Source organism: Camponotus vicinus, unplaced genomic scaffold (assembly GCF_025532165.1).
Source record: "Camponotus vicinus isolate PSW18456_S1 unplaced genomic scaffold, iyCamVici1.0 SCAF_1, whole genome shotgun sequence".
Taxonomy (NCBI): domain Eukaryota; kingdom Metazoa; phylum Arthropoda; class Insecta; order Hymenoptera; family Formicidae; genus Camponotus; species Camponotus vicinus.
The window spans coordinates 20,593,226-20,654,173 of NW_028141945.1; the positions used below are offsets into that span (position 1 = coordinate 20,593,226).

General features: G+C 41.5%; 7 protein-coding genes and 1 long non-coding RNA gene across 11 annotated transcripts; 5 read left to right on the plus strand and 3 right to left on the minus strand.

The window, feature by feature from the left end:
- The first annotated feature begins 20,726 nt into the window (after positions 1 to 20,726).
- On the plus strand, positions 20,727 to 32,380 carry LOC145965707 (uncharacterized). The gene is made up of 2 exons (XM_083089648.1): positions 20,727 to 21,449; positions 32,138 to 32,380. The coding sequence occupies exons 1-2, from the start codon at positions 20,727 to 20,729 to the stop codon at positions 32,378 to 32,380; spliced, it is 966 nt and encodes a 321-aa protein (XP_082945774.1).
- Positions 30,833 to 37,051, plus strand: LOC145959432 (uncharacterized). Of its 3 annotated transcripts, XM_083078283.1 has the most exons (3): positions 30,833 to 33,965; positions 34,065 to 35,883; positions 36,489 to 37,051. In XM_083078283.1, the coding sequence occupies exons 1-2, from the start codon at positions 32,970 to 32,972 to the stop codon at positions 34,155 to 34,157; spliced, it is 1,089 nt and encodes a 362-aa protein (XP_082934409.1). In that variant the 5' UTR covers positions 30,833 to 32,969; the 3' UTR covers positions 34,158 to 35,883; positions 36,489 to 37,051. The 3 variants fall into 3 exon arrangements, with proteins under 3 accessions (XP_082934409.1, XP_082934407.1, XP_082934408.1); XM_083078281.1 differs by having other exon boundaries at positions 30,833 to 35,883; XM_083078282.1 differs by having other exon boundaries at positions 30,833 to 35,539.
- A 2,035-nt stretch (positions 37,052 to 39,086) lies between these two features.
- On the plus strand, positions 39,087 to 45,302 carry LOC145959433 (uncharacterized). Its single transcript, XM_083078284.1, has 6 exons — positions 39,087 to 41,181; positions 41,248 to 41,847; positions 41,934 to 42,607; positions 42,680 to 42,912; positions 43,360 to 44,986; positions 45,073 to 45,302. The coding sequence occupies exons 1-2, from the start codon at positions 41,112 to 41,114 to the stop codon at positions 41,571 to 41,573; spliced, it is 396 nt and encodes a 131-aa protein (XP_082934410.1). The 5' UTR covers positions 39,087 to 41,111; the 3' UTR covers positions 41,574 to 41,847; positions 41,934 to 42,607; positions 42,680 to 42,912; positions 43,360 to 44,986; positions 45,073 to 45,302.
- Positions 39,908 to 40,885, minus strand: LOC145966395 (uncharacterized). Its single transcript, XM_083090804.1, has one exon. The coding sequence runs from the start codon at positions 40,883 to 40,885 to the stop codon at positions 39,908 to 39,910; it is 978 nt and encodes a 325-aa protein (XP_082946930.1).
- On the minus strand, positions 41,806 to 45,055 carry LOC145967009 (uncharacterized). The gene is made up of 2 exons (XM_083091856.1): positions 41,903 to 45,055; positions 41,806 to 41,838 (listed from the first exon to the last, which is right to left on the minus strand). Exons 1-2 carry the CDS (start codon positions 45,053 to 45,055, stop codon positions 41,806 to 41,808), a joined length of 3,186 nt encoding a protein of 1,061 aa, XP_082947982.1.
- Positions 45,303 to 48,740: 3,438 nt separating the features above from the next.
- On the minus strand, positions 48,741 to 59,959 carry LOC145959456 (uncharacterized). The gene is made up of 2 exons (XR_014435039.1): positions 59,866 to 59,959; positions 48,741 to 49,052 (listed from the first exon to the last, which is right to left on the minus strand). It is a non-coding gene; the product is annotated as an uncharacterized LOC145959456 (long non-coding RNA).
- Positions 53,866 to 55,013, plus strand: LOC145959436 (uncharacterized). Its single transcript, XM_083078286.1, has 2 exons — positions 53,866 to 54,166; positions 54,233 to 55,013. The coding sequence occupies exon 2, from the start codon at positions 54,461 to 54,463 to the stop codon at positions 55,010 to 55,012; it is 552 nt and encodes a 183-aa protein (XP_082934412.1). The 5' UTR covers positions 53,866 to 54,166; positions 54,233 to 54,460; the 3' UTR covers position 55,013.
- Positions 55,019 to 59,767, plus strand: LOC145959437 (uncharacterized). Of its 2 annotated transcripts, XM_083078288.1 has the most exons (7): positions 55,019 to 55,200; positions 55,267 to 55,866; positions 55,953 to 56,626; positions 56,699 to 56,931; positions 57,379 to 58,819; positions 58,886 to 59,005; positions 59,092 to 59,767. In XM_083078288.1, exons 1-2 carry the CDS (start codon positions 55,131 to 55,133, stop codon positions 55,590 to 55,592), a joined length of 396 nt encoding a protein of 131 aa, XP_082934414.1. In that variant the 5' UTR covers positions 55,019 to 55,130; the 3' UTR covers positions 55,593 to 55,866; positions 55,953 to 56,626; positions 56,699 to 56,931; positions 57,379 to 58,819; positions 58,886 to 59,005; positions 59,092 to 59,767. The 2 variants fall into 2 exon arrangements, with proteins under 2 accessions (XP_082934414.1, XP_082934413.1); XM_083078287.1 differs by having other exon boundaries at positions 57,379 to 59,005.
- Positions 59,960 to 60,948: the final 989 nt, after the last annotated feature.

Here is a 60,948-nt window from a genome sequence, read left to right on the forward strand (position 1 = left end):
TCATAGATAAGTTTATTATAGATATATTATATATTAGATAAGTTTTCTAATTATAAATAAAAATATATTATTAAACTTGCATATAATTCCTTAGATATAGCCTTGACTTCTTTTAACGAATAAATAATGAATTATATAATATATACATATATGTATATATACATATATATATATATATATTGCGACGTCTTTTTATTTTTAATTTTTCGATCCTCCTCGGGTGTTGGAGAGGAGGATGTTAATGGGGAGCGAAAACGCCGTCAAAAACACAAGGCGGATAGAGATACTCGCGCTCGGAGGAACTAAGATGGAGGGTGTTCTCGCGCGCGCCGCGGCGAAGCGAAGGCCGTCTCGAAATCTCGAAGATGGGCGCCAGATACGGTCTTCCACGTATCAGTTCGCAAAATCGTTAGAATAACGCGAAGAACGTTAGCCTGTTTCCCCACGGGCCGACCAGCTCACCTAACGGTAGAGGGGCAGGGTCCGTTGAAAAGGATCTAGAATTATTTTATGCGAAGCTGTCGGTGATTACGAAAATTGACGAACACAACGGAATTTAACACACACGAGAAACGAACACTCAAATAAATTACGCGAATTTAATATAAAAGAGAAGGTAACAAATTTATTTAAATAAAAGAAATATAGTAGAAAAGAATATAAAGGGAAAGAAATAACAAGTTCTAGAAAGAAATAGTAATAATGACATAAATTAGCGAGACTGAATTAACGAAATATAACTGAGTTTAACATAAATGCGAAAATTTGAAATAACGTACAACAGATCGACAGCGGTGATAACAATAGCAATACGAAATCGAGATCATAAGACAGCGGAGATATTTATCGTCCTCCAGGCCCGTTTTTATGGCCGGACTTTGCGAAACCGAACGGCGTTTCGAGAGCGTAACGGAAATTTCGACAATCTCCTCGAGAACGCATTTAACAGATCTATTCCCTTTGTTACTCGCTCTTTTAATCGACAGCACTATGTTTGAAATGAGGTTAATAATTGAGCGATAGTAATCAAGCGATTTGCGAAGACGAAAAATCTCGCTTGCTACGAGCAAGATCGAGTCACTCGGAATTCGATAGCCGTCGGACGCCGCTTCGCCTCTTTTCGGCGTAACGCTTTCTATCTACGCGAAACCCTCGAATTTCGACACTTTCTTAATCTATTATGCACCGCGACACACTCCAACGTACGACAAATACCACGCAAATACCACGCAATAAACGCAATTCGTACCAGTATCAAGAGCGACAAGGACAGCACGACATTTGCCACGTCGTCACACGCACACGGTCACACGCTCACATACACGCTAATTACAGACGAAAATTGCCCGGAGATCGATTGCGGGGATGTCTTACGCGGTTTCGACAACTCTTTTCGACAGCACGGATAGCGGACGCATTCCCCGCGATTTACCGCGCACGTGGTCGATATACGAGAGCCGGTCACTACGCGTTTTACGACACCCCGAATCCCGGAGAGAGACGAACGGTTCCTTATCAGCTACGGCCTACGTTACGATCGTCCTTGATGCCTCGGTCGCTTGTCTCCGGTTGCCCGAAATACACGAAAATCGCGAGCTCGGTACAATGCCCGAGCGACAACGAGACACGAAAATGGCGACGGCGACAGAACGGCCGGTTCGCGGACGGAATCGCGTACGTGGCGTACAAAATAGCGATGGGCAACCTCACCGATACTCGCTCCCGTTGACAGGGGATGATCCTCGGTCTCGTCCTCTCGACAACCTCGGCTGCGACACACAAAACGATAACGACAAAATACGTTTCGCAGAACGACTACAAGCTGAGAGCGCCCGCACCAGAGTGAGTCCCTGGATCTCGCGATCCAGGGTCGATAGCGGCGTCAATTCTGCGCGCAGGGGTGCGCGGATTAGCGGCCAATAGCGCCGCGACACGCGAGGTATTACTGCGCCCCGCGACAACGCCGTATCGGGGGCCGTAACGGCCCCGATAATTTAAAATTCCGAATCTCGGTGACCCTGTTATCCGCGGTCTTCCGGATGCTGGTCCTTCGTCCTCCGTCCTTGGAGGGTGGCGCCGATCCGGTCCGGTTACTCCGGCTCAAGACAGCTGTTTCTTGGCTGTTTTCCCTCCGTTATTTGAAGGGGGCGAAATCCACCCGCGACTCTGTTCCTCCGGCGTTGTCGTATCGGCTGTCGTAATGATTCCTCTTGGGCCTCTTCTGGTTTCCCTCCGGCGGGTTGCCCGACGTACAAAAATGATACAAAAAAAATAATTAATACTAGCGCGAAAAAGGATAATGGCTCGTCTCTCCGGAGATTTCGCTACGGCTCTCGCAATCTTTTTCTGGCGCGGCCGCTCGGCTCGCGCCCCGTGAAGATTTCCGGGGCGGATGGACGCGCCTCGGGACGGCAACGTCACAATATATATACATATATATATATATATATATATACAGGGTGGCCCATTTTAATCCATCCAGTCGAATATCTCGAAAACCAAGCCCGGGAGAGAAAAATGTTTCAGACAAAAGTTATATGGTTTCGAGGGGCCCATAAGACGGTACCATTGGTTTGACCTTGAAGAGTCATTTGAAGATCACGTGAAAGTCACTTCAATTTTTTTAAATGGAACACCCTATATATTTTTACACATTCTTGTAGCTTATCTCGAGAGCTTTCCAAAACACTATAATTAAGTACCTTTTCGTTATGTACTTTTTGAGTTATGAGGCTTGAAATAATTTCTTAATTTTACATAAACCGTAAAATATCTTGTAAAATATTCATTTTTCGATTATCTTACCTTAATACTTTTACGTACAAAATAATGAGAGGAATCAATTGGTGTAAAGAAAACACATAGTTGTTTTGAAGAAAAAATATGTAATTTGCAATTAACAATTCCATATTTTTTCTTAAAAACAACTATGTGTTTTCTTTACACCAATTGATTCCTCTCATTATTTTGTACATAAAAGTATTAAGGTAAGATAATCGAAAAATGAATATTTTACAAGATATTTTACAGTATATGTAAAATTAAGAAATTATTTCAAGCCTCATAACTCAAAAAGTACTTAACGAAAAGGTACTTAATTATAGTGTTTTGGAAAGCTCTTGAGATAAGCTACAAGAATATGCAATGGCAAATAGTAGGTTCTATTTAAGAAGTTGAAGGTGACCTTCATGTGACCTTCAAATAACTCTTCAAGGTCAAACCAATGGTACCATCTTATGTCCCCCTCGAAACCAAACAACTTTTGTCTGAAACATTTTTCTCTAAAATGCTTAGTTTTTGAAAGAAAAGGGGTGTACGGGTGGTCTAGGACACCCTGTATATATTGTTACGTCCAGGCCCGAAGAAGGATGGGTCGAAGGAAGGGCGTAACACAGATATATTTTCCCAAAGTCGCAATAGGAAGTAAGCGACTTGGGTCGAACGAACTTTAAGGTAAACGCCGAATACAGGTAAACGCCTCTCTTTGAGTCGCTATTACTCTGTTTCGAACGTTCGCTCGGTGGTTCCCTTTTCGATAAGGGAATTTAATCCCTTTTACTGGAGCGGAACCAAGTGCGATTCTTAGCAACTAGGAATGAAAGCGGGGTAATTAATTAATAGAGAAATTTAGTTACAAATTTTTACATTTATTTGTGTAAAAATAATTGAGTAAATTTAGACATAAGAGGAAAGAATGATATAATTAAAAATTTTTATAATCAATAGCGCATTATCTGGTGTGATGAGAGTGTGTGAGTGTGGATGTATGTGTGCTTTCGCGGGTGTTACATAAATGCGGAGGTCATCAGTCGAACAGAATATGGGGTGACTCTATTTTTATTTTTATGCTCGACTGGAAGTTACAATAATTTTTGTTCGCTTTGAATAACAAATCAAAGTTAATTGTGGATGTGTGTAGAAGATGGAGGGGAAGAAGGAGGATTTCATTGAGAGTGTCAACGTCAGATTTTTGAAATATAAAAATTATAAGTAAAGAGAGGGAAAAGAAATAATTTAAAGATCAAATTAACTTACGATTTTGCAATAAAACTTTAGTTGTGATGATAATTGAGTTGCGATTCTCAATGCACTCCTGGTCTTTAGTATCGAGGGTGATGGGATGCTTGTGGCGTTTGTTCGATGACCGAAAGTGTGTGTCTGCATCACGCAAACTGAGGATGGACTGTCGAAGACCGATTAAACTGGCCGATGATGCCAACTGACTGATGACTGATCTTTCTGATTACTGATCTCGGATTACTGATGATTCTTGCTGTGAGCTTCCCCTTTTTATACTCGATTCGGACAGTTTTTCCACACGTACCCATCTTTTCGGTTGATGCAATTACCTCTTCAGATTTCTTAATTTGGATCGATTTCCCGATTATTGACTAACCAATTTTTTAAGAATATTGATTAGACTAATTTCTCAATTCGATATCTTAAGATTTACTCTTTTTAAGTGTTTACTGGTTAATTAATAGTTTCCCAATTTATAATCTACAGGGTGACCCATTTTAACTTAGGCAGCCAAATAACTCGAAAAATAAGCAAGATAGAGAAAAATGTTTTAGACAAAAGTTGTATGGTTTCGAGGGGGCCATAAGATGGTATCATTGGTTTGACCTTGAAGAGTCATTTGAAGGTCACGTGAAGGTCACTTCAATTTTTTTAAATGGAATACCCTATATATTTTTGTACATTCTTGTAGCTTATTTCGAGAGCTTTCCAAAACACTATAATTAAGTACCTTTCCGTTAAGTACTTTTTGAGTTATGATGCTTGAAATAATTTCTTAATTTTACATAAACCGTAAAATATCTTGTAAAATATTCATTTTTCGATTATCTTACCTTAATACTTTTATGTACAAAATAATGAGAGGAATCAATTGGTGTAAAGAAAACACATAGTTGTTTTTAAGAAAAAATATGGAATTGTTAATTGCAAATTACATATTTTTTCTTCGAAATAACTATGTGTTTTCTTTACACCAATTGATTCCTCTCATTATTTTGTACATAAAACTATTAAGGTAAGGTAATCGAAAAATGAATATTTTACAAGATATTTTACGGTTTATGTAAAATTAAGAAATTATTTCAAGCCTCATAACTCAAAAAGTACTTAACGAAAATGTACTTAATTATAGTGTTTTGGAAAGCTCTCGAGATGAGCTACAAGATTGTACAAAAATATATAGGATGTTCCATTTAAAAAAATTGAAGTGACCTTCACGTGACCTTCAAATGACTCTTCAAGGTCAAACCAATGATACCATCTTATGGCCCCCTCGAAACCATACAACTTTTGTCTAAAACATTTTTCTCTATCTTGCTTATTTTTCGAGTTATTTGGCTGCCTAAGTTAAAATGGGTCACCCTGTATAAGATTTATTTCTTAATATTATTTGTATTTTAGGAATCAAGTGGTTGATTATTCTTGATAAATTTCGAAATATCATAGGTACGTGACGAGAATTATTTGTTGAGATGATCGGTACTATTTCCTAAGTGTCTTTACTCATAGACATCTGGCGGTCAATGTTCACTGATTAGTTGCGACAGCCTAACTGTCTAATTTTTCCTATCGTGCGCGCTGTTACAATCTTTCGAAAGAAAGATTCTCACAATCAGTGTCTCGTCAGTCCTGATAGTGTGTACTAGGGAGCGACCGAATTACGCGTCAAACATTCTCTTTACGCTACAACCATGACAGGCGAATTAAGCAGTCATCGCGGAAGGAAGGATTCGCGAAGTCGGTAAGACGTAACACCCCCGGCCTTAGACAAATGTTGAGGACACAAGAAAAAGGGGGACCCGACATTTGCAGAGAGAAATGAGTTTCTTCTTTTCGCGATTCTGCGTTAGAATTGTATGTGCTTATGTGTACTAATTTATTTATTAAGAAGGAGGAAAGAGAAAGCGACTACCAAATTCTTTTCCTTCATTCTTTCGTCCGCCTTTTACATTTTTGTTTAAAAAATTTTTCATAATACTATACCTTTAATCATACTATCATTTAATATAATTATATCACTATTATTTAATATAAAATTATCTCTCATTCTCTTTTCCTTTTTTTAATCATTATTATTAATTATTATTAATTACCCTTTTTTTAAATATATATATTTTTATGTTTATACTTATCTATTACTTTTATGTTTTTTCTTTAATATTTTTTCTTTAGATGTGATCTCGCTGTTTACCAACGTTCCTTTGGAACTAACCATTGGGGGCATTGGGAAGAGATGGCATTTCATTAGCCAAACTACTGACATTCCTTATACGGAATTCATTGCTGGCGTACGTCTTGTGCTCAATTCGAAGTTTTTTAAATTTAATGGGAAGATTTACAGGCAGACTTTTGGCACACCAATGGGTTCCCCACTATCCCCTGTTTTGGCAGACATAGTGCTCCAAAATATTGAGGAGAGAGCCATCTCTAGAATACCGATCTCGATTCCCTTCTATTTTAGATATGTGGATGATATTTTGCTTGCAGCTCCTCCATCTTTCCATACAAATATATTAGACATTTTTAACTCTTTCCACCATAGGTTGCAGTTCACTATTGAAACTAGCAGAAACAATCACATCAATTTTCTTGATGTTTCAATTGAGGTGAATGAGGCAATCTTGGAGTTTGATTGGTACACAAAGCCGATTTTTTCGGGCAAATTTATGAATTTCTTGTCACAGCATACCATGAGCCATAAAAGAGGTATTGTTTTTGGGTTGTTGGACAGGATTTTTAGGCTGTCCCATCCAAAATTTTTACAAAAAAATCTTAGAAGAATCATTGAATTACTTCTTAACAATGATTACCCGTTGGATTTCATCTTCTCGAATATCCCCGTTACAGATTAAAATTTCTCATACATTCCAATGAGTCAAAGAATCCATCACTAACGGGTTCTTGTCCGTCTTCTTCTTTTTTTACAATGCCTTATATAAAAAAATATTACGGATAAGTTTTCTCCTTGAACAAGATGGGCAAATAAATCAATGGCGTACGTGATCCCAAATAAATTAAATAAAATTATTAAAAAACACAAGGATCCTATACCTACTTACAATTGCAGTAACGTAGTTTACAAAATTAATTGCAAGGAATGTGATGCGTCATATGTGGGGCAAACCAGCAGGCAACTCATGACGAGAATCAAGGAGCATCGCCATAACATAAATAGACCTTCTTCGTCGTTGACTGCAATTTCTGAGCATCGATTAGAGGGATATGAATTCGATTGGGAGAACGTACGAGTCTTGGATAGAGAGCCGATGTTTAAGAGGAGGATGGTTTCGGAGATGGTTCATATACAACAGCAAGTGAAAGGGTTAAATAGACAGGAGGATACAGAGCTCCTTAGTAATGCCTACTATCCCATTTTAAGGAAGTGTGAGTCGAAGCACCCCTTTCGATAAGGTTTAACTCCCTTTAAGGTTACGCTCCTGTGGCTCTCCCCGTTTTTGTTATATTTCTGTGTCTCCTTACAGTCTGTTGTTAGCTTGGAGTCTATCATGACGCATTTAAAAATCAATTCTTTATAACGTAATTTCTGATTTATTTTTCAACCTTTCTGCAAGGTAATTCTTTTTCCGTTTTCCTTTGTTAGTTTTCTATAAATTAATTTACTCGAAATTACAATATTTTCATGGCTTAATTCCATTCTCAGTTTCAATTTCTTGATTGTGTTTTTTAATAAAATTATCATTCCCTCCCCCCTTTACAGATATTTAACCTAACCTAACCATTGGTTTGCCATGGGACTTTTGGAAAAAACGTCAGGTTGGATGGATTTCGATGAGGTGTGTTTGAGCGTGAGTTTGGTGGCCAACGATTTCGTGGAAATAATTACATCAATGTTTTTTAAAGGCGGACGGTTGTAAGTTGCATGGGACGGTGAGGATTGTTAGGTAACATCGTTGCGTTTTTGGAAACAATGGATATTGTATTGCGCCGCGGTTTTTGCGTTTTATTCTGCTTTTATTTTAATTTTTATTAAATTCTTAATGGTATTTCTTTTGTTTGACTGTGTTCATTTTTACAATTTTATCCTTCGACCTGTACAGTAATTTTCATTTATTTATTTTTGTATCTCTTTTATATCTGATATAAATATTATTGTGTCACACATAAGAGGGTCCGAAAGGGACCGAAACGTTTGTATGAATTATTGAATTTATAAAGAATTATTGAAAAAATTTTTGTCCCGCATTACCACTTGCGCTTTGCTTGGTCTAAAATAGCCTTCTTTTTGATTATTATTGATTTATCATTTGGACCACTTATAAAATTTGTGTTAATTGTCATTAAAAATTTTTGATCTTTTATTACTTTTATCTTACTTATTTTGTTAATGATATTATTTAATAGTACGTTGTCTGATTTTATGTTGCTTATTATTCTAACTTTTCTAGTAATACAAGAACCTTTCTTACAATAAAGATAACTCTATTTCACATGTTTGCTAAAAAGTTTTAATACAAAACTATCTTTTCTCATGTATGCATTTGCGCTCATATATATAAAAAAATCAAAAGAAGAAATGTAAAGTCTTATAAATATTTACCTGATCAACGTCAACGATCTCAGAGTTTTCACTCTGAAAAGAAAGATTTCTTTCATCTGTCTAGTTATTAGTATCCTCTGGTTAAGTACAGTTGCTGCCTGCTGAAAACATTTTCAGTTCGATTTTTTAATTAGTTGCAGATAATGCTTTCGTTTAGCCTTTTGTTAGAATTCCAATCGTTTTTGTATGCAGAATCCAATCGTAGAATATCATTTGTCTAGAGCTGGTTAGTTATAGCTGAATGTATATCGCAACGATAGCTTCGGCTGCTGAGAAATGATAAATGCTGGTGTAGTTCTATATATATATTTTTTTTTGGTCCGCTTTCTTTTCCTTTCGTTGATCAAGTAATAAATTGCTCTATTTTATAAGTCAAAATATCAGAAAAGATAGTTTTGTTTTAGTTATATAAGCTAATAAGATTTTTATGTAGTGGATTAATATTAAATGCTACAATGTTTGTAATATTTCTATACAGGGTGACCCATTTTAACTTAGGCAGCCAAATAACTCGAAAAATAAGCACACTACGAAAAAATGTTTAGAATCAAAATTTTGTCATTTCGAGGGGGACGTACAATGACGTTAAAATGAGCCCCCCCACCCCTCCTCCTGGGCGGTGAGGGGGGGCAAGTTTGAAATCTTAAATGGGAACCCCTATTTTTTATTGCATATTCGGAATCTTTGGCTAAAAACACATACAATTTGTCTGAAACATTTTTCTCGATTCATGATAGATGGCGCTGTAATCGACGAAATTCAATTTCTTCGATTTCTCTTACTGAGAACCCATGCTTACGATTCTGCAATAAATTAACAATAAAAATACCACGTTTTCATTGTTAATACTCGAAATTAGTCTTAAAACAAACTTCTCATTATTTTTTATTACTCATTAATTACTTCTCAAGAAACTGCTTTTAGCGTAACCTGCCCTTTAGGCAACTTGAATGGTCCAAAGTACCGAGACATTTTGGACTTTCCATCTGATGGAGTTCCTCTAAGTATCCCTCCAAAATTTTGTCCATTTAGTGCCAAAGTCACAAGTGTTTATGTATTTTTTTAACATTTGTACTTTGATAAAATTCTGGTAAAATGGCAAATTATACGCCTACAGAAGTAGTCGATATTCTTATAACCTTTGGCGAATGTGGTAGAAATTACAGACTTACTGCCCGTACTTATGCGGAGCGATTCCCAAATCGCCGCCATCCTACTGATCAACAAATTATAAACATTGAAAGGAGATCTCGTAATAATCCACTTCATCGCGAAAGGCGAAGGAATAGACTTCATAATAATAATGACCCTAGATTGCTCGCAGTTTTGGCTATGGTTCATCAAAATCCCCATATTAGTACCCGTCAAATAGAACGAGAACTGGGAATCCCTCAAACTACGGCACATAGATTGTTACGATCAGTCAATTACCATCCGTATCATATTACTCTGGTACAGGAATTAAGTGAGGCCGACTACGTACTCAGAGTACAATTTTGTAGATGGGCTCTTGAGATGTTAGATCAGAATCCAGATTTTTTTAGTAATGTTTGTTTCAGTGATGAAGCAACATTCATCAGCAATGGTAGTCTCAATAGGCATAATTGCCACTATTGGTCACCAGAAAATCCACATTGGTATCGTGAGGTGCTTAATCAACATCGTTGGAGTTTATATGTATGGGTAGGCATTTGCAATGGCCAAGTCATTGGACCTCATTTTTTTGAACGTCCAATTAATAGTCCAATGTATTTAGAATTCCTCGAAAATGATTTGCCAGCATACCTAGAGAATGTTCCCCTTGCAGTTAGACTAAATTTATGGTATCAACAAGATGGTGCTCCTGCTCATTATGCTCGTATTGTACGGATGTTTTTGAATCAAAGGTTCCCAAATCGGTGGATAGGGCGGGGTGGACCAGTTCTGTGGCCTCCGAGATCACCGGATTTGAACCCCCTTGATTTCTTTTTATGGGGATACGTTAAAGATGCAGTGTATAGTAAAGCTCCAACGACAAGATTGAATATGATGGAAAGAATAAGAAGAGTTTGTGAAGCTATAACTCCTTTAATGCTAGAAAATGTACAACGTAACTTTCGCTGTCGATTACTGTTATCCTTAGAAAATAATGGTGCACACTTTGAGCATCTCCTCCATGCGGAGAGAGCTGATAACAATGCAATCTTGCCTTAACTGGTTGGGTCACCACACGACCTTGCCTTCACTGGCTGGGTCACTACTTGACCTTGCCTTAACTGGTTGGGTCACCACACGACCTTGCCTTCACTGGCTGGGTCACTACTTGACCTTGCCTTAACTGGTTGGGTCACCACACGACCTTGCCTTCACTGGCTGGGTCACTACTTGACCTTGCCTTAACTGGTTGGGTCACCACACGACCTTGCCTTCACTGGCTGGATCACCACACGACCTTGCCTTCACTGGCTGGGTTACCACACGTTCAAGCACCCCGAATTGTGAGAGGCGAGGGGACTCACGTTAATCAAGCACCCCGAAGGGAACAGAAAACTGCTACGTCCACGACGTTGTTCCTGGGTTACGCTAAAAGCAGTTTCTTGAGAAGTAATTAATGAGTAATAAAAAATAATGAGAAGTTTGTTTTAAGACTAATTTCGAGTATTAACAATGAAAACGTGGTATTTTTATTGTTAATTTATTGCAGAATCGTAAGCATGGGTTCTCAGTAAGAGAAATCGAAGAAATTGAATTTCGTCGATTACAGCGCCATCTATCATGAATCGAGAAAAATGTTTCAGACAAATTGTATGTGTTTTTAGCCAAAGATTCCGAATATGCAATAAAAAATAGGGGTTCCCATTTAAGATTTCAAACTTGCCCCCCCTCACCGCCCAGGGGGAGGGGTGGGGGGGCTCATTTTAACGTCATTGTACGTCCCCCTCGAAATGACAAAATTTTGATTCTAAACATTTTTTCGTAGTGTGCTTATTTTTCGAGTTATTTGGCTGCCTAAGTTAAAATGGGTCACCCTGTATATCTAGTATATGTATACATGTGTAAGTATGTCTAAATATATAATGTACATACGTGTATATACATATACGTATTTTTAGTATATATTACTTAATTTGATAATGATATTGCATAATATATTTTTGTTCATTTTCTCTGTTATCTTACACAATGATGATGATTATCGAGTTTATCCTATAATTCTATATGTTTAATAAAATTTAATTGTTAAGATTGTTATTATTAGGATTAGTCGTCTATTTCTTAAATTTACCTGAAATTTACTTCAAATAATTATTATTTGTTTAATTGTTTGAACTAATATGTGGAATTCATTTAAGTAATCATTATTTAATTTTTACATTATTATTTTAAGATCTAGAGTTTTATAAGATCAGCATACTAGTTTTTTGAATTTATCTAATACAAAGGATTTTAGATTTGAGAATTTGTTTAGTACAAATAGTTTTTCAGAATTAGAATCTACAGATTTTTCATGAGTAACAATAAAATACGTTATATTATTTTTTACATGAAAATAATAGTTCACTGAAGTCTATAATATTATTTATCTTCTAGTATAATATTAATAAGTTCTCCCCTTTTCTAAATATTGTGCTCTCCTGTCCTCTCCTCTTTCATTTCCATTGCTTCTTCTTTATCTTTTTTTTTCTTGTGTGATAATTCTTGTCCGGTGGATCGTTTCTTTCTTCAAGTTCCATGTCATCCTTCAATTTCATTGTTTGATTCTTTATCTGTAATCTATCTTGTTTAGAAAAATTGTGTATTAAAAAACCTGTTCTGTGATTTGTAATCCAAGAGATTTACTTAGTTTTCTGTTTTTCTCTTCCTTGCTATTAGATCTCTCCAATATTTCAAAATTTGTCTCTATATCTTCTGGATTGTCTAAATTTAAAAATTTCTTGTTTCGTTGTATTCCACTTTTTGGAGATTTTTGGATAATACATTTCTGATATTATCTTGTTGTTTTTCATTATGCTTAGATTTACGTTGTTGCATAAAGTTATTTATGATTTCTTGAGATTTGTTTAATAAGAATGTAAATATTTTTGAGGATGGTTTATTTTTGCGTTGAAGAATTTTAATATTTGAATTATATCTTTCACTTTCTTTAAGAAAATTTTTTATTGTAATATGAGAAGTGTCTGATTCATTATCATTGTTTTTTGTGAATAATCTAATCTTCAGAAGTTTGATATCTAGGGAGGATGAAAGGTTGCTACCTTTTGTAGAATAAGGTTGTGTCGAATTGCGTAGTGGGATTTGGTAATTTCCCCCTTCGCAATCGACGGAGCTAGGATTTTCTAATGAGGTTTGGAAATTTCCCTCCGAAATCCTAGAATTTTTCCATTCTGAAGAGATATGGTAACTTCCCCCTCTGAGGGGGAGGATTTTATTTTTATCTTCATCTTTAGGTTTCGCTCCATCTTCATAAGCCGATTTCCTTATCTTCCTTTTTATTAATTTTGATTTTATTTTTATTTTTATTCTTAATTTTAATTTTTATTTGATTTTCCTTTAGTATTTCTCCCTTATTCTTATTTCGAGTTTCTTCGATACTAACATTACCTTGATAGTCTTCGTTTTTGTATTCGTCTTCGATTTTCACCTCACTTTTGTAGTTATTGAGCTCATTAAGCATTTTGTTAATTGCTTCATGTTTAATTTCTTCCTCTGTATGGGTTGGTTTTTCTAAGTCGTTTAAGTCTTCCAATTTTGATTTATAATCGTCGAACACTTCGTTCAATGGTTTTAAACGCAGGGTCGGAACTTGTACTTCAGTTTCTTCATCTAAAGTGCTTATGACATTTAAATATGCCTTTCCATATGTGTTCTCGATGATGGTGTCTCCTAAGTAAATTCCATGTGCTATCTTTATTTTTGGTATATATCCTACCTTTAATTCGGGATTTTCTATTTTCACATAGAACGATGATTCTGATCGTGGAGGTACTACTATGGTTTCTGCCGAGGAAAAAGGTATATTATTTCCGGAGACAATATTAATTAAATTCCTTTGAGCATAATCTATTTTCGACAGAGTTTGTTTGAAGAAATCATTCCCTAATATTCCAGATTGTGAAATAGGAAAGTCACAAGGTACTATATGGAAAGATGCAGGAATTTCAAAAAGATTTAACGTAATTTCTCCGAGTGTGTACGTTGTATAATTATTTATACCGATTAATTTTAATATATTTGTGCAATTAATATTTATTTTTTCATGTATAAAATTTTCTTTAATTAAATTTGGACCGGATCCTGTGTCTAATATAAAAGTTATGGGCGTAGATATATTATCTATAGTGACTCGAACAATAGGCACGCGACCTTGTTTGTCAAGATTCACTGTCACAGGCCGTGCATTTATTATTCGGCAGTCTACCTGATTTTTCGAAACACGGTATAAAGTTTACTTGGGTCTCCGTTATGTTTGATGTTGAAAGGCTGTTGAAGTTTCCTTGATTACTTTCTTTCTTTCGATTATTATTAGCAAGACGTATTTGACAATCTTCAAAAAGATGGCCTTGTTCTTTACAGAAACGGCAGAATAACGCCTTTCTCGATTCGGTTTGATTAATTTTCGATCGACAATCTTTAGCGGTATGTCCTAAATTATTACAAATTTGACACGTGGCTTGAGTGTCATTTTCCGTATAACGTTGTTCGTTTCGTTTTTTCTAGCAGTTGTTAGCCGAGTGGCCGGGTTTTTCACACCATTGACAAATTATTTTTTTATTGATTTTGTTGTTAATATCATTTCGGCATGACTTTGCGTCGTGGCCGGATTTTCAACATAGTTGACAGATGATCGTTCTTTCTTGTATCATGGTTACTGACTGACATGATTGTGGATCGCAAAACCAACATTTATCAGCTCCGTGTCCGCATTTCTTGCAAATTTGACAAATCAAAATTTCGGTTCTTTGATTCGTTAAATTATTGATTGGTTGAGATGCTCGTAATAATTTTCTGCAATTACTATCTACGTGTCCTTCTTTGTAACAGATCTGACAAGTTTCTCGTTTACTTGAACTACCGTCGCTTCCTTGTCGTAAATCTGTCATTGCGAAGAGTTTCTCTTTCTATTCTCAAGGCGTCGGCAATCGTCGTGTGTACATCTAACAATAAGTTTCTCGCGATTCCTTGCTCAATTTCTGGTTTTAAACCTCTAATAAAACATTTGCACATGTCTTTCTCTAATGAAGCTTTAATATTATGGTCAGATGATACGCTTCCCGAAGTTCGATATGCCTCGAGTATTTGTTTTCCGAGAATTTTTATTCTATTCGCATATGTGACTACGTCTTCTTCGTTCTTATGATATATACATCCTAGTTCTTCTTGCAATTGGTAAACGTTTTTGGAAGGTTCATAAATTTGTTTCAGGTATTTAGTTAATTGAGATACGCTGTCAAAATCTTGATCTTGTATGGTGCGACGAGCTTCTCCTATTATTTTAGTTCGTATTTGTAATCGGTGAAATGTGGATCCGTTGGATCGATCTCAATCACGAGCTATTATCGCGCGGAATAAATGTTCGTTACTTGTCTAGAGGCGAAATACGAATGCCACGTTCTCTGTTCAGTCTTAGCGGGCTGCCCCTGTCTCAAGACGAGACGGTGCCCTCGATCAAAACAAACGGTCAATACAATGATATTATCGTCAACTCACCCGGGATTTCCACGCAAGAAATCAAACATTTTTCGATTCTTCGAGCCGGATCCAAGACGAGAAGTTGGGAGAATTTGGATCCACTGCATCATTTTTACGGACACGAGCTTCCTTTGGATGTGAGGAAAACAACGAGGACGAGAACAGCTGAATCGCGAGGCACTGGAGAGTCAGTAGCAGTGGTCAATCGGCGGTTCCATATTTTGAAGAGACGGCGGACTGGCAGCCGGGAGAGGTCAAGGAAGCATTCGTGGAGCAATTCATCGGCGGTTACGGTAGGAATATCATTCTTTTACCAATCAAATTGCTTATTCTTTATCTTAACATTTGCGCAAATAATTTGCGAATATTATTATATAGATTGCGCGTGAATGTTGCGTAAATTATGGCTCATTCGGCTCAGATCTCGGCATTAAAAAGAAAACGCACGTCAATAAAAGCGTTATGTACCCGTATAAAAACATGTAGATTCGATAACACACGTGACGCCTGAATCAATCGCGAATTTAGAAAAAAAAAGGAAAAATTAGCTACTTATTGGGCGGAATACAATAGTTTGCAGTTCGAGTTAGAGGCTCTTTGTGAAGACGAAGGAGAAGATCGTCCTTCGTTTGAGGAGATGTTCTTTAAATTGAACGCTGCATTGCGCTGCAAGATTTCGAACTTTATCAAATACCCTCTACTAGTCGTGCGATATCACCAGTTGCATCCCCGGCCAAAATAACCGCCTTCGCATATAATATACGATTGCCAAAATTTACAGGAAATTATGAGGAATGGTTTCCATTTTATGAAATGTTCAATTCCGTCATAAATAGTAATATATAATAGTAGTCGTTGAGTACAAGTGTTGAATGCTTGGCGCTGCCCAACCGAGCATTGGGATAGCATTAATATATTTAATATATTTAATATATTTAATATATTTAATATATTTAATATATTTAATTTCTTCTAAATTTGATCCGATCACTATGAGAGAATGGCAGGCATCGCTTACCGAATCAGATTTACCCACTTTTAAACAATTCGCGGAATTTTTAGATCAGAGATGCTATTTGCTAGAATCGCTTATTCGGAATAATTCAATGATTCAACCCGTCGGGAAGCGTTTGGCGACTCACGTTGCGACTACTTCCCTCTCATGTGGATATTGCAACGGAGAGCATCTTATTTATTACTGTCGAGATTTTATTAAATTGCCTGTTACTTAACGGCTCGTGGAAATTTGGAAACGTAAACTGTGTACTAATTGTTTGCGTGGAAATGATCATTCTTCGGGGAAATGTAAAGCGGGCGCATGCAAAATATGCGAAATTAAACACAATTCCTTACTTCATTTTCCCTCGATATCTAGCGAACTTTCCGAAAATACAAAAACTAGCAATGAGTCAACTCAGGAAACAACAAAGGAAGCCACAGTCATGACTCAATTGTCTGCCGCATATAATGCCCATGTATTGCTTTCGACGGCGATTGTATACATAACAGACGCTAACGGAATAAGACAATCTTGCCGAGTTTTATTAGATAGCGGTTCTCAAGCAAATTTTATAACGCGAGCTTGCGTCGAACGATCAAAATTAAAGACTATGCCGAGTAATGTTAGGGTCTCAGGAATAAATGGCATGACTAGCGAAGCAAACGAGATTGTTAAGATAAAATTACAGTCGCGATTAAACGATTTCTTTGCAAACTTGGAATGTATTTTAACGGATCGCATCACTGAGTGTATCCCTACATCGCCGATCAAGCGGGAAGAAATACACATACCGTCGAGCATTCAATTAGCCGATTCAGATTTTCATCGATGTTCCGATGTCGACATATTGATAGGCGCCGAATTATTTTGGCAATTGCTTTGCATAGGTAGGCTAAAATCCTCGAAATCACATCCCACATTGCAAAAGACGCTTTTTGGCTGGATTGTTGCCGGTCGAATAGATAACGGCGCGCATTGGGCTTGCGAGCGCGAAGGGGGTGCGTTTTACATTACAATAACAGAATTGTAAAATCAATTGTCAAGATTGTGGCGTATCGAGGCAACTTTCCGTGCCGATTCATATTCGAGCGAAGAGCGTTTTTGCGAACGGCATTTCATTGCACGTCCGACCTCCTTCCACATACATCCCTATCTTTCTCTGGAGGCCTGCCCCGGCCCTATCTTAGGGTCCATCCGCCACTGCTATTTGGTACAGTGGGGATTTTAGTATATACTAGAGGGATCTTGGGGGATGTGGTCACTCTACGGCGTTGTGCTCGTCGGTGCCGTTTCATACGGAAGGCCAGTCGGAAGCCAGCATGCACGCGAATACCTCCACCGGCGCTTATTTGGTCAGCGAGCGACCTTTCAGGGATCCTCCGTGGCAATCAGCATTGCATCCATCGAGTGAGATACCAACATCGCTCTGGAGTCGCATATCACTGTGTTAAAAAGCAGCATTAGGTGTGAGATCTGGATAGTTCAGTGGTCTAGAGCAGTTGCCCGGAAAGCGAAAGACTCGGGTTCGATTCCCGATCCAACCACTTGCGCCTCACATATTTTTCTAGTCTGCGAATATTGTTTTCTAGCAATTATTCGTTAGGCTGAAAAATGCGTGAATGCTCTCTCCACAGGATATGCGTCAATGCCGTTGCCACGGATGGATTCTGTCGCTCGTTGATCAAATGGGCGTAAAGATACGTCCGACCTCCTCCCACATACATCCCTATCTTTCTCTGGATTTCAATATCAGAAGAGATCACGAAGATCGAGTAATAGTTACGCTTCCGATTATAGAAGACAAGTTAAAGGAGCTCGATGAAACTCGTGATATAGCAATGCAACGATTTTATAGCCTAGAAAGGCGTTTGAGTAGAGACTCGAATTTGAAATCGCAATATATAACATTTATGCGCGAATATTTGTCACTTGGACATATGAAATTGATTGACGAAACAAATGACAATAAAAATTTACAAACATGTTATCTGCCGCATCATTGTGTAGTAAGGCCTTTAAATGAGATGACCAAATTAAGGGTAGTTTTTGATGCTTCGTGCAAGAGTTCAAGCGGAATTTCATTAAATGACACTCTTATGGTCGGCCCGACGGTGCAGCAGGATTTATTCTCTATCATTTTAAGATTTCGGACTTTTCAATTTGTCTTCTCCGCGGATATCACAAAAATGTATCGCCAGATACTGATTGATCCCAACAAACGCGACTGCAGCGCGTTCTTTGGCGAGACGAGGTCGTCATGGACGTGCAAACTTTTGAACTAGTAACATTGACATACGGCACAGCGGCCACTCCCTATTTAGCCATTAGAACTCTTGGATATCTGGCGAAAATATACGCGACTGAATATCCATTAGGATCGCAACATACAGGGTGTCCCATTTTAAACAATACGCTCAAATATCTCCGAAACGGTGCGTTAAATAAAAAATGTTTCAAACAAAAGTTGTATGGCTTGAAGGGGGCCATCAGATGGTGGCAATGATTTGACCTTGGAAAGTCATTTGAAGGTCACGTGAAGGTCACCGTCAATTTCTTAAATGGAACTCCCTATTTTTTATTGCATATTCTTGTAGCTTATCTCGAGGGCTTTCCAAAACACTATAATAAAGTATTTCTTCATTGAGTACTTTTCGAGTTATAAGGCTTGAAATAATTTCTTAATTTTACATAAACCGTAAAATATCTTGTAAAATATCCATTTTTCGATTATCTTACCTTAACACTTTTACATACAAAATAATGAGAGGAATTAATTGGTGTAAAGAAAAAACGATTCCACAATAACGTTACAGTGGATTTCCTCGTGCTCCAGGAAGTGAAGCTATGCCGAATCGTTGCCTATTGCAGACGATTTTTCATATCACGCCGACAATCAGGTGAGAGGCTGGACACTCGCGTTTCGCATGAGAAATTTCAGCCGCACTGAATAATCTTTGCAAAATGGTACAGGAGAATATTTTTTCGAGTGAAGTCGAGCAGCTGAGGAGAAAAAATCCTCTTACATCCGCTAGCGTTTTAATATTGTAACGGTCGTATTTTCGGACGTTTTTCGCTGCGCGGATAGATCGCCGGTGCAAGGTTCGTTGGAAAGAAAATGCGCGATGTGTTTTAAACGAACGTATTTATTCGAATGTGATAAATGTACAGAGTGTGTGTGTGCGAGTGCGTGTGTGTGTGTGTGCGAGTGTGTGTGCGAATGTGTGGGTGTGCGTGGTTAATAATTTAGCTGGCCGATTAATAACGCGACAAATGCAGTTTCGAATTTAATTCCGGTCTTTGATTGCGAACACCTGTTTGATGTTTACAACGCGCGAGACAGCGCGTGTTTTTGCGGCGTTTTTTCCGCGGGGAATCCCGATGTTCTTAGAATCCTCGGGTTCCCGGAATCGACGGTCGCTTTTGCGAGAATTATTATTTCCCCGACGCTACGATTTAAAGTCCGCGTTCGGTCTATTATAATCGGTGCGCTTTAATCACAGCGGCGGATGCCGTGATAAATGAATGCGCTTATGCGCTCGGTAACAAAATACGCGGCGGCGAAGACCGCGATAAACGGATGCGCTTATGCGCTCGGTAACGAAATACGCGGCGGCGAAGGCCGCGATAAACGAATGCGCTTATGCGGTCGGTAACGAAATACGCCGCGGCGAAGGCCGCGATAATCGAATGCGCTTATGCGCTCGGTGCCAAAAGGATGGTGATCGCGTTGCAGACGGAGCGCGCTCCACCTTTCGTCCTCTGTAATTAGTGCTTGGTAGGATTTCTGGATTGCTGCTGAAGCGTACTGCTTAGAGCGGATCAGGAATATGGTCTTTAGACGCCGAAATGTGCCCTTTTTATACCGGCTAATTGCCCGCGTCGGCGCGCGGCGGTATAACCCCTTCCGAACGGTTTTTCGGAAACGGTACCGTCGGGCCCGTTCGGAGGGGTTCGGGTTGAGCGCCGAACGCGGGTTTTCACCGGTCGGCGGTTCGGGCCACCTCGGCTCTGATCGGCGGTGTTCGGCCGTTTTGAGCCCTTAACGGCTCTGGGCCATAATGAAACGATTAAAAAGGTGGGCGCACCGCGCCCCTGCCTCTGCCCGGCGGGTGTTCTGCCGGGCGGCAGCTTCCGGCGGATGGCATTGCCGGGAATCGGAACGATGCATCGGGATGCATCGTTACAATATCTTTGTCCCCTTTTTTAGATGATCGAGGTTTGATTCGCGTCGGAGGGAGGCTTGAGAATTCGCAGTTATCATACAATGCTCGTCATCCTATTTTGCTCCCAAAAAACCATCGGCTTACTCAGCTCATAATAGAATGGGAACACGCGCGCAGTTTGCATGCGGGAGTGCAAGACACTGTGGCCGCGGTGCGACAAAACTTTTGGCCGCTTTCGTTTCGATCAACCACGCGAAAGATTATTAGACAATGCCTCGTCTGTTTTAAATGTAAACCGGTTATGTCAGAGGCAAAAATGGGGGTATTACCGGCACCTCGAGTAACACCTTCTCGACCTTTTCCTAACTACGGAGTCCATTACGCTGGACCCCTTGTCATAAGAGAAGGAAAGCGACGAAATGCTCCAAATAGCAAGGCTTATGTAGGTGTATTCGTATGTTTCGCTACGAAGGCAATTCACCTTGAAGTAATTAGCGACTTGACGACTGAAGCCTTTTTAGCCGTTTTCAAGCATTTTATTTCGCGTTGGGGATGTCCGGTCAAGAGTCAAGAAAAAATAAAACAATTTTGCTGTGGATCGCGGATAGCGTGGCACTTTATTCCGCCTGGCGTCCCGCATTTCGGCGGGTTGTGGGAATCGGCGGTGAAGTCCGCAAAATATCACTTGCAGCGTATTGTAGGCGGTTCGCACCTGACTTTCGAAGAATTGCAAACAGTATTGTGCGAAATAGAGGCTGTGCTCAATTCGCATCCGTTGACACCGCTGAGTTCTGATCCAAATGATTTAGATTATCTTACGCCAGGGCATTTTTTGATTGGTTGCGCATTGAATGATTTTCCTTGTCCCAATCTCACCGATATTAAGCAAGATAGATTGATACGCTGGCAGAGAGTCGAGCAACACCGTCAACATTTTTGGAGTCGCTGGAGCCGCTGGAGCCGCGAGTATTTAAATCAATTGCAGCAGCGGCAAAAATGGGCAATCAGCAAAGGCGAACAAATCGAGATTGGAGGGATGGTGCGGCTCAAACAATATGGAATTGTTAATTTGCAATTAACAATTCCATATTTTTTCTTAAAAACAACTGTATGTTTTCTTTACACCAATTGATTACTCTCATTATTTTGTACATAAAAGTATTAAGGTAAGATAATCGAAAAATGAATATTTTACTAGATATTTTATGGTTTATATAAAATTAAGAAATTATTTCAAGCCTCATAACTCGAAAAGTACTTAATGAAGAAATACTTTATTATAGTGTTTTGGAAAGCTCTCGAGATAAGCTACAAGAATAAGTAATAAAAAATAGGAGGTCCCATTTAAAAAATTCTAGGTGACCTTGCTCTGACCTTGGCGACGCTACCCAAGGTTAAACTCATAGCACCAGTAAATAGATCTTTTGAAATCCTACAACTTTGGTTCGAAACATTTTTCTCAGAAACGTTTCGTTTTCGAGATATTTGACCGTTTCCAGACTTTTCTAACACCCTGTATATAGATAGATGTATAGATAATATATATATAATATATAGATTAATATAAATGAATGATTTTTATTTATTTATAGTTATTTAAACACAATTTACCTAGGTGGCCAAATACTTTTGAACGGTAGTGTATTTATGTCGTGCTTTTATAAATGCCCCATAATATTTTATTTATTTGCATTAGTCGCAAGGTTCACAATGCTTTTTAATGCGTATTACGAGCGTTACGGATTAATTATTTTATACAATATACTTGTCTGTCAAGAGGAAATGATAAACGGTCGAGCAAAAAGAATTATGGCGGTAAACGGTGACAGATTCTTTCTCAGCGAAGGATAATTTAATCTTATACGGATTAAAAGCTAGAGTGGGATGGTAAAGTCGGCAATAAGGTGATTTTTTGTGACATTTTCAGATTTTCTATCCATTTTTTGATATATTTCCTTAAAATCGATCGATTTTCAGTCAAAAAAGAAAAAAAGAATAGTCAAAGTAATATTTTAACGAATAAAAATCTCACATATTATATATTTAGTTAAGCTTTTAAAAATTAATAATTACAAGATGAATAAGAAATTCATGGTAAAATTTAATTGTTATTGTTAATAACAATTGATTGCATCTAATTTTTTTATTTTTAGGATTATTTTTTGTAAATTAATTTTGCTTATTTACATGATATAAAAATTATTATAAAGTGAAGTTAAGACTTATTTGTTTTCTATTTTACAGAGAACAAATCTATCCCGTAAAATACATTTATCAATATATATTTGATAAATATAGAAATATAAATTAAAAGAATAATAAAGTACCTTTTACATTGTCTTGTGATGTTTTTCACAATTTTTTCCCACTCTACAAGTCTACAAATCATCTCGAATTCCTCAATTTCTTTCGATAACTGTTAAGGGGACTAAGTCCTAAAGTCGACTTTTTTACCGACAAAATGCGAAGAATCAGTTCGATCATATATCTTTTTATTGGCTACACTGATCGATAAATCCTTTTCCACAATTAAAGTACTAAGAATAACGAAGTGAGGACGCTATAACTTCATGCAAAAAACCAAGAAAAGTTACTTATAATTGTGTTAATTACAGTCGTGTTACCGACTTTTTGCATTACGTCGTAACAATATTGCTTTAATATATAAGTTTTGCAGTTTGTCTGTGTAAAAGACACAGCGTCCTCACTTGGGATAACATGAAAGAATAATACAGAAGTAAAAGAAATGATCTTAGAAGCTTGTATAAAAAGATATATGATCGAACTGTTTAGTGTACGTGCGTGCGTGTACAGTATCAATATCAAAAGAGTAAAACCAAACAAATGTTACGTCCAGACCCTTGAAAGGTCGGGCTATCTGGAAGGACGCAACCTACTTACCCGGTGACACACTTTTCGGGCATGTGTACAGATCGGGTCGAGCGCACTGTCAGGGGCCTGGCACAGGTCAGTGACCAGAATGGTCCCTTTAACTCTGTGAGTGTCCTAGGCCGTTGCGCTCGTCGGTCCCTTTTCGGTAAGAGAATCGAATTTCTTTTACTCGGGACGGGACCCTGTGTGATTTCGGACTTCAAGGAATGAGAACGGGTAGAAAAATAAATGAAAATTTTGTCATAAATTAGAATTTATTCATTAATTAATTATTTGAGATATGTAACATATTTACAGGGTTATATAAAACTTTTAAAAATACAAATATAATTGAAAATTTTATGTGTGTTGTATTGTATATGTGAGGGAATTTCCTCGGGTGTTACATAGGTTCGGAGGACGTCAGCCAGGATAAAAAGTGGGAAATCTATCTTAAGTAATTAATCCTGGCTGGAGATGATTACAAATTTGTTTCTTTTTAATTTAAAATTTCCTATCTAAACATGTGTATTATAAAACTAAAGGGGAAAGGACAAGGGGTCAAAGATTGTCAAACTGGATGGTGGACGGAGGGAATTTCCTCCACAGGGCTTGAATAGGAACTCCTAATGGAAGGTGGGAGCCAGGGAGATACCAAGGAATTAAAGCATCGGAAGGGGCAGTAGTTAGGTAGTGAAGGAACTTCTCGTGGTCCACTGGACCGGGACCTACGCGGAAAGATCCTTCGGGAATGGGGAAATCGAGGAGGGGGAACTGGGATAAGAAATAACTTAAGGGGTGAGGATGGGGAGGTTCAGGAGTTTCAGGGGTGTCAGGATGTTCCGACGGGGAATCGGGAGGGAAGTCGAAGTCGGGGGAATCTTCTTCAAGGTCGGGAAGATCTCTCGCGAAATCTCCCAGAGCCTCGCCGAATTTAGAAAACTCTGAGGAGGTGGAAGGGGAAGGAGGGTCTGAATCAAGGGTGATAACAGGTATAGGGGAAGGAGAGGGAGATTCTAAGGAGGGAGAAGGCGAAGGAGAGGGTTCGAAAACAAGGGTAGAGGGCGTAGTTGGGGAAGGAGAACGTTCTGGTGGGGTCAGGGTAGGAGATCTGGGGGCTGAAGCAAACGACGGCGCGGGGCCCGGAACAGATGTACCGGGGGAGGTCGAGGAATGTCCTGGGGACGAGATTGGAGAATAATTCGGGATAAGGGGTGAGGAAGAGGGGTTAGGAGGGTGTGTGCTAGTGTCGAGTTTATTACTGCTAACGGCCGCGTCAGAATTAATATTATTTAAGGTATCGCCATTAGTGGGTTTAGGTAAGGATTGAGCCTGTCTCTCTCTCGACCGTCTGTTCAGCCGATTCCGCCATCGCAACGCTGCCCGCCGTTTACCGGAGCGAGGCACTAATAATAATTTGACGCTGAATATCTTACAGACTTGATGTTAGACTAGCTATTATTAATTCTATTACTGTTGTCATTGGGAAAAGATGGGTAAGACTTAGGCAAAATAATAACCCGTTCCGAAAGATTTTATTCTTAAGTTTAAATTGATCGTATTAATAAAGAGATAGTTAAGTAATAAATAGAAGGGAAATGAATTGAATTAACATGACTCGGAAATGGTTTCAAATAAAGATTTGAAATTTAGGAGAAATTCGGATTAGGAATTGTTCGCGAATCGCCTTGCGGAGATTCCCGGCGAACGAGGGATTGTTCGCGAATCGCCTTGCGGAGATTCCCGGCGAACGAGGAATTGTTCGCGAATCGCCTTGCGGAGATTCCCGGCGAACGAGGAATTGTTCGCGAATCGTCTTGCGGAAATTCCCGGTGAACGAAGGATTGTTTGCGAATCGCCTTGCGGAGATTCCCGGCGAACGAAGAATTGTTCGCGAATCGCCTTGCGGAGATTCCCGGCGAACGAGGGATTATTCGCGAATCGCTTTGCGGAGATTCCCGTCGAACGAGGAATTGTTCGCGAATCGTCTTGCGGAGATTCCCGGCGAACGAGGAATTGTTCGCGAATCGTCTTGCGGAGATTCCCGGCGAACGAGGAATTGTTCGCGAATCGCCTTGCGGAGATTCCCGGCGAACGAAGGATTGTTCGTGAATCGCCTTGCGGAGATTCCCGGCGAACGAGGGATTATGATGGGTGAATTAGAAAGGGGAGTGGGACAAGGAAAAATAAAATGATTATCGAATTATTGAAAAACTTATTTTCTCAAAGCTAGATGTCGAATATTTCTTTCATTTATCTATCGGTCTAGGATCATTCCCAATGACAATCAGTTACAAAGTTAACACGAGAGAGGGAAGACAATAAAATTAAATTAGACTTACTAATTATAGTGAGCGTTGAAAAGTGGTGAGAAGAATTTGGTTTGGCCGGAGGTGGAACCGCAGGTGGGTGGTTGCTGGTTGATGATGAATGGAATGCTCGCTTGATCCAACGTGTTCACCTCACTCACTTCACTTACTTATTGAAAATGATTCGTGAAATTTAGCAGAGAGAGTGGGTTCACTGATAGATACTGAACTTCGAAATTTAGAAAAATACTCTGTACTGCACTGAAGAGTTGGCTTAATATTTTCTAAAGATGAACTGTGTGTCTGCGCCTTCGGCTCTCGAGTTTTAAGGTTTTTACTCCTCCTCCCTTCTGGATGGTGGGGAATCTTTTTAGGCGAAGAAAATAATTTCTATTACTCCCTTCCTAAGGTCAAGGAGCTTGATTTTTAGGAGGAGAGGGGTCTCTTAAGATTTTAATTGGTTAAGCCCTTTGGCTCGAGACTTAGCTCCATCCAGTAGAGAGTGGGAGTGAGCTGATTATCTTATCGCTTGATGATTTGGCGATTCGGAGAACGCTTGAGGGTGGCCTGTCGAACGAGCGCACGTGCACTATCAATTTCGGAAGGTTTGTCTTACGTTTATTATTTGTCACTCTCCCGAGGACCAGCGGATCTTTATTTTAATAATCCCTGAGATAGAGCGGTTTCAAGAGTAAACTATACGAATGAATACGGCTGTTGGAATTTCTTATAATAATTTCGCGTCTCTTAATTCAAGGGTTTATCTAGTGTTCCGTTAGCGCTATCTCGACTGGCCATTCTCTGAATTAGATTTGTTGAAGTTTAATGGCGATACCCGCGGGTTAGGTTGCGTTCTTCTAAGTGCTATCTTTATTCCTAAGAAGAATCGCTTTGCATTCCGAATGCAAGTCGATCCTTGATTTCTTTCTTCCACGAAATCGTTTTGAGGAAAGAAAAGAATCGTGGAGTCCACCGGACGTAACACAAAATTAGTTAACGGATAGCATGATAGAGGGCACTGCCAACTAAACTTTTATCGACAAGGACAGACAAAATCGTTTTTTCTCTTTCCCTCTTCCCCATATAGCTCAGCTCCATGCTTCACATTACATGTTGCGTTTCTCTCTATCTCTCTCTCTCTGTCTCGCTCGTTCTCTCTCTCTCGCGCTCGCTCGCTCGTTCGCTCTTTCTCTATCGCTTGCTCACTCTCTCTCTCTCTCTGTTTTTTTGCTCGGTATTATATTCTTACATTCGCTCATGTTATTTTTACGGTTTTTTGGTTCTTATTACTCTATATCAAAAAAAGCTTTTTATATGTATGCATTTTTATTTTATAATATTAACAAAATATAAAATATTAAATTTGTCTCTCTTTCTCTCTGTTTTGTTATAATAAATACACCTATGTAATACAATTTATATATACTTTTTACATTTGCAGTAAGAATAATCTTTATGATAATTGATAACAATTCACAACTATTTACCAAGAATAAAGTTTAGTAGAATCAATTTGCATCACAAATATATATATTAATAAAATCATTACTACGAATTACCTCAACATATGATATAATAATGAAATTTACAAGTTTTACTTTAAGAAAATTTTGTTTTGTTGACAAATATAGACTATATAGTTCTTATAAATTATAAATACATACTTATCAGCTATAAAAATCATGTGATTATTATTATTGTATTGTATGAAATAAATAATTAAAATAAAATTGAATACGCTTACACATGTTTAATAATATAAATTGATAAAATCTATCAAATTTTATTTTGTGTAAATTGATTCTATATACATTCAACTTTATTGTTCGTAAATAGCTGCATATTATGATCAATTGTCCTAAACGTTTTTCTTACTGCAAATGTAAAAAATACATATTAATTGTATTACATAGGTGTATTTATTATAACAAAACAGAGAGAAAGAGAGACAAATTTAATATTTTATATTTCGTTAGTATTATAAAATAAAAATGCATATATATATAAAATTTAATTTTATGTGGAAGAACGAGAATCAGAAAAGTAAAAGTGACATAAGTGAATGGAAGAATACCGGGCAAATAAACAGAGACAGAGGGAGAGAGAGAGAGAGAGAGAAGTGCGAATGTAAGAGAATGAAGCATGAAACTGACAAGCGCTACGTAGTGAACGAGAAAGATTTAAAATTTAACAATTTATTTAATTAAAAATGATTCGATTTTATGTCGTGTTTGGTGTCATTTTAATTGTAAAAATCTCATGAAACCATTACAATTATTTTCAAATTGAAAAAGTGCTAAATAAAAATTTTAATTTATATGATATTTAACTCCATAACAGTTGTTATAGATAAGGGAAGGTCTCCGATTTCAAGCGAGAGCGAGAAGGAGTAAGGAGCAAGCGAGATGACGAATCATGAAAGAGTTCCGAAGTCTCGCTCGCCAGGCTCGTATTTTCTTATCTTTATACGTATATATGTCATCTTATTATGGAAAATAAAGTTTTTATATTTCGCATTTTTTCGATTTGAAAATAATTGCAATGGATTAATGAGATTTTTGCGATTAAAATGACACCAAACACGATATAAATCGGATCATTTTTAATTAAAATAATTATTAAATTTTAATTATATAATTAATTAAAAATAATCCGATTTATGTCGTGTTTGGTGTCATTTTAATCGCAAAAATCTCATTAATCCATTGAAATTATTTTCAAATCGAAAAAATGCGAAATATAAAAATTTTATTTTTTAGAATAAGATGACATGTATACCTATGAAGATAAGAAACAGCGAGCCTGGCGAGCGGGACTTCGGAACTCTTTTATGATTCGTTATCTCGCTTGCTCTTTACTCGTTCTCGCTCTCGCTTCAAATCGGAGACCTTTCTTTATCTATAACAACTGTTATGGATTTAAATATCGTACAAATTAAAATTTGTATTTAACATTTTTTCGATTTGAAAATAATTGCAATGGATTAATGAGATTTTTACAATTAAAATGATACCAAACACGGCATAAATCGGGTTATTTTTAATCAAATTAATTATTAAATTTTAATTATATATTTAATTAAAAATGATCCGATTTATGTCGTGTTTGGTGTCATTTTAATTGAAAAAATCTCATTAATCTATTGCAATTATTTTCAAATTGAAAAAATAAAAAATATAAAATTTGTATTTTCTATAGTATAACGCGGAATCATGCTGTGATATATTTACTTCGCCGACAGTACTCGACTCGTTGTCGCGCCGTACTTACTCGTAAGAACAAGGCAGCGCGGAAAAAGAGTCGATCGTGACTAGTGACGTTTTCAATCGAAAGTTACGAAAGTTACATATATTTATTATTTTTTGTATATTTATTTATTTTTATACAATGGTAGTGTTATACGTATAGCGCTAAATGTTTACCTTTGTATGCTCGCCGACTTTCTACAACAAAAAGAGGATGGTTTAAAAGGTAGAACTTTGTTGTCATAATTAGGATTATGTACAACATGCACAGATTATGAAAACAACACGCTCTTGATTATGAAAAAAATAATTCATCCCAGAGGCGATCTATTCGTGAGCTGGTTGTTTCAGAAAATATTTCTTGTCAGAAGCGGTTTGCATGTGCGCTCTGATTATGAAAAAAATAGTTTATCCCAGAGGCGATCTATTCGTGAGCTGGTTGTTTCAGAAAATATTTCTTGTCAGAAGCGGTTTGCATGTGCGCTCTGATTATGAAAAAAATAGTTTATCCCAGAGGCGATCTATTCGTGAGCTGGTTGTTTCAGAAAATATTTCTTGTCAGAAGCGGTTTGCATGTGCGCTCTGATTATGAAAAAAATAGTTTATCCCAGAGGTGATCTATTCGTGAGCTGGTTGTTTCAGAAAATATTTCTTGTCAGAAGCGGTTTGCATGTGCGCTCTGATTATGAAAAAAAATAGTTTATCCCAGAGGCGATCTATTCGTGAGCTGGTTATTAAAAAAAAATATCCAGAGGCGATCTATTCGTGAGCTGGTTATTAAAAAAAAATATCCAGAGGCGATCTATTCGTGTGCTGGTTATTAAACAAAATATCCAGAAGCGAACTACTTGTGTGCTGGTTATTTTAGAAAAATGTAATCCAAAGGCGCTTTATTCGTGTGCTGGTTATTAAAGAAATGTAATCCAGAGGCGATCTATTCGTGTGCTGGTTATTAAAGAAATGTAATTCAGAGGCGATCTATTCATGAGCTGGTTATTAAAGAAAAATATCCAGAGACGATCTATTCGTGTGCTGGTTATTAAAAAAAATATCCAGAGACGATCTATTCATGTGCTGATTATTAAAAAAATATCCAGAGGCGATCTATTCGTGTGCTGGTTATTAAACAAAATATCCAGAGGCGAACTACTTGTATGCTGGTTATTTTAGAAAAATGTAATCCGGAGGCGATCTATTCGTGTGCTGGTTATTAAAAAAATGTAATCCAGAGGCAATTTATTCGTGTGCTGGTTATTAAAAAAATATAAACATTTTTATAAAATTATAAAAAGCAGTAAACTGTTGCCTTTTTCAAAATGAAATGTTATAATTTAACAAAAGATCTATATTCTGACTCGTAAGAGTGAGACAAATAAAAAACGCGCCTCAATTTCGCTTATAAATTACTGTCGGAGAGACGAATTAAATACATAAAATATTTTGGTAGCGTTCTCACGGGAATGGGCGACGGAGGGGCCCATTCTATATTTTTCTATATTTTTGCATTTCTATTATATTTTATATATTCTATATTTCCATATTTTTTACAAATGTATTCTGTCCCAATCGAGATAATATGTTGTAAATATTTGTAAATTTTTATTATAAATATAAACATTTGTACACACATATAACAAACCAAATACATATGTACACATGATTAAAATATGTGAATTCATATAATATTTTTTTCTAATTCGATTATATGTGAAAAAAACAAGCTGTGCTGCATAGATTGTATTTTATAAAAAGTTACATGTGTGATAATACCTACTATATGTGTGTGTGTGTATATATATATATATATATTGTACGATACTTTTCGTACTGTTTGTATCCACCGCGCGCGGTCTCGCGCGTGATTCGCGGGCGCCCTCGGGCGATTCCGCTCCTCGCCGGAGGACCTCGTAAGTAGAGCATCGCGCTCCCTACCGACAGAGATCTCCGAACGCTCGTCCAACGCGCAACGAACGCAGTGTATTCTAAACATTAAAAAATAAAGATAAGTTTAAACAAGAGGAAGCCATTATTCTTTCTCGACCAAGCCGATCCTGAGAGAACGAGCACCGGTATCACCGCTTGGAAGCCACGAGGCTACGTAACATATGGTCCTTCGAGCCGGATTGCGGGCCGGCATTATTAGCACTGCGTCTCTAACAAAAAAAAGATCTGACCGTCGCGCGGCAAGTACGCCGCCGACGCCAGCGAGGACACGAGCTGAGCATCATTCGTTCCTGCCCGGTCGTACCACGAGGACACGAGCCGAGCATCGTCCGTCCGTTCCTGCCCAGTCGTGTCACGAGGACGCGAGCCGAGCATCGTCCGTCCGTTCCTGCCCAGTCGTGCTACGAGGACACGAGCCGAGCATCGTCCGTCCGTTCCTGCCCAGTCGTGCCACGAGGACACGAGCCGAGCATCGTCCGTCCGTTCCTGCCCAGTCGTGCAGCGAGGACACGAGCCGAGCATCGTCCGCCCGTTCCTGCCCAGTCGTGCCAGGAGGACGCGAGCCGAGCATCGTCCGTCCGTTCCTGCCCAGTCGTGCTACGAGGACACGAGCCGAGCATCGTCCGTCCGTTCCTGCCCAGTCGTGCCACGAGGACACGAGCCGAGCATCGTCCGTCCGTTCCTGCCCAGTCGTGCAGCGAGGACACGAGCCGAGCATCGTCCGCCCGTTCCTGCCCAGTCGTGCCAGGAGGACGCGAGCCGAGCAACATTGAGGTTAAGGTGTCGCGATTGCGTAGTATTAAGTGCGGCGGTTACGTTTTCGCCGACTCGAGATTCATCGCGTGTCGCGAAGGTTAGCGTCCACATTTCAAAATGTCATCCGATCGCGATCTCATTGTTCTAAAGAAACAACGCACTACAATAAAGGCATCCTGCACGCGCATAAAAACGTATGTCGATAACCTTGATTCCGTCACGCCGTCGGTAACGGCTCAGCTCGAAGAGCGCAGATCAAAACTTGAGCAATATTGGTCCGAATATAACACAATACAATCGAAAATTGAAAGCATTGACGAAGGGGAGGCCAATGACCGCGTTCCGTTTGAGGAGGCTTTCTTTAATTTATCGGCTAAAATTCGGGAGATTGTAAATCCGCCTCGCGTCATGCCGCGCGATCTTGCAACAATTCCCCCGGCGGCGCCGAACGTCCCCGGAGACAGAGAATTCGCCGCGCACGTACGATTGCCCAAGTTGAACCTCCCGACGTTTTCCGGCAAATACGATGATTTCCTTTCTTTGATGCATTCAATTCAATCATACACTCTAACGCGTCGTTAAATAACGTTCAAAAATTACAGTACTTGCGGGCTTCGCTTACCGGCGAGGCGAGCGATATTATCAGCTCCTTAGAAATATCAGATCTCAATTACGAAATTGCTTGGGCAATGTTGAAGGAGCGCTATGATAATAAGCGGGTTATTGTACACACTCATGTTAAAGCAATCATGGAGCTTCCGTCCATGCATAAGGAAAATATTAGCGAATTGAGACAAATTGCGGACGCGGCGCGTCCAAGCATACACATGCCCTCCGGGCTTTAAACCGCCCTACCGCGCATTGGGACGATTTACTCGTATACATTTTAAGTGCCAAGCTTGATACGCTCACATTGCGAGAATGGCAAACGTCATTGACGGGATCTGAAATACCGACCTTCAAGCAGCTTGCCGATTTTATCGCTCATCGGTGTCAAGTTCTCGAAGCCACTTGTAAAGCTAACGTCAAGCAGACAAAAAATATCAGTGCCCGTGCGCATTCAAACGGAAAGTGACAAGCCGCTTGCGCCGCAACACTCAAGATCAAATGCGTCTTTTGCAAGGGTGAACATTCGATATACAATTGCAAGGACTTCTTGGATCTTGCGATTTCACGCAGAAACGTGGAAATTCGCAAGCTAAAACTCTGCATCAACTGCTTACGCTCTACTTCGCATGCTTTCGCTCTACTGCAAATAAATGCACCTCGGGTAATTGCAGAATATGCAAGGCTAAGCACAATATATTACTGCATGCAACGGTTTCTCACGAGACGCCCGACTCCAATCAAATTAAGCCCGAAACCTCCAGTCCGGCGGCGGAACCGACCACGCTAGCCACTCATGTGTCGCGACTCACCGATGGCGAATACGCTATGCTTTCCACGGCCGTCGTCCATGTCTATGACAGCAAGAATTTAACGGTACCGTGCTGTGTATTACTAGATAACGGTTCACAGGCGAATTTCGTCTCGAAGAAATTCTTAGATAAACTCGGATTAAAACCACGCTCTACCAATATATCAATTTCGGGAATAAACGGTGCGTCCTCTAGATCTACGCAGACCATTAGATTGAAGATGCAATCGCGCATAAACACGTACTCGTTTGACGTAGAGTGCATTGTGACTGACCAGGTCACGGACAAACTCCCATCGTTCACTCTCAAGCGAAACGATTTTAATCTCTCGCGCAATTTACAGCTCGCCGACCCTCGATTTCATCAGTCTGCCGATATCGACGCTCTTATTGGCGTAGACCTCTTCTGGGACTTGATCTGTGTGGGACAAGTCAAAGCATCACAGACGCATCCGACGCTGCAGAAAACGCGTCTAGGATGGATCCTAGCAGGTCGACTGAGCAATTCGCCAAGGTCATCAAAAAGAATTCAAGCCTTTCACGCAACAGTGACCAACGCACAACTGCATGAGCAGTTGAATAGATTTTGGTGGCAGGAAGACATAATCGGACAGTCGGTCAACTACACCATCGAGGAAGCTCAATGTGAGAAGCATTTTCTGGATAACGTATCTCGTACCCCTTGCGGCAGATATATAGTAAAACTTCCGATTAAGCAACAGGTAATTAGCAAACTTGGAGAGTCCGAAGGCATCGCGCTAAAGCGATTACATGCGCTCGAGAGACGTTTCAGGCGCGAGCCGACATTGAAAACCCACTATGAACACTTTATCAACGAATACATTTCTCTAGGTCATATGAAACTGGTGTCCTCGCAACCTGACGAAAGGTCAACATGTTACTTACCGCATTATTGCGTAGTGAAGGCCCGTGAACAATCATACAAGCTACGAGTGGTCTTCGATGCTTCCTGCAAGACAAATACCGGATTTTCCCTGAACGACGCACTCATGGTAGGACCCGTCGTTCAGCAGGATTTGATGTCTATTCTAATGCGCTTTCGCATTTACCGTTATGTGTTCACAGCTGATATAATCAAAATGTACCGACAGATCCTAGTAGACGCTTCGCAGACGCCTCTGCAAAGAATTTTGTGGCGGAGTAAGGCAGACTCAGACGTCAGACATACGAATTACTCACGGTAACCTATGGCACCGCCTCTGCCTCATATTTAGCGACAAGATGTCTAAAGCACTTATCAGAGCATCACGAAGCCGAGTTTCCGGTAGGATCGAAGCATATCAAGCGGGATTTTTATGTGGATGACCTGCTGACCGGGGCAGACACAATTGCCAACGTGAGGATAATTCGAGACGAAATAATTCAATTATTACGACTAGGATCGTACGAGCTCAGCAAATGGGCATCAAATTGCCCAAAATGAATCGATAATATCGCTAATCAAAACTACAAGCCAGTCACTATCAGCGACGATGCAACCTCTCGCATTTTAGGAATGAAATGGGATCAAGTCAAGGATACATTTCAAATCTCACTCGACGCTCGCGAGGATCACGAGGTTGTGTCCAACCGCACGATATTATCCGGAGTGGCTAGACTCTTTAATCCTCTCGGACTTCTTGGTCCCATCATCGTCACGGCAAAACTCATGTTACAAGAGTTGTGGCAATCAGGAAGTCACTGGGACGAATCCGCCCCACAGGACATCCACACGCGTTGGTCAAGATTCGGACAGCAGTTACCAGATTTAAGGCAGTTGCAAGTTTCGCGATGCGTGAAGTTGCCGTGAACCCGCACTTGATACAATTGCACGGATTTTGCGACGCCAGTCAGCGTGCTTACGGAGCTTGCATATACATCCGAACGAGACTCGGCAAGAATCAATATCGCACTGAATTATTATGCTCAAGATCTCGCGTCGCGCCTCTCAAAGCAATGTCGTTACCGCGACTAGAGCTATCTGCGGCATTGCTATTATCCAGACTGCTAGAAAAGGTTCGTGGATCGTTTGATTTAACTCACATGGAAATCTTCCTCTGGTCAGATTCCACCATCACGCTAAATTGGATAAGCTCCCCCTCTAGAAAGTGGGAAGTTTTTGTAGCCAACCGGATAGGAGAAATACAACGGCTAACCGAGATTAATGACTGGCGGCACATCGCATCATCAGACAATCCCGCCGACGTGATCTCACGTGGACTCTACCCGAAGGAGCTGATAAATGCAAGCTTATGGTGGCACGGCCCCACATTTTTACAAATCGACAAGAAGCACTGGCCGCGTGATGACATTGCCAGGCTGAGCGACGAAACTCCTGAAAAACAGAGAACGACAGCAGTTGCAATCTCCGTCAATTATTCTATTGTTGACGATCTACTGAAGAAACACTCCGATCTAAATAAAGTATGCCGTATTACAGCATATTGTCTCCGATTCCGCAAGTCATATTGACCGAGCACGCCAATGGAATTTGTTTCTCACTGTGAGATATCTCATGCGTTAGAAGTTGCATGTAAAACAGTGCAAAGGATCGCATTCCTCAACGAGTACAATCAATTAGGAAAAGGTAACCTCATCAACACGACCAGCAAATTACAAGTCGTTTGTTAGATGTCGCGTGTCGCGTTTCTGGCAACATAACTCTTGTGGTCGCGCAGTCTCCGCGGTCCGTCGCTTCGCGTCGAGTCATGTGCTGTTTGCATTCGCGTTTCTTTGAAAGTAATTTTTGGTATCGATAAATCAATAGTGAGTGAATAAACAGTAAACTCGTTATCGCGTAATCTGTATTGTGTCAATCGAGTGTGAGACTAATAATCGAAAAAATTTCGATGTGTCGCGCATCTCTAGCAATCATAACCGTGCAGCAGATACAACAATACATAGCATGAAGATTCGCTACGCTGCTACAAGGTGAGTGAGCAAGTGAGTAAACAGGTGAGTGAGTGAGTGAGTGACCGAGAGAGTGTGAGTGAGAGACTGAATGAGAGAGTGTATGAGTGTTGCGTAAAAGAGAGAAAGAGAGCGAGAAAAAAAGTGCGTGCGTGTGTATGAATGTCTGTCCCTCCTACCCTCCCTCTCTCTCTCTTTCTCTCTCTCTCTTACGCACACACTCCGCCACATCGCGTGTAGCAATCAGCTGATTGCAACGTCGGACGGCCGGCAATCCGGAACAACTTTTCATTATTAAAATAACGTTATTTTAAGGAACACGTATTTCTGACGTAATTCTAAGACATTTTCTTCTTTACCAAAATTTTATTTAAAGCATAATTTTATGTTATAAGATAAAATAGTTAGCGACTCATGCGGTGATAATCACCCGTCGGGCGGTCAGCTGCGCCCGCGCTCGCGGCACGCCGCGCCGCTCCTGCCTGCCTTCTGTACCCGACGCGTGATTTACTAACTATTTTTGCTCATAATTCAAAAACTACGCTTCAAATCAAATTTTGGTAAAGGAAAAATTGTCTTAGAATGGTGTCAGGAATACGTCATTTTAAAGACATAACGTTTTTCAGGATCGCCCTGTATAAAGGTATCGGAACGCATAAAAGACAGCGACGAATCTGTTTACGCATGAGAGACAATAACCAATCAGTGTACATGTGCAAACATGACACTCATCTTAGGCGTTGAAAAGTCTCTAAAAAGGATCCTCAATATAAAAGCATGGCAAAATCCAAGAATTTAATAATCAGAAGTAGCGAGTCATTAATGTGTTTATGGTCCTGAAAATTACGTGGTAAATCTGTAAAAATTACAAACAGAAGGAGTCAAGAAGCCCCAACATACATGTCAAATAAAGATAAGTTTAAAAAAGAAGAAGCCATTATTCTTTCTCGACCAAGTCGATCCCGAGAGAACGAGCACCGGTATCACCGCTTGGAAGCCACGAGGCTACGTAACATATATAATGTAACTTTATATAAGTTAACAATCTATGCAGTACAGATTGTTTTTTTTAACACATAATCAGTATAATGGAATTAACAAAAATACATTTTATGAAATTAAATTTTTTTTCATGTAAATGTTTTTTTCATTAGATATATGTATAATTATTTATATAATTATAATAGAAATTTACAAACATTTACAATACAATATGGTCTTATTCGTGACAGAATAATAAATTTTTATATTTCATATTGTAAAAAATATATAGAAATATAGAATATATAGAATATAACATATAGAAATGTATATATTTATAGATACATATGTACACAAATGGCCAAATGTGTTATTACTCTTGTAAGATACATGAGAAGACACATAATCAATATATATATATATATATATATATATATATATATATATTATATGTATAGTCATGAATAATCATTAAATTGTGTTTAAATTATACATATGATATGCCAGACACATCTATATTTTTCTGTTATCTACATGCCTCGATATGCGTGCGATAAAGAAGCAGAAAGATGTTGTCTGATTTTAACATGTTAAACACAATTAAAAATTATTCTTTGTAATATACATGAATTATGCATATATACTACTGTCGGTAATGTCGAAATTAAAATTGTCGGTATTATCGACAATTTTAATTACGCTTAGATGAGGGCTTAATTACGCTATCACGTCGGAGTTCGGTCGTCGTTTTAGGATCCCCTTAATCTTATTCGATTACTTCAGAAACACGATCATTGATCCGGATTAGTCTAGAGAAATTTAGAAAATCTATCGTTGAGTACCACTGCTCAATCCGATCAGAGATCCGATTAGTTGTCGTAAACACCCTAAGAGGATGCTATTCATGCTGCGATTTTTAAATCTTTTAATGAAAAATACAATAAAATACAATAAAATAACATTTTAATATTTTTGTGCAATAATACTTTATTGATATAAAATTATTATTGTAAATAATAATATTATTTGTTGTTAAGCTATATATTTTGCATTTAAATAATAATAAATAATAATTTCATAATTTTTAGATTTGCTATCGTATATTTTTTTAAAATTATTTTTGTCTTTTTTATTAAAAATTTTTAATCTAAAAAATATAAATCTTATTATAATTTTAAGAAACAAATTGTGGCAGAATAATATATTTTTACATTTGTCTATTAAGAATAATTTTAAATTAATATTCTTTATGTTATTAAAATATTTACTGTAACATTGAGATATTCGTTTTAATCTTAAAAAATATTTGAAATGTTTGATATAATATAAAGAATTTTTTGTGTAGGATTTGAATTGAACAAATCTGCTGGGAATAAAAAAAAATATTTTAATACTGTTTTAGTTCCTACTGATTTTAAGCAATTATTATATATTTTGTTATTTTTATAATAGAAAGTAAGATGGTATCCAGCAATATTATATATATAATTTAAATCAAGAGTTGTCATCTTTATATGAATATAATTTTAATTACAATCTGATATTTTATTTGTATTTGATATATTATCGTGCATATCTTTTCACGTCATTACATATGTACATTACATGTTAGTGAAGATAGAGTCATATGTGAAATTATATATCCTTAATTAGGAAACTATTTTCTTATCATAATTCAGGAAATAAAATATAAATTTTCATTTACTCCTATTTGTTCGACAGCTTTTATAAAGGCCATAGTAGTCTCAATTGATTTTTCCGCTTTCATAATATCCATCATCCCGTGAAACGTTCAGTTTACTTTTCCGATGAAAGCCCGAGCTTGACCTAGCTTTGAAACTATTTCCGCGAGAATCGCAGATACCTCGGTATACAAAGATGCAAAATAACATGCTATTGTTGTACCAGTTTGTATAGTTCGTTTCTGTGAAATAACAATTAAAATAATTAAAAGATAAGAATATTTTAGGTCAAATACAATTATTATTTTATAATAATATGCTATATATATTATTTATAGTATTATTATACATATTATAGTATTATTTTGTATTATTTACATAGCATTATTTTTTTATTGTATTGTTTTATATATTATTTATAGCATTATTTTATTATATTATTATATAAATATTGTTCTTAAATAATATTATGTTTTAAGATTTCTTTTACATATCACAGCTACCTCAAACACTTGTTCTACAAATTTTTTATCAGTATACTGCCTCTCCAATGGACAAGTATAGGTCTCCAGCCAGTCTAAAAGATGTTTTTGTAATCCAATCCAAGATTCGGAAACTGCACTGCATGAGTATGACTGTTAGCAAAAGGCGCGAGAATAGACCGAGAAGTGAGCGCGGCGCGAAAGAAAGAGAACGACAAGTCCCGATATATATATGTGTCTATGTACAGTCCTTTATTCTAATTCACAAATACAATTTTTAATATATTTACAGTTTCTTGACTAACGACGAAGAAAGATCGAAAAATTCAAGCTGAATTTTGAATCCGCAAGCAACGGAGAAAATCGATTTATTCCGCGAGCGACGGAAAGAACGTTTTTAATATTCGAGAGCTAAATGATCGCGTCGGAGACTTTTCGACAAAAGGCTCAGTGCTCCGTGATCGCGTCGATTTATACTCAAGCCCTTCTCGAAAGATCCCGATTTTTCGTGAACTCGACGGTTACCGAGACAATGTTTAAATTGAGCGATCTAACGGGTTATTTGTTGTTGTTGGATCTTTCGAGAAGGGCGAGCGCTGTTTTCGGATATTCGCTGACAAAGCGATATCTCGCTATCGGCTGCCAGGGGCGCCGAACGAACGGCCGGGCCCTCGACTCTCCTTTTTAGTCGAGGGCCATTGCGAGAGTTTTAATTAATTTTTTGATGTTTTTGAACATTCCGCCCGCCTCGCCGAAGGCGTTTGGCGAAATTAGGCTATTTGCGGCAGTGGATGCGCTGCACGCAATGGGAGAATTTATTTTACAGTAGGAAAAAATTTCAGAATAATATTCTATATCTAATTAAAAAATTCAGATCCGTTACTCGCGAGATCGGATCTATTACGGTTGAGGTCCGTAATCCTCGCTGCTGTTGACGGGTAGCACTACGAGTTTCACTACCGGTCGTACGAACTCGGAGGCTGCGGTGCGCACGGTGACGACGCGAACTTGGCCGTCCTCTCCGGGGTGGACTTTCGTGATTCGCGCGAGTGGCCATTTCGTTGGTGGTGTGAGTTCGTTCCGGAGAAGACATAGCCGACCGACCTGGAAGCCCGCCTCTTCGCGTAACCACTTAGGACGGTGAGTTATGGAGTGGAGGTACTCCTTCGACCAGCGCTCCCAAAAGTGATCCCGCATTTTTTGCAGGAGCTGCCAGCGGGATAAACGAGTCGCCGGTTGATGCAGCAAGGACGGCTCGGGTACGGCAGTCAGGGCGGCTCCCACCAGGAAGTGTCCGGGTGTCAACGCGGCGAGATCCTCAGGGTCGTCCGAGAGCGCCTGCAGTGGCCGCGAATTCAGGCACGCCTCGATTTGAGCGAGGAGGGTGCTCATCTCCTCGTATGTTAGAGTGGCGTCGCCAAGCACCCGTCGGAGATGATGTTTCAACGACTTGACGGCGGCCTCCCAGATACCACCGAAGTGCGGCGCGGAGGGAGGGTTGAACTTCCACTCGATTTTCTCGGAGGCGAGTCTGTCGATGACCCAGAGACTTTCGGGGGTGCCAGCGGTGAAGAGAGCCCTCAACTTCGAATCGGCTCCCACGAAGGTGGTTCCGCAGTCACTACGGAGACTGCGACAAATGCCGCGGCGAGAGACGAATCGTCTGAGGGCCGCAAGGAAGGCCTCGGCCGTATAGTCCGAGACCACTTCGAGGTGTACTGCCCTGGAAGCAAGGCAGACGAAGACCGCTACGAAGGCCTTGTAAGAGCGATGTCCACGCCCCTTGGTGGTGCGAAGTTGAATCGGCCCGGCGTAGTCGACCCCGGTGTGAAGGAAGGGCCTCGCAGGTACCACGCGTTCTCGTGGAAGGTTGCCCATCAACTGCTGTGGGGTTGCCGCCCGCCATCGCACACAAATGAGGCATCGCGAGATAGCTCTTTTAACGATGGCTCGACCTCGTGGAATCCAGTATCGCTGGCGGATCAGAGACAATGTGAGCTGCGCTCCGCCGTGCAACGCTCGTCGATGACAGTCGTCCACGATTAGCCGGGTGAGGTGCGAATCCTTTGGCAGGAGGACGGGATGACGCTCGTCGTAGGCCAAGATGGAGTGCTTAAGCCGGCCGCCAACCCGCAAGAGGCCCTTAGGATCTAAAAAGGGACTAAAACGGACGAGTGAGTTTGATTTGCTGAGCGTAAGATCCTGACTTATTAATTTTAATTCGGCCTTGAATTTTTCAGATTGCACTCGCCGGATCCAGGAAACTCGAGCCTCCTCTATCTCGTCAGCAGACAGAGTCGTTCCGGGGGAGCGCCGGCGAGTGACCGCTGCACAACCTGCCTTCACGTTCAGCCACCGTCGGCACCAGGCTGTTACGCGCAGGAGTCTCTGCAGGGAGGAGAAACGCAGCAACTCGGCGGCCTCGCTCGTTGATGCCTCTGTTGCTTCGACGTGGACTCGGGTGCGCTTCTCAGGCAGGTCCTCCTCGATGTTATGGCTGATGGTAGTCGGCCACGCAGCGGTTTCTAACCTTAGCCAAGATGGACCCTGCCACCACAGTGGGTGACTCAGCAGCGCACTGGGAGAGAGACCGCGGGAAGCGCAGTCGGCTGGGTTGTCCTGGCCAGAGACGTGATGCCACGTAGCCTCCGGGGTTGTCCTCTGGATCTCGGAGACGCGGTTCGCGACATAGGTTTGCCACCTGGTCGGGTGACCTCGAATCCAGCCCAGCGTGACGGTGGAGTCCGTCCACAGGTGAAGCGGTGCGGCTACGTCGAGGATCGCTATGGCGTGTTTGGCTAGGCGGCAGAGAAGGACGGCAGCGCATAACTCTAAGCGAGGTAAGGAAATCTGTTTGAGCGGCGTGACCTTCGTTTTGGCGGTGATCAAACTGACGGCCCATGAATCGTTTAATTTTGTCCTCAAGTACACGACGGCGGAATACGCGCGTTCAGAGGCGTCGGAGAAGCCATGGACCTCCAGGTGCGTGCAAGAAGGGTCCAGATTGATCCAGCGAGGTACTCGGATTTGCTCGAGTACCGGGATTTCCGCATGGAAGTCGACCCAGTTTGATGCGGAGACGTCGTCGAGCGGGGCATCCCACTCGAGTCCTTGAAGCCAAGTAGATTGGAAAGCGATCTTGGCACGGACCACGACCGGCGCCAGCCAGCCGAGGGGATCGAATAGTTGCGCCACCAAAGACAGCACGGATCTCTTAGTGACGGACTGCAAGGCAATGTGCCGGGTAGCGAAAGAGAAGTCGTCCGTAGCGGGATGCCACTGCAGTCCCAAGGTGGAGTGAGCCTCGTGTGGTCGCCAGTCACGGAGTTCGCGCTGCAACCGATGCTCCATCGGGATGGCGGAGAGGAGAGCCGAGTCGTTGGTCGACCACTTCCGGAGAGGAAAGCCGCCCGCCATGCAGATGTCGGACAGCTGTTTGCACATCTCCTTGGTCTCCGCGAACGTTGATGCTCCAGTCAGAATGTCGTCCATGTAGACGTCCCGTCGGAGTGCGGCCGTCCCCAGTGGATACCGCTCACTCTCGTCCTCGGCTAACTGCTTCAGGGTGCGCATCGCCAGAAACGGCGCACACGCGAGACCGTAAGTCACCGTGCTCAGCTGATACTCCGCTGGACTGTCTTGCTCGGAATAACGCCACAGAATTCTTTGCAGGTCCCTATCGTCCGGATGTACCAGGATCTGCCGGAACATCTTTTCTACGTCGGTGGCGAGGACGTATCGGTGTTGTCGCCAGCGGAGTAGCACGTCGGCGAGAGGAGGCAGCAAATTCGGACCCACCATAAGATGATCGTTTAGAGTTCTGCCCGAAGTAGCTGGCGTGGAGCCGTTGAAGACCACGCGCAGCTTCGTGGTGACGCTGGTCTTCCGCAGAACGCCGTGGTGAGGTAGGTAATTCACCGACTCATTTGATTTGGCGGCAGGAGCTATGGGTGACATGTGGCGCAAGTCCTCGTACTGCCGCATGAAGTCTGAATAGAGCGCGTGAAATGGAGGATCCCGAGTGAAGCGCCTCTCCATGCTGAAGAGAACTCGCAGAGCCGAAGAGCGCGTTGCTGAAAAGTCTGGCAGAGGAGAAACGACCGGCAGACGCACGACGTATCGGCCGTCGGCGGTTCGCGTATGAGTCCGGCGAAAGAAGTTCTCGCACTCCTGATCCACAGGCGAGAGAGCTACAGCGGCGTCAGAGAGCTCCTCCTGCTGCCAGAACTTCTGTACGAGAGCGCTTAGACTTTCCTCGGCCAGGCAGTGGTGTGCTAGCGTGCGACGCGGAGTGGCTGTTGCGCCGACGGCCCCAGATAAGATCCAGCCTAATGCCGTTTTTTGTGCCACAGGTTCCTGTGATTTGCCTCGCCGAAGTCCCTCCTGGAGGATGGTGGCGTAGACATCAGCTCCCAAAAGGATGTCCACGGGGTCCGCAGCTGAGAAGTCCGGATCGGCGAGCTCCAGTCCCTTGATGTGCGTCCACGCTTGACGGTCGGCCTTGATCCCGCCTTCATAAAGGGTGAGCCGGGGAAAGACCAAGGCGGTCACGTTTATTAAAGGCCCGTCGCATAGAGAGCGGATCTGGAGAGCGACCTGACCGCGCGCGAGGCCCGTCTGCTTGCCGCCGACTCCATACACCGCGACCGAGGTAGGAGATCGCACCAGACGAAGACGCTGGGCTAAAGCTTCGGAAACTAGTGAAGACTCCGAGCCCTGATCGACTAGGGCGCGCGCAGTGTGGACGCGGCCGAACCGGTCCATTACGCGAACGCGCGCGGTAGCAAGGAGCACCGACACCGTCGGCTCGGCCTTGCGTTGCGCTAAGTGCGACGTCTTAGCGACTTCGACCGACGGACACGCCTCGTGGAGAGTCGAGTGATGACGCGCGCGACACAACGAACACGTCTTCTGAGAAGCACACTCGCTTACCTTGTGCTTCCCGAGGCAGTTAAGACACAGATCGTTCGCCTCGACGTGACGCTTCCTCTCTTCCGCCGTCTTGTTCTGGTAGAGATCACAGAACATTATGTAGTGGTCCTGACTACACAAGGAGCAGCGACCTCGTTTGCTGTCCTGCTTTCGCGCGTGTAGAGTGCGGGTTTTCTGCGTTGTACTCGAACTCGACTTGGAAGAAGCGGCCTCGACCTTGACTGGCTGCAACGATTCCAAGGTGTGCAACCGACGATCCAAGAAGAGCTGCAGTTTATCATACGAAGGTGGATCGTTTGAGTCACTAATAAAATTCTCCCACTCGCGACGAGATCGAGGATCGAGAAGGTCGACAACCAGGTGCACAAAAAGGTCTTCGCCCTTCGTGATAGGGCGCCCAATGCTCTCCAGTGAGCCCACGGTGCTCTTTACGCTGTGGTAGAGTTTGCGCAGATCAATCACCGACTCGCTCTTCAGTTTTTGAAGTGACGTGAACTGGGAGATGTAACTGCGCACCAGGAGATGCTTGTTCTCATAGTAGGCAATGAGAGCATCCCACGCGCGCTCGAAGTTCTCACTTGTTGTAGGCAGGCTTCTGACCAATAATTCTGCCTCTCCCTTAAGGCACGCCTTCAGATAATGGAGCTTCTCAACTGGTGTTGTGAGGGTGTCCCTTCCGATTAGGGACTGAAAAAGGTCGCGGAAAGCTGGCCAATCCTCGTACTTCCCGGAGAAATGAGGCAGCTGGATCCGTGGAAGCGTAGTGCGAGGAGCCTGAGAGGACGGCTCTAGCGTCTTCGTAGCAGCTTCCTCGGTCTTGAGGCTACGCAGAAGGTCCAACAGCAAACCTTTATTACCGAGGTAGGCCTCCTCAGCCAGAGCAGGTATGTCGAGTTTTAAATACTCCGAATCTGCGATTTGGTCTAGGTGGTTTAGAAGCTCATCGTTGTGAGTGTCAAATTTGGTCCAGTACCTCTCCAAGGACTGCAGGCGCGCCTCCACGGCGCCCACAGTGATTCTGGCAGCGCCCAGCTTCATCAGGTTCTCGTGAGTGCGAGCGATTTTGCCGTAGAGATCCGTTGCGGCGGTAATTATTAACTCTGCCTTACGACTCATGATGGCTTGAATTTCAGGTGACTGATCTCCGAAGCACAGAGGAAGCACACCACTTTTCACTCACACGGCGTCGTATAAAAACCGGTCACGAAGATCCGGCTCGAAGGACCAGCAAATGTTAGCAAAAGGCGCGAGAATAGACCGAGAAGTGAGCGCGGCGCGAAAGAAAGAGAACGACAAGTCCCGATATATATATGTGTCTATGTACAGTCCTTTATTCTAATTCACAAATACAATTTTTAATATATTTACAGTTTCTTGACTAACGACGAAGAAAGATCGAAAAATTCAAGCTGAATTTTGAATCCGCAAGCAACGGAGAAAATCGATTTATTCCGCGAGCGACGGAAAGAACGTTTTTAATATTCGAGAGCTAAATGATCGCGTCGGAGACTTTTCGACAAAAGGCTCAGTGCTCCGTGATCGCGTCGATTTATACTCAAGCCCTTCTCGAAAGATCCCGATTTTTCGTGAACTCGACGGTTACCGAGACAATGTTTAAATTGAGCGATCTAACGGGTTATTTGTTGTTGTTGGATCTTTCGAGAAGGGCGAGCGCTGTTTTCGGATATTCGCTGACAAAGCGATATCTCGCTATCGGCTGCCAGGGGCGCCGAACGAACGGCCGGGCCCTCGACTCTCCTTTTTAGTCGAGGGCCATTGCGAGAGTTTTAATTAATTTTTTGATGTTTTTGAACAATGACAATCGATAAAAATTCAGGTATTATAAATTGTTCTGATAAATTATTAACTTCTGCATGAAAATCATCTATCTTTTGTCGATCTGTTGTTGAATTTTCCATAACATCAATAATCTGTATATTGTATAATACAGATATGAATAAAATATTGTTATTGTTTTATATATTTCATCTATATTAGATGAATTACTAATAAAAATAATAAATATATGGAATATGTTAAATACCCTACCATCCTCAACATGTATTGTAACACTCTCCTTAAAAATCACTTCTCCACTTTCATCTGCATGAATCATAGGATCGGAAAGAACTTGTCGAATCATTGTGCAGTATTATTTTAATATATACAATTATCACTAAAACAATACAATGAAACATATACATTGTCTTTTTTAAAAGCTTTAAAATATTTTTAAAATGTTTCTCTTTATCTCTATGTATCTATAATCTGTGTAGTATGCCTATTATCAAATTAATTTCTCAATAAGAAATAAATAACGCATAATATATATAAATAACGCATTTCTTTCTTACATTAACATCATGTACTCATTATTACGTACTCTATCATAATAATAAAAAAATGGATAATTGTGTAAATAACTTTACTTCTATATAAACGTAAGTAAATAAAAATTCTCATTATATACCTTCAAATATAATATCAAATACAATATCACTCAGCTTTTTCACAAACTACTCAGTTATAAAGCGCTTCAGTCTTTTAATAACAAAATTATTTAATGAGATATTATATATGTGTTATCACAGCGTGTAACTATTGTGACAGAGATTATTGGCGATGTAAAAAAACAGTAACGTTGCAAAACAGCTGATTTGATTTGGAAAAACACATTGCATTTAATTATGTCCAATATCAGACATACAAGTATTGTGATTATTTTTTTCGACTATATCGGGGCCACATGACATATCTTTCGCCATCTCTACCGGGGGATAATCGCAATAATTACAAGATTATTGGGCGCCAAATATGGAGAACTGTACCACACAAAAATACGCAAATAATGTAGATAGTAATGTAATCTAATGTAAAAAATGTTTTTAAAATATGGAGGTTAAGTTTTATTAATTTAAATACTTACTTGTACTTGAGGATTTCATCGCCATACAGCACCGTAAGAGTTGCAATAACATTGCAACAACATTTTTCTGCAAGATTGCAGAAACATTCTTCCAAACGGCATAACTTTATCAAAAAAGGTCCTAGAAAATTTTTCAAATATATACCATTTATTTCCTAACAAATATATATATTTGAAATAAGCTCAATAACTCATACATTTTTGTACCAGGGACCCATTTCTCTTGAGCAATGCAACAGTTTAACAAAAAAATTTGTTTTCTCAAAGTCTATCATTTCTCAAAGTCTATTGTCAGCATTCGTCATTTTGTAAAACATTTTTTGTAACTCAAACTTTGGTTTTTTTAGTTTTTAAGAGCAATATTCAAGCTCTAATTTGAGCTTTGTTTCATCTCAATACGATGATTATTTACTGATTTCATTATTGAAAGATGTTAAAATTTAGTGGCCCGTTTTTTTGCGTGTGAATTTATATCCACCAAGCAGCTACCAAAAAGATATCCACTGGATAGTCATACATCCACGAGCTTCGCGCCTAGGTCCAGGATTCGCGAGTCAGGCTCATCAATCAAAGAGTGCGTTAGTTCGAAGGCTATTGTTGCATCCCCGCGTCCCTTCCTGCGGATGTATTCGCCACCCGTTGTATTCTTTTAGCGGGAAATACGTCGACGATACAAGATCGTCTCCGAGCGCGTCATTAAGACGTTGTTGATAAACAACGACGATCAGCTGGGAGTCTAGAGTCAGCTGTCAAGCTGTGCAAACGCGCGTCGATGTGTGGCTTATTTTGCGAATAATCTATGTTCTTGTTTATATCGTTGTGATTCATTAAAATTTCTTTGTTCCTTTAAAATCTCGTTGTTATTTACGAGTGCGCGAGTTCGCGCGCGTTCGATATATCGTTCCGCGGACACAACATTACCCATACAGCACAGACCATTCTTGTTATATTGTTGTTATATTTCTGCAATATTGCTGCAATGTAACAACAATGGTCTGTGCTGTATGGGTATTAGTCGTATCTCCTCTATCTTTTGCGAGGAGCTCCAGAGCTCCAAAAATTAAACGCGGACGGTTGCAAATTCCGTTATTTATATATGTATCATAGAACATTGAATAAATATCCAGCAAAAATCTAATAAATATCAATATACATGTAATAGATGTATCTATGTAAATATTCACTGATTGTTTTATAGATATCCACTGAATATTGGTTTACATATCCTGTAGTATATATTTATGAAACCTCGAATTGCGGACATTTGGATATCTATAGCATCTCTAATAGCTTTTTCTTACACATTCGTGGATATCCTTAATGCCCATAAAAAATACCTCGTATCTAATATCAATTATTTCCTTTATGGATATATACTTATATTCATCAAATTTTGACAAATTTTAAGAGAATTTTCAATAAAAAGAAAAGAAGATTAATGAACGTGATATTGAGAAATAATTTCTCCTTATAACAATTAAGAAATTAATTTATTCGCACGTTACATACTGATATATCGGTGAATAAATATTCGATTTAGTATCTAATGAGATATCATAGAAAATTTTAAAAAATTCTAAAAAGCTAAACGCACAAGCTTATTTGGCACAATCTCCCATCTTTCTTTCTTTCTTTCTTTCTTTCTTTTTTTTAATTGACATCATACATATATTCGATTATGAAATCATTAGAAATACAACAAAATTTGAAGTTTTTAAGATAAAACAAAGAAAAAATAGAAGAAGATGATTTATAGGAAAGTTCTGAAAATCTAGGAAGAAAATTCTCTGAGCACTTTTGCAAAAAAATAGAATTTTTTTAAGCAAAAGGTTTGCGTGTGGAGTGATCATATAATATCTACAGAATTACAACACATTATTTCCTTTTGTCGACAATTTTATTTAACTGAAGGAAAAGAATTTATATGACATGCTGTTTAACATTTATTTATTGAAGTTTACTTTTTTCATTATGTCTAACATATTTATACGGAAACTTTGGAGGAAGTTATCATAGACCCAGTATGTTTGTAAGATTGCTTGGAACACTGAGTGTAACATTGATTAAACCTCCGAGGAGACCAGGGTTACTTGCTTCTTTGTTTTTTTCTGAAGTTCCATGCTGACTTGAAACAGTTGATATCATTGCGATAGCCATCATTATCATGAAAGCAAATGCAAGTTTCATCTGCGAATGTTATAAATCAAAAATTAATAATAACGAAGAAATACAAGATAATAATACAAAAATTAAAAAATATTCTACAATTATATTATTAAATCTATTAATATTAAATTTAAGTATTATTGATTTTTATGTTTATTTTTGGACATTATTTATTTAATAATAGAGTGCTCTTAGGAGGTGACTCGATAATGAAGAAGACTCAAATTTGTAAAATATAAGACAGATAACATATTGTTCGTATATTTAATGTTCCTTAAATCGACTACGGGTAGCGGGTAGCTACTCCTCTGTGATCCCGACAGAGGACAGAGCTACTTCAGAGCTAGCGACCCTGCCCACGTGAGCTCTTGGTTTCCTTCCACACCAATTTCCGGGGGAACCAAGTCCCAACCTTAATCCTGTCCAAACCCACACTCAATCCCTTAATATCCCATACCTTAAAGGAAGGACACGGGAAGCCACCTTTAATAACCATCCCAAGAGAACCCTATGGCTTCATTCAGCGCGAAATGTTCCGGAGGTTTAAATAGTTCCCCGATCGGATCTCCGGGGGGGACTGCTCTGAATGACGCCGCACGGAAGAATTTCAATTTCAATATGCGGTAGAGCTTTCGGTTCGGTACGTGGAATGTGCGTGGCTTGCGACAACTCGGCAAGCTCCATATCCTCGAAAGAGAGGCGGAAGCCCACAACCTGAGCCTGCTTGGCGTGTCGGAATCACACTGGAAGGGCTCTGGACACTTCAGCACCGGTCTGGGTGCGACTGTTTATTTCTCTGGGAATGCGACAACAAGTCGCAACGGAGTGGCGGTGCTGGTACCGAAAACAGCAACTAGATTTGTGCTGGGATACAAACCAATCAGTGACAGAATTATGACAGTGAAAATAAAGTCATCCCCATTCAACTTGAATGTTGTGCAGGTATATGCCCCAACGACCGAGGCAACAGAAGAAGACATCGATAGCTTTTACACTCAATTAGAGTCAACTGTAAAAGACCTGCCTAGGAGAGAAATAGTCATAGTTCAGGGGGACTTAAACGCAAAGATTGGAAGCACAGCAGATGAGGACGCGTTTAAAGAGATAGTCGGAGGATTTGGTTTGGGAGCGAGAAACGAACGGGGAGAGCGCTTGCTCCAATTCTGTCAAGAAAACGGCATGGTAATAGCCAACACTATGTTCAAACATCATCCGCGTCGTCTGTACACCTGGAAATCTCCTGGAGACAGATTCAGAAATCAAATTGATTTCATCATGGTTAACGCGCGTTGGAGGACATCGGTAACCAACTGTAAGACTTTTCCAGGAGCCGAATGTGGATCCGACCATCAGCTATTGGTGATGGTACATAAATTAAAGCTCAAAAGCACAGGACAATCATTAAGATCTAATAGATTGACTAGGGAAGACCTTCATCAACTTAGAGAAGCCGTCCAACCAACCCTGACCAACATCAAGATGGAAAGCACCAAACAGAGTGTAGAACAAATCTGGGGAGCACTCCAAAAGACGGTAAAAGAAGCAGCCGACAAGATCTGCAAAAACAAAAACAAAAACAAACACAAGAACAGACAACATAAGTATTGGATCACCACTGAAACCATAACACTAATTGAAGAAAGGAAAAAGATAAAGGCAAAGGGCATACGCACGGAACAAGAACAAACACTGTACAGGCACCTATGCAAGCAAATCCAGAGAAGATGTCGACAGGACAAGAATAACTTCTTCCAAAAAACATGTGAAGAAATTGAAGAGCACCACAACTGCGGCGAAACCAACGACTTATTCAAGAAAATCAAGTTTCTCACTCGGAAGTTTACACCCAAGGCATTGACCATCGAGGATAAGGAAGGCAGGATACTATGGGAGAGAAACGAGATCTTGGAGAGATGGAGAGAATATGCCGCTGAATTATACAAGGGAGAAGATGCAGAGACCCAGGAGGAGGTCTCCCCAGACACTATGGAGAAGGAACCGAACATAATGAGGGCGGAGGTTGAACATGCGATAAAATACTTGAAGCACAACAAGGCACTAGGGTCAGACGAGATCAATGCGGAAGCCCTTCAGGCGCTGGGGGATGATGGGGTGGATATCATGCTAGAAGTGTGTAACAAAATATGGCAAACCGGAAACTGGCCAAAAGACTGGACACAATCTATATTCATACCGCTGCACAAAAAGGGATCCACCCAAAAATGCCAAAATTATCGGACCATCTCTCTCATTTCGCATGCTAGCAAGATGCTACTGATAATAATTGACCAACGCCTGAAATATTATCTAGAACATCAGATTCCACCGGAACAGGCAGGTTTTGTGCCAGGGAGAAGGACCAGAGACCAGATATTCAACATCCGTCAACTCATCGAGAAAGCACGAGAATTCAACTCTCCAGTGCTATTGTGTTTCATCGACTACATGAAAGCCTTTGACTCTGTCAGATGGAGCGACCTTTGGAAGGTATTGCTGCAGATGGGAGTGCCTTGTCACCTGGTACACTTGATAAGAGGTCTCTACAAGTCTCACAATGGAATTATCCGATTAGAAAACCGCGCTTCAAAATCCTTTAACATCCAAAGAGGCGTACGACAAGGGTGCATATTGTATCTCCCAGACTGTTCAACGCGTACGGTGAGTACATAATGAGGCGAGCCCTGGACGATTATGAGGGCGGAGTCTCAATTGGTGGTAAGAGGATGGATAATCTACGTTATGCAGACGATACCACCATACTAGCGAAGGACACAACTGAGCTGGTGGAAATGCTCCAGCGGATCACAGACGAGAGCCGTTTGTTGGGTCTGGAGATAAACTTGGATAAAACCAAGTTAATGATTGTGGACAGGGGCAACACCCTTGAATTACAAAATCTAATGCAACAAATCCAAGTGGTCCAGCAATTCAATTATCTCGGATCACTGATCTCAAGTCAGGGTGGCTCCGAGCCAGAAATTAGGCGACGCATAGCGCTAGCCCGTAAGGCGGTAACCGACTTGGTGAAAATATGGTCGGATAGACAGATTGCAAAGACCACTAAAATCCGAATCATGGAGACACTGGTGTTCCCGGTGTTTTCATACGGTGCAGAATCCTGGACCATAAAAGCAGCGGACAGATACCGGATAGACGCGTTCGAGATGTGGTGTTGGAGACGTATGCTGCGGATTTCGTGGACAGAAAAAAGAACTAACGCGTCGATTCTAGAAGAACTAGACATCCACGAACGGTTGTCCACGAGATGCCGACGAAACATCTTAAAATATTTCGGGCATGTCATTCGTCGCGATGAGGCAGGCCTTGAGAAGTTGGTAGTTCAGGGCAAGGTTGAGAAGAAACGTCCCAGAGGAAGGTCGCCCACAAGATGGATAGACCAGATCAAGCCCTTCTCAGAAAAGCCACTGCAGACATCCTTAAGGGAGGCCGAGGACAGATCCGGATGGAGGAGAGTGGTGAAACAGTGCATATAAGCTATAGGGTCACGATTCCTCAAATGAGGAGAGCGACTTAGAAGAAGAAATCGATTAATTTGCAATATTTCTTTATATTATATATATATATATATATATATATATATATATATATATGTATATGCATATGAGTATGTATATGTATGTATATGTATATATATATATGTATATATATATATATATATATATATATATATATATATATACAGGGTTTCAGGAAAATTTTGGTCCATTCAAAGTAAGGAGGTAGATTGGCTCAAATTAAGAAGGAAGGACTTGTACTGTTTTTTGATATTCGCAATAATTAACGAAAAATTAAATAAAGAATATCGGCCAATCTGCGTGAGTAGAAGCGCGCGGCGACGAGAGTCGTCCCACTGTAATCCTATACTAGGCGCGCGGCGAAGCGATGGGATCGCTCTCCGAGACATGATGATGGCGTGCGATATATCGCAATACCGCGCCGAAAAATGACCCGTCCTTTTAGTGGCGAGAAAATGATGCGCTATCATTTCCACACCACCTTGCGGTAGATAGCATGGTGCGCTTTTTTTATAGTGGTTTCCCCCATAGGCCTATTCCACTCTCAATTTAAATATTTGTGAAAATTGTTCAAAATGCCGTTACTGTACGCTGAATGTATCGTAAATGTAAAAAATTGATGATGACAGTACCTTCATAAAAATTGATCCGTGGTTGAAAATCCCTCGATAAAATGTGTTACACACGTTGGTAATGATACGGACGTAATCCATTACACGTAAAGCGTGATGTACTGCGTATCGCGAAAAACCAAATTCGTATGTCACATGACGCACGCTAGTTCCAGGATTTTCATAAAATGCTTACAGAATCCTTTCTTCATCTCGTACACGAAGACGCACTGCTGGACCGGTTATCCCGATATTATGCACGACACCCAGTTTCACATAATTATTGCACAACACGTAAAAACGTCCACTTGGTTTTCGCCCGGGAAATCATTCCACGTAAATTGTGGCCGCGCGATAAGTATTTTCTCCCGCTAGCCCGTATGCCACAATCATATCCGTATATTCCTGCAGAGTACATTTCATTTTCACTGTTAATTTACTACGTGACACATGATTTTTACTAAAACTGTCTCAGCTCTCGCAGGCTGTTGCCAGAGTGCATACGCCAGCAGCATGCAACTACAGCTGAGCGGACATGTGAGTGTAATCATAATGCGCAGGCGTCGAGTTCACACGTACGCTAACATTCCGCCCGCCTCGCCGAAAGCGTTTGGCGAAATTAGGCTATTTGCGGCAGTGGATGCGCTGCACGCAATGGGAGAATTTATTTTACAGTAGGAAAAAATTTCAGAAAAATATTCTATATCTAATTAAAAATTTAGATTCGTTACTCGCGAGATCGGATCTATTACGGTTGAGGTCCGTAATCCTCGCTGCTGTTGACGGGTAGCATTACGAGTTTCACTATCGGTCGTACGAACTCGGAGGCTGCGGTGCGCACGGTGACGACGCGAACTTGGCCGTCCTCTCCGGGGTGGACTTTCGTGATTCGCGCGAGTGGCCATTTCGTTGGTGGTGTGAGTTCGTTCCGGAGAAGACATAGCCGACCGACCTGGAAGCCCGCCTCTTCGCGTAACCACTTAGGACGGTGAGTTATGGAGTGGAGGTACTCCTTCGATCAGCGCTCCCAAAAGTGATCCCGCATTTTTTGCAGGAGCTGCCAGCGGGATAAACGAGTCGCCGGTTGATGCAGCAAGGACGGCTCGGGTACGGCAGTCAGGGCGGCTCCCACCAGGAAGTGTCCGGGTGTCAACGCGGCGAGATCCTCAGGGTCGTCCGAGAGCGCCTGCAGTGGCCGCGAATTCAGGCACGCCTCGATTTGAGCGAGGAGGATGCTCATCTCCTCGTATGTTAGAGTGGCGTCGCCAAGCACCCGTCGGAGATGATGTTTCAACGACTTGACGGCGGCCTCCCAGATACCACCGAAGTGCGGCGCGGAGGGAGGGTTGAACTTCCACTCGATTTTCTCGGAGGCGAGTCTGTCGATGACCCAGTGACTTTCGGGGGTGCCAGCGGTGAAGAGAGCCCTCAACTTCGAATCGGCTCCCACGAAGGTGGTTCCGCAGTCACTTCGGAGACTGCGACAAATGCCACGGCGAGAGACGAATCGTCTGAGGGCCGCAAGGAAGGCCTCGGCCGTATAGTCCGAGACCACCTCGAGGTGTACTGCCCTGGAAGCAAGGCAGACGAAGACCGCTACGAAGGCCTTGTAAGAGCGATGTCCACGCCCCTTGGTGGTGCGGAGTTGAATCGGCCCGGCGTAGTCGACCCCGGTGTGAAGGAAGGGCCTCGCAGGTACCACGCGTTCTCGTGGAAGGTTGCCCATCAACTGCTGTGGGGTTGCCGCCCGCCATCGCACACAAATGAGGCATCGCGAGATAGCTCTTTTAACGATGGCTCGACCTCGTGGAATCCAGTATCGCTGGCGGATTAGAGACAATGTGAGCTGCGCTCCGCCGTGCAACGCTCGTCGATGGCAGTCGTCCACGATTAGCCGGGTGAGGTGCGAGTCCTTCGGCAGGAGGACGGGATGACGCTCGTCGTAGGCCAAGATGGAGTGCTTAAGCCGACCGCCAACCCGCAAGAGGCCCTTAGGATCTAAAAAGGGACTAAAACGGACGAGTGAGTTTGATTTGCTGAGCGTAAGACCCTGACTTATTAATTTTAATTCGGCCTTGAATTTTTCAGATTGCACTCGCCGGATCCAGGAAACTCGAGCCTCCTTTATCTCGTCAGCAGACAGAGTCGTTCCGGGGGAGCGCCGGCGAGTGACCGCTGCACGACCTGCCTTCACGTTCAGCCACCGTCGGCACCAGGCTGTTACGCGCAGGAGTCTCTGCAGGGAGGAGAAACGCAGCAACTCGGCGGCCTCGCTCGTTGATGCCTCTGTTGCTTCGGCGTGGACTCGGGTGCGCCTCTCAGGCAGGTCCTCCTCGATGTTATGGCTGATGGTAGTCGGCCACGCAGCGGTTTCTAACCTTAGCCAAGGTGGACCCTGCCACCACAGTGGGTGACTCAGCAGCGCACTGGGAGAGAGACCGCGGGAAGCGCAGTCGGCTGGGTTGTCCTGGCCAGAGACGTGATGCCACGTAGCCTCCGGGGTTGTCCTCTGGATCTCGGAGACGCGGTTCGCGACATAGGTTTGCCACCTGGTGGGGTGACCTCGAATCCAGCCCAGCGTGACGGTGGAGTCTGTCCACAGGTGAAGCGGTGCGGCTACGTCGAGGATCGCCATGGCGTGTTTGGCTAGGCGGCAGAGAAGGACGGCAGCGCATAACTCTAAGCGAGGTAAGGAAATCTGTTTGAGCGGCGTGACCTTCGTTTTAGCGGTGATTAAACTGACGGCCCATGAATCGTTTAATTTTGTCCTCAAGTACACGACGGCGGAATACGCGCGTTCAGAGGCGTCGGAGAAGCCATGGACCTCCAGGTGCGTGCAAGAAGGGTCCAGATTGATCCAGCGAGGTACTCGGATTTGCTCGAGTACCGGGATTTCCGCATGGAAGTCGACCCAGTTTGATGCGGAGACGTCGTCGAGCGGGACATCCCACTCGAGTCCTTGAAGCCAAGTAGATTGGAAAGCGATCTTGGCGCGGACCACGACCGGCGCCAGCCAGCCGAGGGGATCGAATAGTTGCGCCACCAAAGACAGCACGGATCTCTTAGTGACGGACTGCAAGGCAATGTGCCGGGTAGCGAAAGAGAAATCGTCCGTAGCGGGATGCCACTGCAGCCCCAAGGTGGAGTGAGCCTCGTGCGGTCGCCAGTCACGGAGTTCGCGCTGCAACCGATGCTCCATCGGGATGGCGGAGAGGAGAGCCGAGTCGTTGGTCGACCACTTCCGGAGAGGAAAGCCGCCCGCCATGCAGATGTCGGACAGCTGATTGCACATCTCCTTGGTCTCCGCGAACGTTGATGCTCCAGTCAGAATGTCGTCCATGTAGACGTCACGTCGGAGTGCGGCTGCTCCCAGTGGATACCGCTCACTCTCGTCCTCGGCTAACTGCTTCAGGGTGCGCATCGCCAGAAACGGCGCACACGCGAGACCGTAAGTCAACGTGCTCAGCTGATACTCCGCTGGGCTGTCTTGCTCGGAATAACGCCACAGAATTCTTTGCAGGTCCCTATCGTCCGGATGTACCAGGATCTGCCGGAACATCTTTTCTACGTCGGTGGCGAGGACGTATCGGTGTTGTCGCCAACGGAGTAGCACGTCGGCGAGAGGAGGCAGCAAATTCGGACCCACCATAAGATGATCGTTCAGAGTTTTGCCCGAAGTAGCTGGCGTGGAGCCGTTGAAGACCACGCGCAGCTTCGTGGTGACGCTGGTCTTCCGCAGAACGCCGTGGTGAGGTAGGTAATTCACCGACTCATTTGATTTGGCGGCAGGAGTTATGCGTGACATGTGGCGCAAGTCCTCGTACTGCCGCATGAAGTCTGAATAGAGCGCGTGAAATGGAGGATCCCGAGTGAAGCGCCTCTCCATGCTGAAGAGAACTCGCAGAGCCGAAGAGCGCGTTGCTGAAAAGTCTGGCAGAGGAGAAACGACCGGCAGACGCACGACGTATCGGCCGTCGGCGGTACGCGAATGAGTCCGGCGAAAGAAGTTCTCGCACTCCTGATCCACAGGCGAGAGAGCTACAGCGGCGTCAGAGAGCTCCTCCTGCTGCCAGAACTTCTGTACGAGAGCGCTTAGACTTTCCTCGGCCAGGCAGTGATGCGCTAGCGTGCGACGTGGAGTGGCTGTTGCGCCGACGGCCCCAGATAAGATCCAGCCTAATGCCGTTTTTTGTGCCACAGGTTCCTGTGATTTGCCTCGCCGAAGTCCCTCCTGGAGGATGGTGGCGTAGACATCAGCTCCCAAAAGGATGTCCACGGGGTCCGCAGCTGAGAAGTCCGGATCGGCGAGCTCCAGTTCCTTGATGTGCGTCCACGCTTGACGGTCGGCCTTGATCCCGCCTTCATAAAGGGTGAGCCGGGGAAAGACCAAGGCGGTCACGTTTATTAAAGGCCCGTCGCATAGAGAGCGGATCTGGAGAGCGACCTGACCGCGCGCGAGGCCCGTCTGCTTGCCGCCGACTCCATACACCGCGACCGAGGTAGGAGATTGCACCAGACGAAGACGCTGGGCTAAAGCTTCGGAAACTAGTGAGGACTCCGAGCCCTGATCGACTAGGGCGCGCGCAGTGTGGACGCGGCCGAACCGGTCCATTACGCGAACGCGCGCGGTAGCAAGGAGCACCGACACCGTCGGCTCGGCTTTGCGTTGCGCTAAGTGCGACGTCTTAGCGACTTCGACCGACGGACACGCCTCGTGGAGAGTCGAGTGATGACGCGCGCGACACAACGAACACGTCTTTTGAGAAGCACACTCGCTTACCTTGTGCTTCCCGAGGCAGTTAAGACACAGATCGTTCGCCTCGACGTGACGCTTCCTCTCTTCCGCCGTCTTGTTCTGGTAGAGTTCACAGAACATTATGTAGTGGTCCTGACTACACAAGGAGCAGCGACCTCGTTTGCTGCCCTGCTTTCGCGCGTGGAGAGTGCGGGTTTTCTGCGTTGTACTCGAACTCGACTTGGAAGAAGCGGCCTCGACCTTGACTGGCTGCAACGATTCCAATGTGTGCAACTGACGATCCAAGAAGAGCTGCAGTTTATCATACGAAGGTGGATCGTTTGAGTCACTAATAAAATTCTCCCACTCGCGACGAGATCGAGGATCGAGAAGGTCGACAACAAGGTGCACAAAAAGGTCTTCGCCCTTCGTGATAGGGCGCCCAATGCTCTCCAGTGAGCCCACGGTGCTCTTTACGCTGTGGTAGAGTTTGCGCAGATCAATCACCGACTCGCTCTTCAGTTTTTGAAGTGACGTGAACTGGGAGATGTAACTGCGCACCAGGAGACGCTTGTTCTCATAGTAGGCAATGAGAGGATCCCACGCGCGCTCGAAGTTCTCACTTGTCGTAGGCAGGCTTCTGACCAATAATTCTGCCTCTCCCTTAAGACACGCCTTCAGATAATGGAGCTTCTCAACTGGTGTTGTGAGGGTGTCCCTTCCGATTAGGGACTGAAAAAGGTCGCGGAAAGCTGGCCAATCTTCGTACTTCCCGGAGAAATGAGGCAGCTGGATCCGTGGAAGCGTAGTGCGAGGAGCCTGAGAGGACGGCTCTAGCGCCTTCGCAGCAGCTTCCTCGGTCTTGAGGCTACGCAGAAGGTCCAACAGCAAACCTTTATTACCGAGGTAGGCCTCCTCAGCCAGAGCAGGTATATCGAGTTTTAAATACTCCGAATCTGCGATTTGGTCTAGGTGATTTAGAAGCTCATCGTTGTGAGTGTCAAATTTGGTCCAGTACCTCTCCAAGGACTGCAGGCGCGCCTCCACGGCGCCCACAGTGATTCTGGCAGCGCCCAGCTTCATCAGGTTCTCGTGAGTGCGAGCGATTTTGCCGTAGAGATCCGTTGCGGCGGTAATTATTAACTCTGCCTTACGACTCATGATGGCTTGAATTTCAGGTGACTGATCTCTGAAGCACAGAGGAAGCACACCACTTTTCACTCACACGGCGTCGTATAAAAAACCGGTCACGAAGATCCGGCTCGAAGGACCAGCAAATGTTAGCAAAAAGACGCGAGAATAGACCGAGAAGTGAGCGCGGCACGAAAGAAAGAGAACGACAAGTCCCGATATATATATGTGTCTATGTACAGTCCTTTATTCTAATTCACAAATACAATTTTAATATATTTACAGTTTTTCAATTAACGACGAAGAAAAAATCGGAAAATTCAAGCGGAATTTTGAATCCGCAAGCAACGGAGAAAATCGATTTGTTCCGCGAGCAACGGAAAGAACGTTTTTTGATTTCAGAGAACTAAATGAGCGCGTTGGAGACTTTTCGACAAAAGGCTCAGTGCTCCGTGATCGCGTCAATTTATACTCAAGCCCTTCTCGAAAGATCCCGATTTTTCGTGAACTCGACGGTTACCGAGACAATGTTTAAATTGAGCGATCTAACGGGTTATTTGTTGTTGTTGGATCTTTCGAGAAGGGCGAGCGCTGTTTTCGGATATTCGCTGACAAAGCGATATCTCGCTATCGGCTGCCAGGGGCGCCGAACGAACGGTCGGGCCCTCGACTCTCCTTTTTAGTCGAGTGCCATTGCGAGAGTCTTAATTAATTTTTGATGTTTTTAAACAGTGGACATTTAAGTTAAAACCATCTAATAGAATTCAACTATATAATTTATAATTATATATTTGTATATAATTTATATATTTGATACTCACTTTTAATCCTTCTTTGAGAAATTTGTAACGCAAATTTCAAGGGAAATTGCAATGAAAAATTGCACGTTAAATTTTGCTATACAATGACGTACCAATATTCAGTTCTGTATTTATAAAACAGAAAAACAAGTAATTATATAAAATTGCATATATTATTAAATTCTATTGCAACAAACTAATTTTCAAGTAATTGCAACTTTTACAATAGACTATTTGCAACTAATGCATTTTTTATGTTTGTGCAATTAAATTTTAAAATATCTCTTATGATACCTTATTGTGCGTTTTAAAAATAATTTAAATTCTTGAAAAAGAATATATAGAAAGAGATATTATATTTTTTTATTAATAATTGTTTAATTTAAAATAATATGAAAAGCATATAAGAATTGATCAATATAATTATTACATAATTTAACATATAAAATGGAAAAGAATTATAAGATATACATATGTATATACAGGGTGACCCATTTTAACTTAGGCAGCCAAATAACTCGAAAAATAAGCAAGATAGAGAAAAATGTTTTAGACAAAAGTTGTATGGTTTCGAGGGGGCCATAAGATGGTATCATTGGTTTGACCTTGAAGAGTCATTTGAAGGTCACGTGTAGGTCACTTCAATTTTTTTAAATGGAATACCCTATATATTTTTGTACATTCTTGTAGCTTATTTCGAGAGCTTTCCAAAACACTAAATTAAGTACCTTTCCGTTAAGTACTTTTTGAGTTATGATGCTTGAAATAATTTCTTAATTTTACATAAACCGTAAAATATCTTGTAAAATATTCATTTTTCGATTATCTTACCTTAATACTTTTATGTACAAAATAATGAGAGGAATCAATTGGTGTAAAGAAAACACATAGTTGTTTTTAAGAAAAAATATGGAATTGTTAATTGCAAATTACATATTTTTTCTTCGAAACAATGTGTTTTCTTTACACCAATTGATTCCTCTCATTATTTTGTACATAAAACTATTAAGGTAAGGTAATCGAAAAATGAATATTTTACAAGATATTTTACGGTTTATGTAAAATTAAGAAATTATTTCAAGCCTCATAACTCAAAAAGTACTT

Coding starts and splice junctions, on each gene's coding strand:
- LOC145965707 (XM_083089648.1), top strand. CDS start 20,727: ATGGGGGTATTACCGGCACCTCGAGTAACACCTTCTCGACCTTTTCCT. Junction 21,450..32,137: donor AAATCGAGATTGGAGGGATG/GTGCGGCTCAAA, acceptor CAAAAATTACAG/TACTTGCGGGCTTCGCTTAC.
- LOC145959432 (XM_083078281.1), top strand. CDS start 32,970: ATGCTTTCCACGGCCGTCGTCCATGTCTATGACAGCAAGAATTTAACG.
- LOC145966395 (XM_083090804.1), bottom strand. CDS start 40,885: ATGGGCAACCTTCCACGAGAACGCGTGGTACCTGCGAGGCCCTTCCTT.
- LOC145959433 (XM_083078284.1), top strand. CDS start 41,112: ATGGAGTGCTTAAGCCGGCCGCCAACCCGCAAGAGGCCCTTAGGATCT. Junction 41,182..41,247: donor AAAGGGACTAAAACGGACGA/GTGAGTTTGATT, acceptor TGAATTTTTCAG/ATTGCACTCGCCGGATCCAG.
- LOC145967009 (XM_083091856.1), bottom strand. CDS start 45,055: ATGAGTCGTAAGGCAGAGTTAATAATTACCGCCGCAACGGATCTCTAC. Junction 41,839..41,902: donor AATTAAACGATTCATGGGCC/GTCAGTTTGATC, acceptor TACCTCGCTTAG/AGTTATGCGCTGCCGTCCTT.
- LOC145959436 (XM_083078286.1), top strand. CDS start 54,461: ATGATGTTTCAACGACTTGACGGCGGCCTCCCAGATACCACCGAAGTG.
- LOC145959437 (XM_083078287.1), top strand. CDS start 55,131: ATGGAGTGCTTAAGCCGACCGCCAACCCGCAAGAGGCCCTTAGGATCT. Junction 55,201..55,266: donor AAAGGGACTAAAACGGACGA/GTGAGTTTGATT, acceptor TGAATTTTTCAG/ATTGCACTCGCCGGATCCAG.